The sequence below is a fragment of the Mustelus asterias genome, chromosome 14 (genome assembly GCF_964213995.1).
Source record: "Mustelus asterias chromosome 14, sMusAst1.hap1.1, whole genome shotgun sequence".
Lineage (NCBI taxonomy): Eukaryota > Metazoa > Chordata > Chondrichthyes > Carcharhiniformes > Triakidae > Mustelus > Mustelus asterias.
In genome coordinates, this window is record NC_135814.1 from 68,739,417 (window position 1) to 68,811,505 (window position 72,089).

The following is a 72,089-nucleotide window of genomic DNA, read 5'->3' on the forward strand; positions in this document are numbered from 1 at the left end:
TGCCCCTTCAGGTTCAGTGATGGCAATATATTGTCACCAAAAGGAGTAGTGATTCCATGCAAAATGGACTGGATTAAGCCACTTTATTAGCATCAATCTAGTCTTGGGTGAGATATCCTTGCTGTTGAGCTCACCTTGCATGCAAAAAGGCACAAATTAGACTAGACATGGAAGATGATAAAGCAATTGTTTTTGGAAATTCAGTGGATCTGCAGTTTACTCAATCAGGGTGTGATCACATTACCTTCACAAAACCTGACATTTAATCCAAATGTTAACAAAGTGTTAATGGCATCAGGAGATAAGAATCTGAGGATAAGAGGCAAGCGGTCTTAAAGTTAAACAGACAATTTGCTCACCATTCTCAACACAAATTAAAAATCTTCCAAAAAATGCAGGTGTAATTGGCGATGAGTACACAAGGCTCACTGAAGAAATTAATAAAAACTAAGACATACGTAAAAAGGATAGTGGAATGAAGACACTTTGGGGTGATTTTACCATCGCGTTGCACCTGTTTTGGGCGAGAGGTTAAAGTCTATTTAAATTTATTAAAATGGTCATTTGGATCTGCTTACTGAGCCTGGCGTTCAATCATCCGGGCTTGGCCCCCTTTATGAGGTGACAAGGTGGCCGAGGATGGTTAAGGCGACAGACTGCTAATCCACAGTGCTCTGTCTCCACATTGATCAACTGATGATTTGTGTGGAATAGATTGGTTAAGATATTATTTAGGTTCTCGCTGGCGAGGAATAGACATGCTCCCCATGAACAGGGAGCAGTCGACTTGGCCTCACCGGTGGGACCGGAGGCCATTGAGGCCCCCCAGAGAAGCCGAGGGCAAGGGAGAGGTTCCCCCTTGGGCAGTGCCACCCTGGCACTTGGGCAATGCCCACTGGACATCTGGGCAACGCCCACCAGGCAGTGCCAAGGGTGGGGCTAATGGGGGAAGGGCCAGTCAGGGAGGGGCCAGTGGGGGTGGGATCAAAAGGGGAGGGAAGCACGAAGATTGCCACTCTGCAGTGATCAGTGGGGTGAGGGAGGGAGAGGGGCCCCGCTGCCATTCTGCAGTGATCGGTGGGGAAAGGGCGGTGGGTGGGGGGAGGACGGCAGGTCCGCGATCGGTGGGGGATGGGAGTCCGCGATCGGTCTGGGCGGCGGGGTGGTGAGTGGGGTCTGTACCTCGGACCGCGGGCCTCCGCAATTGCGGGGGTTGGGGCTGCTTCAGGCAGCCTGCAGTAGCAGAGACCTGGCAGCTCTCTCTTTTATGTCAGACCCCTGCTGCAGATAATGCTCATGTGCAGCATCAGAAGCCTGCATGTGTGCACTATCTCCCTCTGCAGTCTTTCAGGCGCATTAAGCCCCCCCCCCCACCAGCTTCTGCAGCGTGAATCTGATGCGCTCAAAATTTTGCAGGTAGGGTGCTTATGGGGGGGACTAAAAAAGGGGCTAAAAGTCAGATCTGAAACTCTCCCAGTTTCAAGTCTGCCCAGCACTTAGAATAAAAATAGTCCCCTTCATGTCACCTTTTCACAAAGAATAATTTTCACCAAAAACAAATTCCCTCTTATTCTTCGATCCATTTTGGAATATTGTCTGTGTATTTTAATGTTTTTATTTAAAGAAGAGGATCTGTTAATGTTAATTGCCTTATTAATGTTATGGATATGCAAGTGGAGGGCACTGATTAAGTACCTTGAGCATATATAAAAAGAGACTTTCCCCTTCCAAGCCTGGTCATTAGTTAATTTGTTTATTTGGTTTTAGTTTACCCAAAAATATAAAGAGCATCCTTGTATACTTGCTGTTGCTAAGGGAAGAGGCAGACATTTGTAATGTTGTAATCTTGTATTAAGTAAAAGATTGGTATCAACTTCCATACATCACCATCAGGCTGTCAAAAGTTTAAAACTTAACACTCTCTGGAAAACCCAGAAACCTATCAAACATTTCAAAGTACTTCCAGATATGTTTCAATGGCAAAAGTTATAATACCTACAACTGGTTGCCTATTACACAAGTCCGGGTTCACCCTGCAGCTTCAGTCTTATTCAGCTGAATCTTACCAGAATTTGACAGAGTGTCCATTCTGGTGAGAAGCGGGTACGAAACTCTTCAGCCCCTCTGGCCAGTTTTCTCTCCAGACCTTGTCCCTTTAACTGCCATAAAACAATCTAGGTGGGCTTTGCACTATCACTCTGGTGAGGCGGGGACTCTTAGAGCTGGGAGCTGGCTCCACTGAGATCGAGGCACCCTTTGTAAAATCACTGTAAAATAAATTAATCCTTTCCGCCTTTCACCACACAGGAATTTGTGGCCTCCCATTTGTGGCGCAGTCTCCCCCTACCGACCATCGCCGACATAGGCCCCCATTCACCTCCCTCCCACCCGATTATCGCCAGCATTGGCCCTCTTCCTCCCGATCATCCTGGCATTCCCATCGGTCACACATCCACCAACGCCCCCCACCCCGCCCCCCCCCCCACCACCACAAATAAATAACCTGGCAATGCCAACCTGGCAGTGCCAACATATGCCAGGACACTGCCTGGCCATGTCCCTCTCCTTCGGGGGCTATACTCACCACTGTGACCCCAGGGGGGAATTCCATTGACAAGTTCACATCTGGGTGAACCTGCTGTAAACCTTGCCGAAATTATGTAATGTCGGTGAGGTATGAAAATCTAGTGAGGCTGAATAATCTGGCAAGGGGGTATATGATAACATAAATTTATTGAAATATATTAAAATTATGGTCGCCCATTATGCACATGAACCTGATTATGTTAGCGGCAAGCGGTGGCAGAAATCGCAATCTCACCAGCGAGATTCGCTGTTCTTAAGGCTCCGCTGGCGATCTTGCAGATGGAGAGTGTGGGCTCAAGATCCTGCCCGTTTTTTGCAAGAAGAGACTACCTGTAAATGCACTGTCCAAATTTGGGATCCTGATGTCGCATCAGTTGGTTGGGCTGCATCAATATCAGAAAAACATTGATCAGAGGCTACCATTTTGTGCAGAGATGCCCCTGCCGGATACCTTCTCCTCCAGAAATATTATGTAGGCTATGTAGAAGGTAGCCAGAAGCACATTGCATCCCTGGGAGGCATCTCAAGACAGTTCTATGGCAATAGCTTTCTAACCTACAATATTTATTTTCCTGAACAACATCATGGGGTTAACTAGTGTTACATTGCACACTTAACTCTATGTTACATTGTATTAAATACTTAGTTACCTCAGATTGATTATAGTAATAGAGGAGTGATTCTCATTCTATGACTCATACTAATTCTAACGGTAACAAGGTTGATTTAATATGATCTTCCTCTGCAGTCACCTATCTGGAATTAATATATGGTTGTGAACTGAAATAAGACTGTAATCCACTTAATTACTTATAATTAATTGTACTCAGAAGTTTGAAGAACATTTTTTTGAAGAAGCAGCTGAGTTATTTGATTTTTGTGGTTTTATTTTCAACTGCAAATGCTCCAATGATTAAATGGATCATTTCTATGATTAGAAATTTCAGGTTTGAGGTGTCAGCTGGAGAAAGAGGGAGGGCACAGAAGATTTAATTAACACTTGCCACGGTGATGTATCAAATTATTTAGTTGAACTTTCTTCCCATCTCAAGCATGGTGTGACTAAAAGGGATAAAACATAATCTATCCTAGGATCAACAAACAGCTTGCATCGACTTGCAGACTACACAGAGAGTCCAACATCATCTTTTAGTGAAAAAATTCTCAACAGCTTATTGAACTCTGACCTGTATTACATTGCTCTGGAAGGCAAAAAAACAAATCATCTCTGTCACGCTGCCATTCAAACCATTTGAACTCAATGGGGACAACACATGGGAATTCATCTAGAACTTGGCATAGTTCAGTCCATTTTCTCAGTAAAAACCAAGTATTGGCTTATATGAGGTTGTTGGATCAACCACAGCTGTTCTGTATCAAAGTGGCAACACCTCTGCAATAAGAAAGGCTGCAGTCCAAATAAGGAAAACGTTTGTCAAATGATGTAACAATTTATACTTATTTGTATAGTTTCTGTATTATGGCTGTTAATTCCTTTGGAGAGGATTTTGTTGAACAGGTTACAGTTTGGGTGTCACAATTTGTTATAGAACCATAGAACCATAGAAAATTACAGCTCAGAAACAGGCCTTTTGGCCCTTCTTGTCTGTGCCGAACCATTTTATGCCTAGTCCCACTGACCTGCACTTGGACCATATCCCTCCACACCCCTCTCATCCATGAACCCGTCCAAGTTTTTCTTAAATGTTAAAAGTGACCCCGCATTTACCACTTTATCCGTCAGCTCATTCCACACTCCCACCACTCTCTGCGTGAAGAAGCCCCCCCTAATATTCCCTTTAAACTTTTCTCCTTTCACCCTTAACCCATGCCCTCTGGTTTTTTTCTCCCCTAGCCTCAGTGGAAAAAGCCTGCTTGCATTCACTCTATCTATACCCATCAAAATCTTATACACCTCTATCAAATCTCCCCTCAATCTTCTACGCTCCAGGGAATAAAGTCCCAACCTATTCAATCTCTCTCTGTAACTCAGCTTCTCAAGTCCCAGCAACATCCTTGTGAACCTTCTCTGCACTCTTTCAATCTTATTTACATCCTTCCTGTAACTAGGTGACCAAAACTGTACACAATACTCCAAATTCGGCCTCACCAATGCCTTATATAACCTTACCATAACACTCCAACTTTTATACTCAATACTCCGATTTATAAAGGCCAATGTACCAAAGTCACTCTTTACGACCCTATCCACCTGTGACGTCACTTTTAGGGAATTCTGTACCTGTATTCCCAGATGTTGTACCTCTGGGAAAAGAAGAGGGAATAGCTATTTTTTTGTAAATACAATTCATTCTGAACAACCGTTTGCAGCACTGTTTGCAATTGAAGAATATTGTTGAAAAGTATTGAAATTTTTATATTCCCTTATAAAAAATTATACTTTTTTAAAAAACCTTCATAAGAATCTCATTTAACTGTGGTGGAAAAGAAATACAGTGTCTAATCATGTAATTATGCTAGCGTAAAAAGGGAGGGAATACTCTCTTCAAATATTGTATTCGATTTTCAAATGCTTCTAGTTTACAACTAAAGGTCCCATATGTATTGATTTCCTTTTATTAAATACCAGCATTTATATTAACAGGAACTCAAAATAAGGAAAAAATAGTCATAATTATATTAAATTTACAGATTTAAATTTCAAATCTTTTCCTGCAGTTGGTCATTAGTTTGGCTACTGGACAGGATTTATGTTGGGCTGGCATATTTCTAGAAATGGAGGCATTTTGGAAGCCGTGTAGCTGAATCCACCCACTTAACCAAACATTTTCCAGCGTGGACTTTTTTTCAATTCAATAAACTTCACTCACAATGGTTTCTGTGCTGCTACTGCCCTCTAGCACTCCTTCAAGTGTATGACAGCTACGTTGCAATCCCATAGCTAAACAGGGAGGAATTTTAACCCACCTCCAACAACAAGCCAGAAGCAGGAATTTCTAGACTCAGTGAAGTCTGGTAGGAAAGAAGACAGATCACATTCAAAAACATTCCTTCACAGAATCAGAAGGGGCAGGAGTATTCCTCTGAGTCACATGAGGAAAGTCTGGAGCTTTGCTGCCCTGGATTCCCCCCACCAACAACCTCCAGTTAACGCTCCCTACCAAGCAACCCAGAGGTTGCTGCTGCCTAACAAGCCTCCTTGGGGTTTGTGGTGTGGTTGGAGTCCCATGCGGGACTCAGTCTGGGTACTTAAAATAGTTAGGCAGAATTTAGAAGAGCTTTTTTTAAATCTTTCTAACTTTTTCTGGGTAACTATTTATGTAACACAGCCTGAACACGCTGAAGTTCGCAAGTTAAGTTGCTTTTTCGGATGGGCAATTGTCTCGAGGAAGTTAGCACTTCTGGGCATTTGCCGTGCAAACCCTTTCCTGGGGAGCTTGGAAGTTACAGCGTCTCTGAGAATTTTCTATCTTTGTTTCATAACATTGCATCAAGTTGGCTGACCCAGTGTGGTACGGTGGCACAGTGATTAGGACTGCTGCCTCACAGGGACCCGGGTTCAATTCCTGGCTTGGGTCACTGTATGTGTGGAGTCTGCATGCTCTCCCCATGTCTGCGTGGGTTTCCTCTGGGTGCTTTGGTTTCCTCCCACAGTCCGAAAGACATGCTGGTTAGGTGTGTTCGACATTCTCCCTCAGTGTACCCGAACAGGGCTGGAGTGTGGCAACTAGGGGATTTTCACAATAACTTTATTGCAGTGTTAATGTAGCACTAATAAATAAACTTATTATTAAACTTAAATGACTAGTGCTGAGTGCCTGAGAGCACTGATGATGACACTTTCCATTACTTTGCTGATTGAAAGCAGGCTGATGGGGCAGTAGTTGAATGAGTTGGATTTGTCTTGTTGTTTTTGTGGACCGGACATGCTTGGAGAATTTTCTACATTGCTGAGTAGATGCCTATGTTGTGTGTTTACTGAAATAGCCTGGCTAGGGCTGAGACTAGTTCCGGAGAAGAAGACGTCAGAACTATTGCTGGGATGTTGTCAGGGTTCATAGCCTTCACAGTATCCAGTGCCTTCAGAAGATTTTTGGCGTCCTGTGGAGCAAATTGAATTAGCTGAAGATTAGCATCTGTGATGCTGGGGATCTCAGGAGAAGGCCAAGAGAGGTCACCCACCAGGCGCTTCTGGCTGAAGAGGTTGCCTTGTCCAAAGACCACTGCGGCACGGTGGCACCGTGGTTAGCACTGCTGTCTCACAGTGCCAGGGACCCAGGTTCGATTCCCGGCTTGGATCACTGTCTGTGTGGAATGTGTACATTCTCCCCGTGTCTGCGTGGGTTTCCTCCCACAGTCCGTAAGACGTGGTTAGGTGGATTGGCAGTGTTAAATTCTTCCCTCTGCCTACCTATGTCGCTGGTACCAATGTTGTACTGGGCTGCCCCATCACTGAAGATGAGGATATTTGTGGATATTTCCCCCGATTAGTTGTTTAATTTTCCATCCCCATTCCTGACCAGATATGGCAAGACTGCAGAGCTTAGATGTGATCAATGGTTGTGGGATCGCTTAGCACTTTCTGTTGCATGCTGTTTCCACTCTTTGACGTGCAAGTAATTCTGTATTGTAGCTTCATCAGGTTGACACCTCATTTTTAGATATGCCCAATGCAGCTCCTGACCCAGGGTTGATTCCCAGCTTGATGGTAATGTACAATGAGATATATGCTGGGCCATAAGGCTACAGATTTTGATTGCATACAATTCTGTTGATGGCCCACAGTGCCTCATGGATGCCCAGTTTTAAGCAGCTGTTCTGAATCCATCCCATTTAGCATGGTGGTAGTTCCAAACAACACAATGGAAAATATGATCAGTGTAAAGAAGGAACTTTATCTTCACAAGTATTGTGCAGTGGTCACTCCTACCTATACTGTAATGGACAGATGCATCAGCAATAGGTAGATTGGTGAGGACCAAGTAGAACTTTTCCCCTTGTTGATTCCCTCACCACCTGCAATAGGCCTAGTTTGGCAGATATGTCCTGGTGGTGTTGCTACCAAGCCACTCTTGGTGTTGGAAAGTTGCCTATACAAAGTACATCTTGTGCCCTTGCCACCCTCAATGCGTCCTTAAAATGGTGTCCAACATGGAGGAGTGCTTACTCATTAGGTGATGGTGGGGGTGCAGTAGGTGGTAATCGTTAGAATGTTTCCTTGCCCATGTTAACTTGATGCCTTGAGCACTCCCAACCATATACCACTTTCCCACCACCTCTGCTAGGCCTGTCCTGCCAACAGGGTGGAGAATACTTAGGGATGGTGATGTCTGGGACATTGAATGTAAGGTACGATTCTGTGTGAGTGACTATGTCAGGTTACTGCTTGTGTTATGATCCCAGCTGAGGTTACCACTGGACATGTCAGATCCCAGAGTGGAATCTGACTTGATTTATCCTAAGTTTTGTTTTAGAAAGGTTGGTGGGCAGTTGCTGAACAGATTCACAGGAGTCTGCTGGTGAACTTTTAACAGAAGAATAAACCATTTAGTGAAGAAGAAAAATGAATTATGTTATGCTGGAAAAAAAAGGTTGGAAAGATTTCAATTCAAACAGCAGTAAATGAGATAAATCACATTATTCCTTCACCCCGGCTATACTATTGCAGATATATAAAAATTTGTAAAATTAACATAAGTTAGAAAATCTGTCTTATACACTAATATTCATGGTAAGTATTTAGTATGTGTAAACTAACGGGGAATGTGCTCAGACACCCCACACTCCGAAATCAAGGGACAGATGCCATCAAATCAGATTCTATGGGTTTCTCATCAACCCCCTCCCACCCCTGCCCAGGAAGATGTTTGTTACACCATGAGCCAAACAGTCTCACGGAAACTCTGGCCGAGATTTTCTGGCTTCGCCGCAGCGTCTTTCTCGTGGCGAGAGGGAGCACATTATTGACTGATGGTGAGATCGCCTGGTCCGCCACTGTCAATGGGATCTCCCATTGACTCTGCTCCATGCCACTGGGAAACCCACGGTGGCGGTGCACCATCATCGGGACCAGAAGGTATTGCCGCCATGAACAGCCAGGAAGTTCCGGGCTCTATTTTTTTCATGAAGGCTTCCAATCCCAACACTTGAAGAACTCACCCAAACAAATCTTTGGGCTGAATTTTTCATTCCAATCCTGCTGGCAGAATCCTGCGGTCACACCAAGGTCAACCCCTGTGGCGACTTCCCTGGCCGGCAGAAGGTATGAGCTATACAAAATGTCAGCCAATTACACCCACCTCCACCCCTGGAAGGCATGTTGGAGGCAGGGGGGAGGGAGGATGTGAGGACAGAAAATCCAGGCCCTCCCATGCAGACATCTTCCACAAGGATCCAATTCCAAGATTTTAATCTCTCCTCCCAATGTTCTGTTCCATTGGATCTCAACATATAGTCAAGCTTGACCTTCCATGCACACTCTGAGATATTTGGCTGTGCTAAGCAGAACATCACTACCCTAAAGGCCTGTGGTAAGGAATCACCAGCCTTCAGCTTCTCTCAAGCTCACTTTTCTTTAAGTCTGCTCTCTGCAGTTCTGGCTCTTTCACTTGCAACCTGTTTCTTTACTCTTTTCCTTTTATTTCATGTAACAGGAACTGTTTAGACTCTTGTCCTTGTTCCTTAACTTTGGACTGCTTTCTTGGGACCTCTTTCTGGCCCACTTCTTGGCTTGGGACTTTCTTCTTTGTTTGATACCTGCTCTTTGTGCCTCTCCTGTGTCCGGCTCCTTTGAGTATTCTCTTTGGAATGATACTCCTCTGCTAGGTTACCTCCCTTCTTTTCACGCTGTTTTACTGTTGTTCTTTTCTTACTTTTGGCGCAGATGCAGGGCTGGCTTCCTGACAAGAAGAAACAAAGAAAATGCACTGCACATGTGGGCAGGGCTAGTTATTAGCCTAGAAATGAGAAAATACACCAACTGTGCGACCATTCCCCAGAGATCATAAATAAGACATAACTATGCGGATGTAACCATCCCATTACTAGCACCTGCGCAGAATCCCCAACGCCTGCTGGGAACTGTGGTTCCCAATCTCCAATTTAAAGAGGAGTTTTTTTTCGTTCCTTTTTCCTTTCGGGTTTGTCACGCTCGAATAACCTCCCAATTTCAGCGGAGGATCTCAGATGTTAGTAAAGAGGACTGTACAGGGTTGAAGGGGTCAAGTGTGCCATTGTCATATCCAGTGCTTAGCTCAATGCAGGGTGGCCCATCCAGTTATATTCCTCCTTGACTTTTCTGTAGCATTTTATTACAACTGAATGGCTTGCCAGGTCATTTCAGGGGGCTTAGCTCAACTTAGCTTTTTCCCTTAATTCTTCTTCCACCCCTCAAGAAGGCAAAACTAATGTGTCATGTAAGGACCTCATGTGTCTTCAAACATTCATTTAAAATGTGGAAATGTATTTCTTAAGTGTCTTCAAAGCAGAGCCAAAAGTAAGTTTGCCTTCTAACTTGCCCAATGCATGAACAAGGTAAGTCTTTATGCTGACTCTAAGCGGTACACATGGTCCATTGGAAGTTGTAACCAGGTAATGGCATTCCCAGTTCAATTCCAGTCAAACTTCGTGCATTTAAAACATAAGGTGAATCAATGAGGAACAATATAAGTGGAATATATGTAGTTATTTCTCTGTGTTTGCCAACTTTGGATATCAGGTTTTCATTTCCAATGAGTTGTTGTGTATATTGGCAATGGAATAGTTGATTTTGAGAAGCAAGTTGGTGTTTGAATATGTTTGCATGATCATTGCCACAGATAGCAGCTGCAGATCAAGTATGAAATGTTAATTGATTAACAATATTTGGACACAGAACTCATGATTTCATATTTTTTCCACAGTATGCAGCTGTGAATGGGAAGTAAAGGACGTGCAGTTTGAGTTCCAATGTAAATGCAACAAGTAATGCGAAGCTGTACTCAAAATATTTCACTGAAACCAGTAGCTGAAGGCCCAAACCACTGTAAACAAGGCCAGAGTTATGCCCTGGCTGCAACAAATACTCTTCCTGCCAGCAATCATTGTCAATGTCAGGAAAGTGTCCACTTTCTCGTAACATGAAAACGATTCAGCACTATAATTGTAATGTGCCCGCTGGTCCTCAGCACATTTTACAGTGACCTCACATCATACTGCAGCTAATGCAAAGCCCAAATAACGCACTTACTTATTCTTGTACTTGCCCTTCGACTGTGAGCTTCTGTAAAATATATATAGGCCTAGATAGCAATAATGACAAAATCAATCCATTGTCATGACTCCTCAGGAACTGACAGCAACTTCTGCCCCATCCACAGCTCATGTGCTGCTGAAACCATCGTCTATGTCTTTATCAGCTCCATCTTTCAAAACAGTCCTGGCTGCCCTCCTATCTTCCACCCTCCATAACTTGAGCTTCTTCTGTTACCCACGTCCTCAATTACAAGGAGTTTCATTCACCCATTACCCATGTGTTCACTGACATATATTGCCTCCCAGTGTGAAATCATCTCAATTTTAAAACTTTCACTTTGTTTTCAAACTCTTCCATAGCCCCATTCCTCCCTGCCTCTGCAACCCTATTGAGTGCCGCAGCCCTCCGAGAGACCTGCATTCCTCCAATTCTGGCATCTTGGATATCCCATTTGTTAATCACTCCACCTCTGGCAGACATGTCTGGGCTGAAGTTCTGCATACCCCTCACCAAATCTCTGCACCTCTCCATTCCTGGCACTTCCTTTAAGCCACTACTTATAATCTACCTCTTGCTCCAAACTCTCAGGAGGACATAAAAGATCCCTCAGTATGTTTTCAGAAGAAAGCAAGGGATTTCTACCCAGCATCCTGGTCAATATATACCATTAAGCAACACCAAGATCATCCGGTCATTGCTACTTACAGGAGCTTTCTGTGTGCAAATCGGCTGTTGCGTATCCTATGATGTAAGTGTGATTGCACTTATTGTTTCAAAATCAATTTGTGATGCCCTTTGGTCAGGAAAGACACTACATGAATTCACGGTGACACAGTGGTTAGCACTGCTGCCTCACAGCGCCAGGGACCTGGGTTCAATTCCGGCCTCTGGTGACTGTCTGTATGGAGTTTGTATGTTCTCCCTGTGTCTGTGTGTGGGTTTCCTCTGGGTGCTCCAGTTTTCCCCCCACGCTCCAAAGATATGTGGGTTAGGTGGATTGGCCACGCTAAATTGTCCCTTAATGTCAGGGAGATTAGCAGGGTAAATGTGTGGGATTGTGGGGATAGGGCCTGGGTGGGACTGTTGTCAGTGCAGTCTTGATGGGCCAAATGGTCTCCTTCCACACTGTAGGGTTTTCAATGATTCTATTCTATGTCCCTTTTTTTACTCGTTTTTCGCAAGTATTACTGCACAGTTGTTTGCAGCTGCAGCAACTCAGCTTCCTGCGGCTGCAGGAAGCTCAAGAGAGTACAAGCTTCTGCAGAAGATGGGAATAAATTTGTCTTCAGTACTTCACCATAGCTGGAAGAAGAGGAACAATAGGGGGAGTGGGTTTCATAGAGCTACCTTTGTAGCTGTTGCCAGTCAACAGAGGATAGCAGCTCATGGCCATCCTAAACTTGGTACAAGGTCCAGAGTCACCTACTACCAATTTTCAAAAGAATGGTTTGCAACAAAGATGCACTTCTCCAGAGAGGCTGTTGCAGAACTGTGTTCCTTCCTACATCAAGACCTGGAACTCACTCCTTCTGAGGGCTCCAGCACACTGTGTTATTAAAAATTCCTCAGAAAATATTTTTTCTATATAGAAATTAACCAACAATTAAACATATATTTATTGTTTTCATTTCACTTATTTAATGTGAATCTTGTTGATCGAGGCTTGGGACAGGGGCGTGGGCATCAGATTGAGATGCAGCAGAGTGAATGGGCAACTGACCGAGACTTGGGGGGGATGGATTTCAGATTCAGGCTGAGGGGATACTTGTTGTCACATGTTGCAATTGTGAGTCTCCTTGCATCATCTGGTGAGCAGCAGGACTCCGCGGTCAATGGCTGAATCAAACTGCTGATTAGTTTGCAGATAAGACATAAATTGGTCATGTGGTTGATAGTGGGGAGGATAGCTGGACACTGCAGGAAGATAGCAATGGACTGGTCAAGGGGCAGAAAAGTGGCAACTGGAATCCAACATAGACAAGTGTGAGGTGATGCATTTGGGGAGGTCAAGCAATGCAAAGAAATCATAGAATCCCTACAGTGCAGAAGGAGGCCATTCGGCCCATCGAGTCTGCACCAACCACAATCCCATCCAGGCCCTACCCCCACATATTTACCCGCTAATCCCTCTAACCTACACATCCCAGGACTCTAAGGGGCAATTTTTAACCTGGCCAATCAACCTAACCCGCACATCTTTGGACTAAAGGAACACCCAATAAATGGGAATGGATACTGAGAGGTGTAGAGGAAGTGAAAAACCTTGGAATGAATGTCCACTGATCCCTGAAGGGAGCAGGACAGGTCAATAAAGTGGTTAAGAAGCCATATGGAATCCTTTCATCCTTACATCCTGCCAAGGCACAGGATGTAAGAGTGGGGAGGTCATGCTGGAACTATATAAATTGTTAGTTCAACCACAACCTAAGTACTGTGTGCATTTCTGGTCACACCATTACAAAAAGGGTGTAATTGCATTTGAGAGGGCACAGAGGATATTACAAGGATGTTGCCAGGACTGGAAAAATTGCAGCTATGAAATTAGATTCGATAGGCTGGGATTGCTCTCCTTCGAACAGAGGAGGCTGAAGGGAGTTTTAATTTATGTGTACAAAATTGTGAGTGGATAGAGTGGATGGGAAGGGCCTATTTACTTAACCAGAGAGACCGGTGACTAGAGGGCATAGATTTAAAGTGATTGGTATAAAGAATAGATGGGAGATAACGAAAAACATTTCACCCAGAGGATTGTAAGGGTCTGGAACTCACTGCCTGAAAGAGTAGTAAGGTCAGAAACCCTCAACTTATTTAAAAGGTGTCTGGATATGTAGCTGAAGTGTGGTAACGTTCAAAGCTAAGGAACAAATGCTGGAGAGTGGGATTAGGCTGGGTGGCTCATTTTTCAGCCAGCACAGACACACTGGGCCACATGGCCTCTTTCTGTGCGTTGAGCTTTCTTTGATTCTATTAGACAGAGGGAGAGACATAAGCAGATTATATTAAGCCCCACATTCCACACATTCTCCAGTTAGTTTTGGAGGACTCCTGTAAAACTTACTGCAGACCCTTAGGCCCCCAGATGAGAACGTCTATCCTTTCCTACTGCATATCATAAGACCATAAGACCATAAGACATAGGAGCGGAAGTAAGGCCATTCGGCCCATCGAGTCCACTCCACCATTCAATCATGGTTGATTTCAACTCCATTTACCCGCTCTCTCCCCATAGCCCTTAATTCCTCGAGAAATCAAGAATTTATCCATTTCTGTCTTGAAGATGCTCAACGTCTCGGCCTCCACAGCCCTCTGTGGCAATGAATTCCACAGACCTACCACTCTCTGGCTGAAGGAATTTCTCCTCATCTCTGTTCTAAAGTGACTCCCTTTTATTCTAAGGCTGTGCCCCCGCGTGCTAGTCTCCCCTGCTAATGGAAACAACTTCCCTACGTCCATCCTATCTAAGCCGTTCATTATCTTGTAAGTTTCTATTAGATCTCCCTTCAACCTCCTAAACTCCAATGAATACATCCCACGATCCTCAGACGTTCATCGTATGTCAGGCCTACCATTCCCGGGATCATCCGTGTGAATCTCCGCTGGACCCGCTCCAGTGCCAGTATGTCCTTCCTGAGGTGTGGGGCCCAAAATTGCTCACAGTACTCCAAATGGGGCCTAACCAGTGCTTTATAAAGCCTCAGAAGTACATCCCTGCTTTTGTATTCCAAGCCTCTTGAGATAAATGACAACATTACATTTACTTTCTTAATTACGGACTCAACCTGCAAGTTTACCTTTAGAGAATCCTGGACTAGGACTCCCAAGTCCCTTTGCACTTTAGCATTATGAATTTTGTCACCGTTTAGAAAATAGTCCATGCCTCTATTCTTTTTTCCAAAGTGCAAGACCTCGCACTTGCCCACGTTGAATTTCATCAGCCACTTCTTGGACCACTCTCCTAAACTGTCTAAATCTTTCTGCAGCCTCCCCACCTCCTCAATACTACCTGCCCCTCCACCTATCTTTGTATCATCGGCAAACTTGGCCAGAATGCCCCCAGTCCCGTCATCTAGATCGTTAATATATAAAGAGAACAGCCTTCTCATTCATCCTGTTATACTCCAAAGATGTGCAGGTTAGGTGGATTGGCTATGCTAAGTTGACCCTTAGGGTCAGGGGGGATTAACAGGGTAAATACATGGGATGATGGGGAAAGGGCCTGGGTGGGATTGTTGTCAGGGCAGGCTTGATGGGCTGAATGGCCTCCTTCTGCATTGTAGGATTCTATGATTCCATAAACTCACTTGTGTTACTTGCAACAAACTCCACCTGTCAAATGGCAGGCTTGAACTGGCCCATGCTAAATAGATTCAGGATAGGCCAGGGCCCCTGGGCAGCAAACCCTTACCACTGGGCCCTTCTGTGCTTGTGGAAAGACACAAGCAATACTGCACATTACCGAAGAGTGTCCCCTCTATAGAGCTAGTGCCAGACTAATCACCTTAAACCCAGAAAATGAGGAGGTTTTTGTTTGGCTGCAGAGATTTGCATTCAAGAAATAAATGAATAAACAAATACATAAATAAATAGTTCCCCAACATCTCAAATTACAAATTCTCATTCTTCTAAAATCCTTTCCTGGCCTCATCCCTCCCTATCTCTGATTTGGAGTTGCCGGCATTGGACTGGGGTGGGCATAGTAAAACGTCTCACAACACCAGGTTAAAGTTCAACAGGTTTACTTGGGATCTTTCACTCACCTGACGAAGGAGCAGCGCTCCGAAAACCCATGATTACAAATAAACCTGTTGGACTTTACCCTGGTGTTTTGAGACTTCCTACTGCTCCCTATCTCTGTAACACTCTCCAGCTTTACAAAACATAAAGTACTCTTCATTTTTCTACTCTGGCTTCCTATGCACCGCTGATACCTTCGCCAGCCATTTACAGGACTGGTGGAAGGAACAGGTCAGCAGATGAGGAGGGAGTTGGGAATGGGGGGATTGGAACTCAATGTAATTTAAGCACGGGAATGAGCATTTTAATGAGGTGTTAGGGTTCTGGGAGCCAAAGAAAATCAGTGAGGACAGTGGTGATAGCATTGTTACTCACAATAAATGGTTGCGGTAGAAGAATCACTTCACACTGGTCTTTAGATTCAAGATGTGGAGATGCCGGCGTTGGACTGGGGTAAACACAGTAAGAAGTTTAACAACACCAGGTTAAAGTCCAACAGGTTTATTTGGTAGCAAAAGCCACACAAGCTTTCGGAGCTCTAAGCCCCTTCTTCAGGTGAGTGGGAATTCTGTTCACAAACAGAGCATATAAAGACACAGACTCAATTTACATGAATAATGGTTGGAATGCGAATACTTACAACTAATCAAGTCTTTAAGAAACAAAACAATGTGAGTGGACAGAGCATCAAGACAGGCTAAAAAGATGTGTATTGTCTCCAGACAAGACAGCCAGTGAAACTCTGCAGGTCCACTGATAGCCAAGTTCCGCACACACGAGGACGGCCTCAACCGAGATATTGGGTTCATGTCACACTATTTGTAACCCCCACAGTTGCGTGGACCTGCAGAGTTTCACTGGCTGTCTTGTCTGGAGACAATACACATCTTTTTAGCCTGTCTTGATGCTCTCTCCACTCACATTGTTTTGTTTCTTAAAGACTTGATTAGTTGTAAGTATTCGCATTCCAACCATTATTCATGTAAATTGAGTCTGTGTCTTTATATGCTCTGTTTGTGAACAGAATTCCCACTCACCTGAAGAAGGGGCTTAGAGCTCCGAAAGCTTGTGTAGCTTTTGCTACCAAATAAACCTGTTGGACTTTAACCTGGTGTTGTTAAACTTCTTACTGTGTTTACTTTAGATTCAAGCCATTTTATTGTAAGCCTCTATTTCAGAGCTGTCGGACTATGAGGAGCTCCAGGCCCAATGTTGCTGCTGTTTCTATTCATACCATAATCAATGTTACAGGTTTTACTGGCAATTCTCTTAACAAGGTGATTGTGACACTCTGATTAGTCGTACATTGACCAATAGGACTTGATGTGGTGTCAAAATGGTGAAATTTATAAATTTATTATTTTTTGGGACTATATATTTAAATTTAGATCTGTTAAAGAGGTCATCTGGCCTGCTCTGCAGCCTGCCTGAGAGTATACCTGGGTGCTTTGGTTGTTAGAAATCAAAAGAAGACTTCAATTGTTTTACTTGAAAATAGTTGCAATGTATTTATTCTTGGAGACAATGGCAGCAGTGTATGAGTTGACAATGGGTAGACTATGAGTCTCCCAAAGTCCCGGAAAAGTGTTGAAGGTATTGGGTTATAAACAGTTGTGAAGTAAACTGTCCATTTACTTCTAAGATGAAAGGGAGTTAGGGTCAAAGATAGCTAATTAGCAAGGTTAATGTGTTTTGCGTTGCCCTGAAGAAGATAAGGAAGAGGACAGAAGAAAATCTTTTTTGAGATCAGGTTACAGGCTTCCTTCCAAAGCACAGGATCTCAGACAGGAGAAAGAAAAATCATTGGAATAAGCTTTATTGATGGTGGTGGATTTAAGGAACTCTTCAAAAACCAACACAGTAACACATCGGAAGGTGAAAGCTGCTGTGAACTGTTTGCTAAAAGGACGAATTCCATGGGGAATATGCTGTGCGATAACTGCAAAAGGAGAGTTTAAACTATAAGTTTTTCCAACAAAATGAAAAGTATTCTATCAATTGTGCTTTGAATCATGTGTTACAGTTAAAGTTTTAAAACATTAAATCATCTTTCAGTAACTGGAAGTTTGAATCACTTTTTTAAAAAGTTATCAGTCTCATACAGATTATAACAGTGTCATTGAGTCATAGACATTTACAGTACGGAAACAGGTCCTTCGGCCCAACTTGTCCATGCCGCCCCTTTTTTTTAACCACTAAGCTAGTCCCAATTGCTCGCGTTTGGCCCACATTGCTCTATATCCACCTTACCCATGTAACTGTCTAAATGCTTTTTAAAAGACAATATTGTACCCGCCTCTACTGCTGCCTCTGACAGCTTGTTCCAGACACTCACCACCCTCTGTGTGAAAAAGTTACCCCTCTGGACACTTTTGTATCTCTCCCTTCTCACCTTAAACCTATGCCCTCTAGTTTTAGACTCCACTACCGTTGGGAAAAGATGTTGCCTATCTACCTCATCTTATCCCCTCATTATTTTATAGACCTCTATAAGATCACCCTAAAGCTTCCTGCGCTCCAGGGGAAAAGGTCCCAATCTATCCAGCCTCTCCTTCGAACTCAAATCGGCCAGTCCCTGTAGCAGCCCAGTAAATCTTTTCTGCACTCTTTCTAGTTTAATAATATGCTTTCTATAATAGAGTGACCAGAACTGTACACAGTATTCCAAGTGTGGCCTTATCAATGTCTTGTACAACCTCAACAAGATGTCCCAACTCCTGTATTCAATGTTCTGACCAATGAAACCAAGTATTCCGAAAGCCTTCTTCACCACCCTGTCCACTTGAAGTACAGTCTCTGGATGCTTGAACAAAGGTCTCAAATTGAGCAAATTCCATCTCTCTGACAACATAATTAAGGGTATTCGGAAAATCAATCATTGGGCACAAGGCCAACTGATCTGTGGTTTCCGAACTCCATCTTATTAAACAGCCCCCTGCTGCCCACCTTTAACTGTTGTTTTGATTTGGACCAAACGAAAAGGACAATTTTGTTTGGTGTAAAATTAATGAAAGATTTGAGGGGGTTGTAATCCATTGATCCAAGCTAATGCTCTGGTGACCGAGGTTCAAATCCCACCATGAATTCAATAACAAAAATAAATCTGGAATTAAAAGTCTAAGGATGGCCATGGAACTATTGACAACTGTCATAAAAACTCATCTGGTTCACTAATGTCCTTTAGGAAAAGAAATCTGCCGTCCTTACCTGATCTGGCCTACATGTGACTCCAAAACCACAGCAATGTCATTGACTCTTGAATGGGCTAGTGAATGAAAGTCAACATAAATTTGTTAAAGAGCAATTCATGTTTGACGAAGTGGATCATGTTCTTTGATGAAATATTGGAGAGGGTTGATGAGGGTGGCACAGGTGATGCTGTGTATAGGAACTTTCATAGGCTGCACGAACACTTATTCCTCTGAGTGTCAGCCATGATTCAGTTAGAAACACTCTTGTTTATGTATCACACAGTTCAAATTCCACACTAGGACTTAAGCACTAAAATCAAGCTGGATAACTGAGAACCCATCTATCTGCTCAGGTAAATTAAAAGACCCAATGATGTTAGTTTGAGGAAGACCAGGAGACAGGCACAGTGGTTAGCACTGCTGCCTCACTTCGCCAGGAACCCGGGTTTGATTCCAGCCTTAGGGTACTGTGTGGAGTTTGCACATTCGCCCCGTGTCTGTGTGGTTTCCTCTAGGTGCTCCGGTTTCCTCCCACAGTCCAAAGATGTGCAGGTTGGGTGGATTGGCCATGCTAAAGTGCCCCTTAGTTTCCCATGATACGTAGATTAGGGAGCTTAGTGGAGTAAATACATGGGGTTATTATATATAGCCTGGGTGGGATGCTCTTTCGGAGAGTCGGTGCAGACTTGATGGGCCGAATGGCCTCCTTTTGCACGGTAGGGATTCTATTCTATAGAATCCTGGTTCCTGGCCAACATACATCCCTCAATCAACATCACAAAACATATTGGAGGGGCGATTCTCCCACCCTGCAACGCAGCGGGCCGGGAGACTCAAGTGGAGGCTGTTAATCAGGCTTCCCATTGGATGCCAGAGCCTCCGCAAGTCTCCGGCCATCGGATTTATGGCACCGTCAGCTCTGTGCCAGAAATCGGCATGGAGGTATGTAATTTATGGAGATGCTCATTATAATATAATTTGCATTGAATTGGCAGGCCCGGGACTGAAGGCTCCAGGCCCGCTCGCATCTTCCCCCTCCCCCCCACCCCGCCAGGAGTGTTTCACTCCAGTAGGGTTTACAACAGCTCCCCACTAGAGGGGAGCTGGCAGCCAGACCCCACAGGAATGAAGGGGGGCCATTGAGGCCCCCCAGAGTGTCGGGGCAAGGGGAGGATGCCCCCTTTGGCATTGCCAGCTTCGCACTGCCAGCCTGGCCCATTGACACTGCCCAAGTGGCAAAGTGGCACTGCCCACTGGGCATCGGGCAGTGCCAAGAGGGTGGGGCCAGAGGGGGGAGTGGCCTAATGGGGGCAGGGCATCTGGGAGGAAGATCAGTGGGGTTGGGGGTCCCCCTGCCACTCTGCACTGGGATCAATGATAGAGGGAGGGAGGCCAACAATTGGGGCTGGAGGGGAAGGGGGTCAGTCTGCCGAGGGGGGTTGGTACTTGGAGGAGGAGGGGTCAGGACTGGGGGTGGTCAGGAGATCGGGAATGCCGGGGGCGGGGGGGTGGATCGAGGCTGGCCCAGAGACGGCCCGGCAGCCAGCGAATGGGACGTGGCGGTGGGGGGTCGCACAGCCGGAGGTGCAGGAGTCGTGGGGCTGGCCTGCCATCAGGAGTCCGGCAGTGCGGGGCTACTCCACATGCACTAATCTCCACGCTGACAGATCGGTGGATTCGCAGTGGTCCGCTCAACACGATGCTGCCAGCCTCTCCAGCGGGAATAGACCCTGCCCACAAAATTGTAATGCGGTTCACGCTAGTGCACTCTGCAGTGCACAGAGTGTGGGAGATTCATTGTGAAAATCCCGCTGAATAAAAACCAGCGATATTTACTCCAGTTTTTATGTGAATTCGACACTTAGAATTTTTTTGGAAGAATCCCACCCATTACCTGGTCATTATCACATTGCTGTTTGTGAAGTTTGCTGTGTGCACCTTGGCTGCTTTCTCTAACAGTGACTTTGAAGTTGTTCCGCTGGTTGTAAAGCTCTTTGAGATGGCCAGTGGTCATGAAAAGAATGTAAATTATATAATTTTTTAAAGGATAATTAAGGATTATATATTTTATTTATGAGCATTTGACGAAGTACCACATAATAGAATTGTGAGCAAAGTTAAATTCCATGTCATTGAAAGAAGAGCGGCACAATGGATACAATATTGAAACTGCCCATTATTCATGTAATTTGAGTCTGTGTCTTTTTAAGCTCTGTTTGTGAACAGAATTCCCACTCACCTGAAGAAGGGGCTAAGAGCTCCGAAAGCTTGTGTGGCTTTTGCTACCAAATAAACCTGTTGGACTTTAACCTGGTGTTGTTAAACTTCTCACAATATTGGCCAAGGAGAAAGAAAGGCACCGCCCCCTCGCTGTCTCCAGGCCCCGCCCCTCTCGCTGTCTCCAGGCCCCGCCCATCCGGGTGTCTCCAGGCCCCGCCCATCCGGGTGTCTCCAGGCCCCGCCCATCCGGGTGTCTCCAGGCCCCGCCTCTCTCGCTGACCCCATGCTCCGCCCCTACCGCCGTCCCTAGGTCCCCGCCCTCTGCAGTTCACGCAGTTGAGGTCAGGAGTCAGAGGTCGGGAAGATGGTGGAAATGGCTGAGGCGCCTGATGTGCGTGTGCTTCGCTGCGGCGGCAGCAAAATGAACTACCGACGGCCCGTCTTCTCCAGCGACAGCAAGTGAGCGCTGCCCCGAGCCGCTCGGTGCCGGCACCTCAGCCCGATCCGAGGCTGCGAGCGGGGATCCCGGCGGGGGAAGCTGTTTGGAGCCACGCGGTGTCTGCCTATACCCGGCTCTGGGCTTCATTCTGATTGCCGGGTTGGGGGGGTGGGACTCTGGGTAACAACTGCAGCTAGCAAGGGCAGGAAGGGCCGAGCGGCCCTCTGTGTCCGAGTCCTGGTGCTGTGATAACTGCTGATAATTAGACATATTTATCTTTGTACTGAGTTGGGAAGCTCCGTGTGATACAAGCGAATGCCCTGATTTTATAATGCAGCCTGTTGTTTATATGTTTTAGTGATATTAATAGAGTCTTGCAGTTTATTACTTTCTATCCAAAATTACAAAATTATCGCATTTGCTACTGTCTTTGTTTCACTTCTATCTAATCAATGGGAGTAGCTTACAACTGATCAAATGGAGTCTCCTGTTTGTTGTGATTGCCAATTCCCTTTATTTTTCCATAAATATTTGCCCACACCATTTTCTAACGCAAATGATTAGTTTGTGATTAAATTATGAATTGGTGTTTTAATAATTGCATCTTTCTAATTTATTTTATTGAAAAGTTGTCAATGTTTTCAGATGAAAATCAAATCCTTATACTAGTGAGAGTTTAATGGTGCTCAACATCACCATTGCTGCATTCTTCCAGCACAAATTGTACTGTCAAAAACTTGCAACGGCCTGCACTGAATTGTACTCGATAACAACAGTTTGCCTATTGATATAGTGGCATTAATGTAGTAAAGTAACCTTAGGCACTTCATCAGAAGCATTATCAAACTAAATTTTCCCACAATGTGCACGAATTTGCAACAGTCAGAAAAGATTTCACCCTGGATTTCAGGAGCTTGAGCAGTAGCTGGAGTCACTGGTGCATAAAGCTGAGAGTTACGTGGATAGTGTTATTATTTGAGGGATGTGGATACTGCAACTTAATAGTGTGCAGAGAAGAGTCAAGTAGTACCAAGCAGTTAGTGCAGGATCTCCTGCATCTTGCTCTCCACTCGGCATTCAATTCTGAATAGTCAGTGCAGCCAGAGGAAAGGCCTGAGGTCTATAAATGGCATAGCTATCCAGGGAAAGGGGGGGGGGGGGGGGGGGGGTGGAGAGGTCAAGAAAGCAATAGTAATAGGTGATTCAATAGTTTTGTAATTGGTCCCTTTGAGAAAGTGACTGCAGTGATGCAAGTGCAGGAGTTCCAAGATTTTGACCTAAACACAGTGAAGTAATGGCTATATAGTTCCAAGTCAGGGTGCTGTGTGACCTGGAGGGGAAATTGCAGGTGTAGGTGTTCCCATGCATCTGCTGCCCTTGTCCTATAGTAAAGGTTGCAGGTTTGGAAAATAGTGATGAAAGAGTTTTGACGCTTTGGTGCACTGCATCTTGTAGATGATGCACGCTGATGCCACTGAGCACTGATGGTGGAGGAAATTAATGTTTCAAGGTGGTCAGTGGGGTGCTGATCAAGTGGGCTGCTTTTTCTTGTGTTGTTGGAGCTGCACTTTCCAGGCAACTGAAGGGTATTCTATCATATTTCTAACTTTTGCGTTGTAGAAGGTGGGCAGGGTTTGGGAAGCCAGGTGATAGTTAGTTACCTGCTGCAGAATTCCCAGCCTCTGAACTGTTCTTGTAGCCACTATTTTATGGCTGGTTCAGTTAGGTTTCTGGTCAGCAGTAACCCCCAGGATGTTGATGGTGTGGCATTCATTGTTGGGAATGCTATTGACTGTCCAAGGAAGATGATTAGATTTTCTCTTGTTGGAGAGGATCATTTCCTGACACTTGTGTGCCATGAATGTTATTGCCACTTAATAGCCCAAGCCTGAATGTTATCTGGGTCTTGTTGCATGCAGGCACAGACTGCTTCAGTATCTGAGGAGTTGCAAATGGCACTGAACATTGTGCAATCATCATTGAACATCACCATTTCTAAGCTTATGTTGGAGGAAAGGTCACTCTTGAAGCAGCTCAAGATGGTTCAGCCAAGGAGACACCAAGGTGTTCCTGAGGAACACCTGCAACAATATCTTGGGGCTCTTGGAGAAATAGACGGACATTTCTGCAGCCATTATCAGCCTAACTCTAGGATGATTGCATATCACCACCCTGGTGTTGGGGTTAAGAATATTACTGAACAGCTGCACAACGTTCTGAGAGAGCAGTCAGCGGTCATAGTGCATATTAGTACCAATGACATAGAAAGAGAGATGAGGTACTGCAGGTAGATTTCAGGAGGCTAAGAAGAAATTAAAAATAGATCCTCAACGATTATTCATGCTGTCACGTGCCTGAGTACCATGATGAAGCAGGAGGATAGTACAGTTAACTATGTGACTCGGTGATGCCAGAGGGAGTGTTTTAGATTCCTAAGGCACTGGGACTGGTTTTGGGGATGTGGTACCTATGCAAGGGAGGTTCTCCCTCAGTGGGGCTTGGACCAGCATTGTGGTGGGTGGGAGGATTTGCTGCTATTGCTGAGGAGAGCTTGGTAGGCGATAGGAACCTGAGCATAAATTCAGATTGAAGAGAAGAATACGGAAACCGAAGGGAGGAAAATGGTATGGAAGGTTGAGGAAACAAAGGCCAGAAAATAGCCAACAAAGGAGCTTTTCATTCATTAGTGGTATATTCTTTGATGCAAGGAGTCTAGTTAGTGCATGCGGTTGATGAGCTGAGGATGTAGATTCTCGAAAGTGTAATATGACTGTTATTGAAATGTTGCTTAAAGGGCAGGAATTCCAATTCAACATTTCTGATAACGGTATTCGGATGGGATAGAAAGAGGGATTTTTTTTTTAATGGTTGTAATATTGATTAAAGAAACAATTACAGATGTGAGGAGCAATGATACACTAGAGCTACCATCAAATCAGGTCATATAGGTTGAACTGAAGAACAAAAAGGAGTAATTGCATTACTGGGAGTGTGCCAAAGGCCCTGAAACAAGCAGAGGGAGATAAGAGCAAATATATAGGCAAATTGTTGAGAAGTACAGAAAAAAGGGTAATAACAGTAGAGGATATAAACTAGCCTAATATTAACTGGGATACATTCAGTATCAAAAATATGGAGGGTACAGAATTTATCAAATGCATTCAGAAGTAACTTGTTAGTCATTAGACAGAGTAGAGCTTGCTTTTTAAGATTTGTTTTTTCCCCTTTAAAGAATAGTACTCAGACATTTAATGTTTTGCAGATATTTGTTTTGTGCTTCGGGAGATCTTGTAAAAGTCTACAGTACAGCCACGCAGGAATGTGTGCATGTCCTGAAAGGTCATAAGAATCTTATCACAGGCATTCAGCTTAATCCCAAAAATCATTTGCAGGTAAGAAAGTTTTTTTGCAATGTTTGTCTACAACACAAAACAAATTGCATAAAGTGAGGGAACTTTGTTAAGTTGCTTCAGCTGTGGAAGACAACCCTGGAGACTTATTTTATATATTGGCCATGATGATGTGACTGCCTGCAAATTAAATACATTCCAACTCTCTATCCTAATTTAGCCAGAGTTCCATAACCACTCCTAAGGCTTGGACACCTTCCCAGCCAAAGATACACAACTATGTTTGAGATGATGTAGAAATTTTATTTTTCCATGGTCAAAAAATACACATATATCAAAAAAACCGAGATGAACATATCGACAGCATTTAAAATTCCATGGTATGTGGGCTCAATTTAATAAGAAAGCAGGGTAAATTAGACAAGATGTGCCTCATCACTTACCAGTTGATTGGGATTGTGATGTAATCGAATAGGTTTATTGGGAATGGATTACCTTCAGCTGATTTGATCTTTTTGAAAATGATTTGTAAAGATCAAAAGGGGATTGCTTTTAAATTGTAGGCCTCCCATAAAGAGTTTTCCTTGAAATATGATCTTGACCTCGCCTCCTGTGTACTATAGGCTTTTAACTAATAGAAGGCACTGATATTTATTTTCCTTCAGAAAAAAGGGAAAAGTCTTCCATGAAACAATCAAACCCTGAAAAATATCAAACCAGCACAACTGTTGGTTCTGTAGTCCTCCTTTCATAGAAGCATGTGCCTTATCTCCCAGTATGGTTCAGAGTCTAAAAAATAGCCATTATTTGGTTCAAACTTACAGCTGCAAAATTTAATAAATGACATCTCATAAACCTACACAGTTTACCTTTTAACTGCAGTGAAAAGTGTTTTAAAATTGCCGCTGATAATCCAGTTATTTGTTCACAGTTGTACTCTACTTCATTGGATGGGACTATTAAACTGTGGGATTTCACCGATGGGATATTAATAAAAGTAAGTGATGCTGTACTCTGAAGCACATATTTTAAAAAATGATTATTTTTTGTGTGTGATAACTTATTTATTTTCTCTAGACTTTTGTTGTGGATTTTAAACTGCTTGCTCTGTACACATCTGCTGCTGATGAAAAGTCCATCTTTGCTATTATTTCAAGAGATAACAAAGAAGCTTCAGGTAACAAAAGCTTTGATATCTGGTTTAAGAAAGGTTATCCTTTGCGAACATTGCTTGTATGTGCAGCTAAACATGGGGGGAAAAGTGATACAGGACTCTGAGAAGCTGATTTATCACAGTAATATAATCAGCTGCATGCTTTAATATTCATTGCTCTGTTCTGTAAAATATTGTGATCATAATACAGTGGTTAAATTCCTAGCTATTTTGTAGTAATATCTTGTAGGAGTTTGGAATGTACAGAAATTTTAATTTTGAGCATCAGTGTGCATGTTATTATAACTTCCTGATTCCCCAGCATTGCACACAGTGATGCGCTGGGGAATCCCTCTAGGAAGTTCTGGCAATTGCCCAGAAGTGCTGACTTCCCTTGGGCACTTGTACTGGGCTGGGAACCATCAGCCAGAAATGATTTAAATCACTAACTTCAGCTGGTTCTGCCAGTTTTATTCTGATAGTTAGATTTTGCTCTGAAAGAGGTAAAAGGAAAAAATCATGCCTAACTCCAAAGTGACAACTTTAAACACCCACACCGGGCCCCTCTCAGGACACCCCGCGCGCGCACGATCCCCCACATCATCCCCTACCAAGCTCCCACTCCCATCTCCCAGACTGAGCAAAATTACCAGATCAGCTGATAATCTTAAATCAGTTGTTGGTGTTCCTATTAGCGCATTCAGGATTGTTCAGCAAGTGCCACTTAATCACAGAATCGCATCTAACAGTAGATGTTTTGTTTGGAGTTTTATAAGCATGTGTTGGTTGAGTATGGTCTGTACTCTGCCTATTACATGCAGCTGAGGAACATATTTATTGATTTGGTCAGCCAATCATTGGGGCATATGGCCTCTATACCTGACATCGCACCAGCACTGAAATTCATATACAACATTGCACATTTGTGTGGCAGGCAGAATGTCTTTTTTGATTGGCAGCAATCTGTTAGTGGAATATGCCACTTGCCCTGCCACTGTGCAGTCGCAGTTGGAAATGGCTTGTACAACTTATTCAAATTTTTAAGATGCTTTGCCTTTCCATGGAACTTTGAGATAGCCCAGGCACTTCTCAGATTCAAAAATTACAGCCTTTGGCCCATTTACGAGTTTGCATGATCCACAAAAATGATGTCTCATTGCAGCCTAGTTTATCAATTCAATTTTAACAATCAGTTCAATTTTAACACCACCAGGTTTGACCCAAATAAATGGTGTAGCCATATGATCCCCTCTAGGTCTGGCACTCGCCAACATTTTCATTGCTTTTCTTGTGAAACATGTTTTTGATGGAAAGAGCCCTAAACCCCTATCCTGTGCATATTTCCAATATATAGGTGCTTGTGACCTTTGAATCCGCTACCACTTACAAGGATTTCCTTGCACACCTTAATACCCTCCATCCTGCGCTCAAATTCACTCATTGAGATGGAGTAGTGTTAATGTGCTCCCTTTCCTCAATCTGCTAGTTGACCATTCGGAATCAATTTGCCAACCAGTCAGCACCCAATTTCTCCTGTCGTTTAAATTGTTGTGATCATTTGAAGTTCTTGGGTTTGTCTTGATGAGCGCAAGACAAAAAACTTCAGCAGCATTCAAGTTCTGTATTACCAAGTGACTGTGTAATTAATTTAGCAGCCAATTTCAACAATAGTAATTGTTTTTTCTGATCAAGTACAATAGATTTTAGATTTTGATGGCAAATTGGCTTTTTCATTTTATTAATCAGTGGAATGTTTTCAAATGCAAATCATGACATGTAAATTTGGATGGTTCCTGACTTGCTCCTGCTTTGCAATCTGTGTTGTTCTCCAGGGAGGTTTCAATTGATATCCATCAATCTGCCCAAATCAACCACTCAAGAAGTTGAAGCAAAAGACTTCATTGTCATTTTGGATGATGTATATCAGTCACCAAAGTCAATTGCTTTTGGCAGAGAGGTACGACTCTTGGATTATCCAGTTTTAAAATAAAAGTAATTTTAAATACATATATAAAAATGCTCTTCCTCAAATTTGTCAAACAAAATAATATGAAACAATTTATGACGAGTCACATTGATTACAGGTTGAAATGAGTTTTCACATTAATGGCTGCATTCTAATTGTTAAACGCTTTCCTATATATTTTTGATTGGAAGTGGAAAGGCAGTGCGAGTATAAATTGTAATAAAATTATTTCATATTGTTTAATAACATGATATGTATAGCTAGAGAGAAGAAAAATTCCGAAGAGTGATTGACTTGAGGCTAAGATATAGTCTGATGAAGTGGTGAAGTGGTTGGGAAATATTCCGTGAAAGTTGTTGTAGGAAATGCCTCTTATGACTGACAGTGTTTCAAAACAAAGATAATTTGGGTATATGTTGAATAACATAAGGTAAAGGATTTAGATTAGAATGAAAAATGCACCTCCTTTATTTGTTACATTTTCTATTATATTTTTATTTTCGATTAACAGTGTGTGTATGTTGCTTCAATCCGAGCTCTTGAACTCCATGTGCTTTTCTTCAAAAAGAAAAAGCGTTACAGGTAACCCTTAGTTGGAATATTATTCTGGGTTTTTTTTCTGCACACTTATTTCATCGTGTTAGACTAGCCCACAAAATCTGTTTGCAAACGAGGAAATAGCAAAATAATCCTGCTTTACTTTATATTTTTTAAGTTTTCGCTTGGGCATGAAAGATGGGAAAGGAGCTAATATGTTCACCTGTGTGACCTGCCATCCAAAGGAAGACTGCATAGCAACAGGCCACAAAGATGGCAAAATCAGGCTCTGGTATGGTATTCTTTCATCTTACTTTTGGAGTTTGTCTTTGATAAGCCACTTGTAACTAATTTTATTTGGTTTCCACCATGGGGAAAGCCTTTCTCTTGTGTACACTAAAATCCAAAAACCTACTTATGACATACTTGGCACACAGAGGAATTCTTCCTTGCCTAACTGCCACGCGCATCATCAAAAACAGATGCAATACAAGTGAATATAAAATGGGTATGTGCTTTGTGATCTTGGTTTTTTCATGTAACTTATACCTAATTTTATAAGGACTTAAGATTTACCCTAGTTAGATGCAATCTGCAAACCAAGGCTTTCGTCCTTCTATAAGTAGTGTTAAATTATATTGGAGTTGAGATACTTGAAAATATCTTTTTCTTCTTCCTGTTCATGGCCTACTTTAATTCGGACAGCACCTTAAATAAAAACTTCAGGCTAAGTTTATAGAATGCCTGTTGGAATTAATTTTAATTCTTTCCCCATTCCATATTATTGATGCAAGTATTTCACATTGTCTCATTATTTTGTAACTACTAGAACGCAGACTACAATCATAGTTTGCTGAGAAAATGCCTTTGTACAAAATTCTGCTTGCCTGTATAAAGTACAGTCAGCAATAAGTGGCAAATGTTTATATAGCAATGAGATGTTCTATTATTTTCAACGAGAATAAGGACTGCTTTGGAGCTAAGATGTACAAGTATTAGAATGTCACTGTCCAAATCTAGGAAATTGTTTCCAGAATCAGCATTTTAAATACTGTTTAACATGACAAATAAGTGGAAGGAAGATACAAGAGTGTTTTTCTTAAGTATGCAGTCTGAACTGAGATCAGATAATTCAGTACAGCTAGAGATCTCAGCTGAGATGTTCTTGTCTGTTTAGTATATGCTACCATAAAGTCAATATTGGTTGTCAGCGAAGCTTCGTGTAGAAAACCGAATTAAAGTAGGAGCTGATATGGAACACTTGGCATAGTTATTCATAAAAATGCTGCTATTTCGTGATACATTTATTAATAAACTATTCATTTTTTGAAGTGTAATGAAAGCTTTCACTTAACGGAGGTGAAAAATAGATTCTAGCTTTTGAAAAGATGAGTTTCTAAATCTCACCTGAGACTATTTTTAAATTCATAGGAGGAACTTTAATCACAAACAGGAGTATGTCTACTCAACAGAGCACTGGCACCACGATGCAGTCAATGATCTGATGTTTTCAGCAGAAGGTAGGAAAAATACATAGTCTTATTTCTAATCTTTCTAATCTATTTCTAATTTCTAAAGTCTAATCAGACTTTATCTGAAATGAAACAGATGGATTTTTTTTCTTTTTACATTATTATAGTTCACAATTTTAAAAACTTTTTAAACTCTAATACAAAGTAAATTGACAGGACATGGAGTTAGTACTTACTACTAACTTACCCCTTCAAACAGAAGCCTTTCATAGTCATTGCACCGCTGAAGGAGACCATTTGACCTATTAAGTCCATGCTGGCTCTTGGTAGAGTAATCCAGGCAGTTCCATTCTCCTACTCTATCCCCATCGCCCAATGAGTTTATTTCTTCCATTGCTACCCAGTTTCCTCTTGAAACCATTGCTTATCACTGCGTGAAATAAAATGTTCTTGCTCACATCTTCCTTGCATCTTTTCCCCAAAACTTCAAATCTGTCTCACTAGTGTTTATGCCAACAGCTAAATGAAGCATCTTTGCAGTGCAGGAGTCCATTTGGTCCATCAAGTCAACACTGTTTCTCTGAAAGAACATTCCACCTAGTCCCACTCCCATGCCTTATCCTTGTAACCTTGTACATTCTTTCATTTCAGATAGCAGTTCTACCTTCACCACCCTCTCTGGAAGTTAGTTTCAGACTCAAAATTTTCCTTGCATCACCTCTCCTTTTGCCCATTATTTTGAATCTCTGCCCTCTAGTTCCTGATGTACTCTTGAAATGGAACAATTTCTCAATATTTACCCTGTCCATAACCCTCAGGGCCTTTAAAAAGCTCCATCAGTTCTCCTCTCAGCCTTCTTTTCTCCCAGGAAAACTGTGTGCCGCTCTATCCTCATAGCTACATTTGTTTATTCCTGGAATCATTCTTGTGAATCTCCCCTGTATTCTCTCCAATGTCTTCAGATCCTTCCTCAGGTAGGGTGCCCAAAACTGGAATCTGTATTCTAGATGAGGCCTAGCTAATGCTGCTGATGGAAGCAGTTTTTGTCTACCTTACCTGAACCTGTTATAATCCTGTACAACTCTATCAAATCTCCAATAACCTCCTTTGCTCCAAGAGAACAACCCTGAAATTCCTTCAACCCTGGAACCATTCTGCATCCTTTAAGTTCTTCCAAAGGTTTGGTGACTAGAACTGGACGTAATGCTCTTGTTGTGGCCCAACCAGAACTTTAGAAAGGTTCAGTGCAACTTCCCTGCTGCTGCATTCTTACCTCTAATAATGAAGCCCAAGATCCCACATGCTTTGCTGACTCCTCTTTCAACATGTCCTGTCACCTTTGGAGATCTATGTACACAAATCCCTAAGCCCCTCTCTATCTGCATACATCTATAGAACTGTGCCATTAAGTACATTTGCCACTTTTCTATCTGTTATGCTATCCTTTCTGTCCTGTTGATTGTTACCACCTGCACTGTCTGTATCATGGGAAAATTTAGAAATTTTTACTCTGTATTCCAATGCTGAAGTCATTTATTACTATATATCTATATCAAAAAAGTAGTGATCCTAGCACTGACCCATGGGGAACACTGATGCATGTCATTTTTCAGTTCAAAAACAACCATTTACCACCGGCACTGATCTTTCTATTCCATAAACCTTCATTTTGTTCATCGGTGTTTTATATGGTACTTTGTCAAATACTTTCTTAAAATCTATATTGACAGACATGCACTGCATTCCCTTTGTTAACCTTCTCTGTTGTTCATCAAAACATTCAACCAGATTAGTCAAATCCAATCTGCCTCTTACGAATGTGTTCTTTCTCCTTTATAAACTCAAAGTTCTTGAAGTACCTGTTGATTTTTTTCCCTGATTTATTGTTTATAAAGCTTACCTACTGCTGATGTTAAATTGGGCAGTCCTTACGTCCTTCCTTGAGCAAAGATGTCACATTTGGCACTTACCCATAACTCTGGAAGATTATAGCAGCCCCATCTGCTATCTGCGGTCCTCTTCCATTGCAACTTTTTTATATTCGTTCATGGGATGTGGGCATTTCTGGCTTGGACAACATTAATTTCCCATCCCTAATTGCTCTTGAAAAGATGGTGGCATGTTACCTTTGTGAACTGCTGTAGTCCATGTGTTGTAGGAACTTTTAGGAAGTTCCAGGATTTTGACCCAGTGACAATGAAGGAACGGTCATGTAGTTCCACATCAAAGTGTGTTGCTTGGAGGGGCACTTGCAGATCAGTGGCATTCCCACGCATCTGCTGCTCTTGTTCTTCTCGGTAGTACAGGTCGTGAGTTTGGAAGGTGCTATCAAAGGATCCTTTGGTGAGTTGCTGGAATACAAGTCATGGGACGATATGACTCATCCACTCTAAGCATAGCCAGTATCTCCAATATCTCCAGCCTCTCTGTTTTTACCTGATCCATTACCTGTACATCTCCACTTACACCAATACCAATAGTCAGCAAATTCTTTCTTAACATTGCCCTGTACCTCTAAGTATATATCACTTTTTTTTTATCCCTAATAGGACCTAACCCACCTCTTTGTGCCCACTCACTATTTACATACCAGTGGATTTTTTGGTTTAGATTAACTGTCATTCTGTTCTCATCTCTCTTTGTCAGTCTTGTTTTCCTTTTCAGTACTGCACGTATTGTATTTGGCCTGGTTATCACTTGAAGAATTCACCTGGCAAGCATTGTACATAGTGCATGGGATTCTCCTTTTACTGTTGACATTATCCCAATCGATATTTGGGTAATGAATGTATCACCATTCTCTAGTAGTTTCACATTTGTGATTTTCCTCACAGATTTGCACTTCTCTCTCTTGCTTTTCTTTCACTGTGGCTCCCTATCTCTCGATTTAAAGTTTAGAGGCATATTGACTACCTCCCAGTAGTTTGTTTACCTATTTGTCTATCAATTCTAACCAAATGGATTTTGTGCATGCCCCCCTTTTTGAACACTGCAAAGGTTTCGCTAATCAATGTTTTTGCCCCAACTCCTTTTCCCCTTCCCTATCTTTACTGAATACTTTGTACCCATGAATATTAAGCATCCTTCTGTCCTCAACCTTTTTAAGTAATGTTTCTATTATTGCCAATAAAATATAATCCCACACAGCTATTTCCACTTGTAACTCACCAAACTTTGTATGTACATTATCGCATTCTAAACTTGCCTTTGTACTCCTTGCAGCTCTTGCTCTTCTCCTATCTAAAATGGTGCTACTTCCTTCTTTAGTATTATCCAACAATCTCATTCCTTTAAATTTCTCATTCCTCTTTGTTGCCTCATTCTGCTGGTGCTCACTCCCTGCCAATTTAGTTCCAACTCTTCAATCATCAGTGATGCATTTATAAACTGAAATGAACTCACTGCTATATTTGAAGCAATGAAGCAAACTCATCTTGTTGGAGTGGGAAAAATTCTACAAAGTTAGTGCTCCTTAACAGGCCATCACGTTCTGTTGAGATAATGGTGTTTTTATTGGCTTGCTTGCCTTGAATTCGATTTTTTTGACAAAAGTGCACAGTTGGGTTGACCTGGTGTTTGGACTTTTTTTTCCTAGTTTGCGGAGGTATGTTTTAGGGTGAGGCAAACTGTTGCATTGCGATTTTACAGTGACAGCTGTTTGTGAAAGGCTGCTGAAAGTAAAATGTTCTTGGCTGATTAGGTTTTCTGTGGCTTTTTATTTAACAGGCACTAATTTGCTGTCTGGTGGAATAGAGACTGTACTGGTTCAGTGGCGATATGGATCCGAAACCAAGAAAGACTTTCTGCCTCGTCTTGGGGCAGCGATTGAACATATTGCAGCCTCACCTGATGGTGCCTTGTATTGTACATCTCACAGTGATAACAGTAAGGGTTGGACTCTTCCTTGTGAGCCATTGTGTTTCAGAAGTAAACTTTGAGAGTTTCACCCTTGTATTACTTATAACATTTTCAAAACTCCCACCCTCTTCATTTTGCCATCCTTTGAAATGATAGAATCAGCATTTGATAGAGTTCTGTTCAGAGGTTGGCCCATCTGACTAACATTGCATTTTACAAGTTAGTTTTATCTGCCACCCCTTCTGCTCCATCTTTCCTGAATGTCATGAACCCAGGAATATTAAATGTCCAATTTGCCCCCTTTTTTGATTCAAGTCAGTGATTGTCAGTACACTTGAAAGTGGCTATTTCTGTCCACGCTCACTAGTATTATTGACCACATTTTGTGCATGTGTTCCAAACCAAACTTAACACTTGTGTTTTCCAGTCCTCTGGGCACCTTGTTTTGCCTCTTTAACATTACATTTTGGTTTCTCTTTCAGAATTAACAATCATCCAAAGCAATCTGCATGTTTCTGGCATAATTCAGGGTTTAGTTCAAGGTATGTATCTGGCTGAGATTTTGTTTGAATGCGACGTTTGTATTGTTTCATTGGCACTAGATTATTGCTTTTCTGTTGTGCTTTTTGTCCTTTTTCAGGTCAAGAGGTTATAACTGGTTTAATGTTTGATCCAAAAAGCAAAGCTCTGGTTCTAAATGGGAAACCAGGACACTTGCAGTTCTATTCGCTCCAGAGTGACAAGCAATTATACAATGTAAGTGTGTGTAATTATTTGTAATTAGTGTAACTCTTTTTATTTTTTGATAAAGACATGTCACATGTTAATTCTATTTCAAAATGATTCTTTAGTGTAGTGCACTTTTGGCCTTTTTAAGCGGCATAAAATGATGATTCAAAACTTAATTTTCAAGTGAAACAATGATTGTGTCAAATTGACCAATAAAAGTCAGTGTTTGGAAGCAAAGACTGGATAATATATTCTGTTGGCATAGAATAGAATCCATACAGTGCAGAAAGAGGCCATTCGACCCATCGAGCCTGCACCAACAACAATTTCACCCAGGCCCTGTCCCAGTAACCTTACATATTTACCTTGCTAAACCCCCTGACACTAGGGGGAAAATTAGCATGGCCAATCAACCTAACCTGCACATCTTTGGACTGCGGGAGGCAACCGGAGCATCCAGAGAAAACCCACACAGGCACGAGGAGAACGTAGGGATTGTAGGTACAGGGCAGTACATGTTAGCCTAAAATAAAATTGCATTTCAAGTCAAATGAAAATTTGTTTTTCCATTAGTGTTTTATGTTTAAAGGTTTGAATACTGCTTGTATGTAATGCTCATCTTTAGTTAGGTTATGCACGGTAATTTAAGATTTACATGACTACTTAGCTTCAGATTGCCCTTGAATAAATTAAGAATATATCCCAGCTGAGGGGTGTTCATTCACTTTTGATCAAGGACTACAAGCTCAAGCGATTACTCATGCAATGCTTTTTGTCACTAGAATTTTGATAAAGCATTGTGGTGAGGTTTGATGTATAGTATTTAGATTGTCTTCTGCCTTTGCATGAGTTTTTTCAAAAATTGGTATAAAGGTATTTTGCAATCTTTCTTTCAAATGCTTTGAACAGTAGATATTCTTTGAACAAGTAAATTACATCTTATAAGAAGTATTCTTTGCAAATATCCATCATACATTTCCTGAGAACATTTGAGAAAGACTGACATTAGCTGCAGTATAAAAACAGTCGGTGCAAAACCCTGACAAAAAGGTTTTCAAGCTGAAATAAACTCTGTTCACTCTCTGTATTACTTTATTATTTTAAATAGCATGGTGGGTGTTGGAAGGAGCTGCCCAACAAGATTTCGGCCTGTATTTTGAGTTGATTGCTGCACCTCCGCCTTCTCTAGTTCCCAAAGATGCCATTTACTCTCCATTTTTTTACTGTTTAATTTTTGTTTCTTTATTTCTGCCCCACTTCTGTTCAGAATTGAGGACTGCCATAACTTCTGTGGTTGTGGCAAGATTTATGCTTGCCAACAGTTTGAGGGATTTTATTTTCCAGGAGTTAACACACACTGCCCGGTCTCTAATGATGCATTTGGGTGAGGTTGGTGTAACTATCAAACTGATATTTAATCTGGACTTTTTAAAATATTCATTTCATAGTCCGAAAGACGTGCTGGTTAGGTGCATTGGCCATGCTAAATTCTCCCTCAGTTTACCTGAATAGGTGTCATTAACTTCATTGTAATGTTAATGTAAGCCTACTTGTGACACAAATAAACTTAAGAATCCCTACAGTGCAGAAGGAGGCCATTTGGCCCATCAAGTCTGCACCGACCCTCCGACAGCATCTTACACAGGACCAACCCCCACCCTAATTCTGTAACACCGCACATTTACCCCACTAATCCCCTAACCTACATATCTTGGGATGCTAAGGGACAATTTTACTTGGCCAATCCACTTAACCTGTACATCTTTGAACTGTGGGAGGAAGCCAGAACACTTTGAGGAAACCCGTGCAAATTCCACACAGGCAGTCATCCAAGGCTGAATCGAACCTGGGTCACTGGTGCTGTGAGGATGTCGTGCTTGCCACTGTGGCACGCTTTATGGGCATTTATTGCATCCCTAATTGCTGTTGAGAAGGTGGTGGTGAACTGCCTTCTTGAACCGCTCCAGTCCCTGAGGTGCAGCTACACCCACAGTGCTGTTAGGAAGGGAGTCCCAAGACTTGGAGCGGATCCTCTAGGTGGTGGTGTTCCCAGGTATCTGCTGCTCTTGTTCTTCTAGATGGTCATGCGTTTGGAAGATGCTGCCCAAGGAGTCTTGGTGAGTTCCTGAAGTGCATCTTGTAGATGGTACACACGGCTGCCACTGTATTGGTGGTGGAGAGATTGAATGTGTGTGGAAGGGGTAGCAGTCAAGCGGGCTGCTTTGTCCTGGATGATGTCAAGCTTCTTGAGTGTTGTTGGAGCTTCACTCATCCAGGCAAGTCAACAGTATTCCATCACACTCCTGACTTGTGCCTTATAGATGGCAGACAGGCTTTCGGGAGCCAGGAGGTGAGTTATTCACCGCGGGATATGGCTAGCCCAGTTCAGTTTCTGGTCAGTGGTAACCCCCCAGAATGATAGTGGGGATTCAGCGATGGTAATGCCATTGAATGTCAAGGGGTGTTGGTTAGATCCCCTCTCGTTGGAAATGGTCATTGTCTGGCACTTGTGTATTATGAATGTTACTTGCCACTTGTCAGCCCAGGCCAGATATTGCTCAGGTCTTGCTGCATGTTCTTAGTATGCATATTTCTTCTAATCTTTTGAAAAGTGAACTAAGTCTGCATGAGATGAAATGTAGCTTGATTTGAATCATTGAAACAGAATTTGCTCGCAAATTCCTAGCGGAGCGGCCAGCAAATTTGTGACCACTCCACCCGGGCCTCCTATAAGTGGGAAGAAATTGCTGCATTTGTGCATTCCTCACCAGTTAAAGTCAGTGCAGGATGTCGAAAGTGGCATTTAACTACTCAATGACTTGTTTAATTATTTAATATTCCTGCAATACCATTCAGCCACTTGTAAACTATAAAGGGATAAATTAAAACAAGTCTCATTGGTGTAGACAGTAAATATTTTTCAGATGTTTTTAAAATTAAAAAAAATGCCCTTTTCTCTATTTCTCTTCTCTCTCATTCTCACTCAATGTTTTTTCTTTATTTCTCTTTCTCAAACTAATTAACTCTTCGGTCTATTTCCTTCTGTCATTCCATATTTTCTTTATCCTTAAGTACCACTGGCTAAGGATAGAGACTGTTGGTCCCATTGTTCACTAAGGGCCAATGTCCCATTGAGCTGTAATTAGCTTTCACTTGGCAGTTTACAAGCACAAAACTATAAGCTTGAATGCTGTGGGAAAATGTCTTGGCCAAAAAAGCTCTGCTCCAGCAAATCTGATGTATTCCACTGTAACGTGAATTTATAAAGCAATAGTTATGATCGCAACTACCTTGTTCAATCAACACAACTTCAAGAGTCCTATTTTCCGTCACGTCAACAAACTTTCCTCTTCTCAAAAGACTTATTTTCTTTGTAGACCAGTTGATTCTTTAAAAATCCTGGATCAAAATGTTTGACTATAGTCCTGATCCTTCCAGGGTTGGCCAGCAGAACTGTCACTCAAACATTCTTGGATGCAGCTTGCCCCCCTCATTCATTTTGCCCAAAAAGGATGAGGCATTCAAATCCTAAAACTAAATTTTTGCTGAAAAGTCTTTTTGCAATCCTCCATTTTCTGGGACCATCTAGCCACGCTGCATCTGGTTTCTAATTCACATTCCAGCGTCAGGCTGACCATAGAAACTGGTAACATTAAAGCAAGTTTCAACTTATACACACATTTTAAAAATAACTTATCTGGACTAATTCCTCAGTAGTGAAAATATCCTGAAATATAACTCTTACCTTTTTGGCTTTTCTTTCTCATTTTATTTCAATGGTTTTTCTTCCCATATCATTTCGTTACTTTTTAATGCTTGATTCACACTGTGTCTCCACCCTACTCTTCTGTTTTCTCTGGTGTTCTTACAGTCTTAATAAGGGCTTTCAGTGGCAGTATGTATGCTGAGAAAACTTTACCTCCATAGAATTATTTCCCTTCATCCTCAGGAAGGATGGCACAGTTATTAGCACTGCTGCCTCATGGTGCCAAGGACCTGGGATCGATTCCGGCCTTGGGTGATTGTCATGTGTGGAGTTTGCATATTCTCCCTGTGTCTGTGTAGGTTTCCTCCGGGTGCACCGGTTACCTCCCACACTCCAAAGATGTGCACATTAGGTGGAGTTACAGGGATAGGGCGGAGGGAAGAGCCTGGGTGGGATGCTCTTTTGCAGACTCAGTGGGCCAAACGGCCTTTTTCTGCACTGTAGGGATTCTAACAAAAAGCAAACAGAAGAATGCTATTAATATGTGATTCATTTCACCATGCAAGCAATAGATGACAAGCTCCTGTGAGGTGGCTTGTAGCCATGACATTGGGACCAAAAATTACCAATGATCTAGCAAATTGCTTGGCTTATTAATCATATAATGATTGCCCTTCTACATATTATTTGTTGGCAAATGAGCAGTTACCTCATGGTCCATGATCCTTAAACATAAATGTCATGCACTAATGCCAGGTGTTACTGGTAGTCTGAAACCATACAAAAACACTATCCACTTGCAACAATGGCATATTTTTTAAAAAAATAATAAATCCTGAAAGTACCTTTAATGCAGTAACCTAGATTTGAGATGATGGCATAACATTTTCTAAACTGCTTTAAATCACTATTTTTAACCTATGCGTGACATGTTTTTGATATGAAAATGCAATTCACAGTTATAATGCAGCTGTTATGTTGAACAAAATAACACGTTGCCATGCAACTCACGTTCCTGATCATTAATTTCTCCAGGATCCAGATCATTCCATTGGCTAAAGATATTTTCAAATATGTCTTTCTAACTTTGCCAATCAATCGCAAGAACCATTTCAACATAGTTTTAATCCAGAATTACTTATTGGTGTATTGATCAAATCTTTGTGTTCCATGAGTTTCCAAGAAGATTAAGTTCTTGAGTAAATTGGTGCATTTCTGAGAGTTCGCCAGTGTTAACATGCAGTGTTTCTAGGCTCTATCTGAATATAAAAACAGTAACGGATTAGTTTAGTAACACTTGAGTACAGCCAAATTTTAATGTTGTTTCTGTTCACAGCTGGACATAGTGCAACAGGAACGTATCCACCAATCGGGACTAAACCAGACTGAAGTGGTCAAGGCAGTCTTTGACTCCCAGGGTACATGGTTAGTAACTGTGGAAGAAAGGAAAGGGGAAGAAACTGATCTTGAGCTGCAGATGAAAGTTTGGGCCTATGATGAGGAAAAGCAGAGGTGAGTTTTCCCCAACACCATGTACAAAAATGAAGGACATTAACCTATTTTTGAATCATATATATAGCCACTAAAATAGGTTTTAGAACGATGGAACTCTTGTATTTTTTAATTGAAATATTTTCATATTTTACCGACAGCAATTGAATGGAAATATCAAGCATGCTTCTTCTGTTGCTGAAGCATATGAATCACTTGTTGCTTTTTGCCTTCCGAAAGAAAGTAGACCTGTGAAATGTTCACGTGCGTTGAAGCTGTTAGTTTTTAGGTTTGTTGTTAGGTACTTATACTGCTTATCGTGTCATTCTATTCATCCTCTTTAGTTGTAATCTGGTTATGTTATGGACTGTTGGGGGCTAAATTAGCTAACCCCAGAAAAGTAGCATGGGAGTCATAGTACATGATTAGCCCTCATCTGCTCATCGCATAGCGGATGGGATGTTAAATTCATGCCAGTTTTGCCTGCACTGCTTGGTGAGTGCATGCTTCAGCTGAAAGCCTGATGTCGCTACTTCAAGGCAGTTTGGATCTCATAACAGGGAGTGCATTGTGGCTGCAAGAAGTATTGGGAGCCCTTTATACACTAATATGGCAGAATGACTGAATATGCAAGGGCAAAAAGTACAGGAGATCTCCAAGAAGGTGTAGAGTTGCACAAGCAACTAAGATATAAGTACATAGTGACTCCTTTAAATAGTTCTGGATGTAGTGCAGACAGAAGTATGCATATACATCTTGGACCCCATTTTTGAATCTCATTTATCACGTAGTATCTAAAAAACTAAAAAACTGTCATGGTCCAATTTAATCCCCATGTTATGATTCTTAATTTATATGCACCAAACTCCAACCCTTAAATATGACGGGAGGATTCTTTTATTTTTGCCACTGCTGTCATTACTTAACTCTTGTGACATAAACCTGTTAGACCAATTGCTGTAGAGGAAAGTCAGAAGCTTTTCCTTAATTCCTGGGAAATCCCTGGAACCATGCATGCTTTTTACATGTGTATTATGTCATCTCTAGTTACACCATTAATGAGATTAAAGCTAGTAATTCTAATTCTGGCCTTTTGTGCATTCCAAATTATAATCACTGCACCATTAGTGGCTGTGGCTTCATCTTCCCAGGCTCCAAGCTCTGAAATTCCCTCCCTGCATCCCTCTACCTCACTTTCTTCCTTTAAGACATTTTTTTAAATGTACTACTTTGACCGAGCTTTTGGTCATCTGACTTCGTACCTCCTTATGTGGCTTGGTGTCATAATTTGCTTTGCAATACTCGTGTGAAGCATCTTGGGATATTTCATTATGTCAAAGGTGCTATATAAATATAAGTTGTTGTGGCACTAACAATCTCAGAATTTCTTTCAGAATGAAGCATTACAATAAATTGTGATGTATCAATCTTGTAATTTGAATTTAATTGATGTTGTTTCTTTCCTTTTGATAGTTTTGTCCTTAACACCACAATAAATGCACCACATGAGAACCATGTTTCAGGCCTTTGCTTCCAGAATTTGACTGGTTCCAGAAGTGGGCCAGCTACTTTCGTATCAGCTGGCTTGGATTGCCAATTTAAAGTCTGGGTTCTTGGAGATGATTCTGATATATACAGTAAGTACTTAGCCATTTAAGCAGTCCTTTGAGACAACTAATGTTCACTTTCTGAACTTTGAGCAATGTACTGTATCAACAATTGAAGGGAATTGAATGTAAATCGTAAAATATACAGAAGCCTATCTTTATTTTGTTATAGTCTCTTTCCTCTTAAGCCATGAAAAATCCTGCGTATAGTTTTTTTCTTGTTTAATAAAATGGTTAGAGTACAGAAGAAAGTCATTTGTCTTGTTGGATCTGTGCTGGCTCACAGCAAGAGCATTCAGTTGCTCCCATGCTCCTGCAAATCCTAGTATGCAGGTACAATTAATTAGGAAAGCTAATAGAATGTTATCATTTAACATGAGGGGAATTGATTGCAAAAGTCCAGAGGTTATGCTTCAGTTGTAAAGGGCATTGGTAAGACCACATCTGGAGTATTGTGTACAGTATTGGTCTCCTTATTTAAGGAAAGATGTAAACAGTTCAGAGAGAGTTTGCTAGACTAATACCAGGAATGGGCCGATTGCCATATGAGGAAAGTTTGGAGAGGTTAAGTTTGTATCCACTAGAGTTTAGAGGAGCAAGAAAAAACATGATTGAAACCTTTAAGATCCTGAGGGCTGTGATTTGAAGGGGATGTTTCCTCTATGGGAGACTCTAGTACTTGGGGGTCACTGTTGAAAAATAAGGGGTCACTCATTTTAGATGGAAATTAGGAGAATTTCTTTCTCTCCAGGTCGAGTGTCTGTGGAACTCTCTCAATAGGCAGTGGGAGAAGAATCTTTGAATAGTTTTAAGGCAGAGCTAGATAGATTCTTGATTAACAGGGTGATGAAAGGTTATCGGGAGTAGGCAGGATTTTGGGGTTAATGTTACAGTCAGATCAGCCATGATATTATTGAATGGCAGAGCAGGCTCAAGGGGTCAAGTGACCTCCTGCTCTTTGTTCATATCCCTGTTGCCCTGCAAGTATTTTTCTCTAGATAATTATCTAACACTTTTTATTGGAAGCCATGATTGAATCTGCCTCCACCACACACTCAGGCCAATTGACTGCCCTTGCCCAATTGAGGCCTGTTAAGTGGCCAGTTATTGGCTACTTAAAGGACCAGTTTTTGAGACTGGTGGGAAGAGGTCAGAGATAGCGGGGAAGCCCAGCAAGTCACTGTGTTGTCTTGTTTTTATAATATAAAGGCATCAATCACTCATAAGGGATTGGGTAAACAGTTGTGGGTTCATTTATTAAGACTAGGCCCATAAGAACAGATACACTTGGACAGAAAGCTTAAAGAAATCAGCAGCAGAGCTGCCTGTATGAGCTATGCTTGCAAGCAAAGCTAAAACTGGATACTTCCTTTCTAGTGATGTCCTATTCCTTAAAAGGCATAGTACAACATCTCCCTTTCTTTTCAAAGATACATTCTGCCCTTCCAAAGAAGTATAACTAGTTACAATACATGTTCATGTTTAGCACCATTACAGAACGAATGAATCTATGGGCTACTAAAGTGTAAAGATAATCTGCTGATACGCCCAGATCTTGTAATGTTAACCTTATCTGGAGGTAGAGGCGGGTACAATTTTATCTTTTAAAAAGCATTTAGATAGTTGCATGGGTACGATGGGTATAGAGGGATATGGGCCAAATGCGGGCAATTGGGATTAGCTTAGGGGTTTTTTTTAAATAAAAGGGCGACATGGACAAGTTGGGGCGAAGGGCCTGTTTCCATGCTGTAAACCTCTGACTCGATGGAGATGTCTTTAATTGTTCAGTGATCTATTGGAGTCATTCTAGGATGTTGTCCCTCGTTACAATTGGAATATAGTCCTCTATGCAGCGGATAGTTGAGTAACTGGAATGGACTTGATTTGCCCTCTGTTACACCTCACTATTTCACCTTTGTCTGTAATCACTTCATAGTACCATGGTTCTGAGCAAATCCTTGTCATCTCGGCTGGTTTCTACATACCTTTATGGGATGCTGAATGTGAACTTGTTATCCCAGCTGTAAACTTGGGAATTCTGTACCCTCATTTCTATCATGCATGTTAGTCAGCTTCTCTCTGTTTTAAATGTTGCTGTCTAGTCTCTGAGATAGTGGAATGGGTAAAATAGGTAAATTGGCACACACTGGTATGCTGAACATGAGCTCTGCTGGTGATGGAATGGTGGCACTTAAGGTACCCCCCTCGCATGTAGCATTGCGATTTGTAGTGTTTGATCTGGCAGGTGTTAAGTGCTGTGTAACTCAAATCACAAAGGGAAACTTGACAAGCCGTCACGACTCTTTGTATTTTATCATGATAAGATGCTTGTCCTAAAATCAGGAGCCCGAATTCCAGTAGCCATTTTGAAGATTTTAAATGCTAAATTAAAACATTTGTTAACGAAAGAAAATTTAAATACACAAGATTTACACAGTTAAAATTAATCTTGTAAAACATTCTCCCTGAAAGATCTCTTACGAGGTTAGACTCTCAAACACCTCTTTTAAACAATAATCCCTAAAAGATATTTGATCTAGAAAGTCCGGTGACAATACCTACAAGGCAAAGCTACTATCACTTCAGTGAGGTACACCATAAAATATCTTGCTGTCTTCCACTCTGCTGTGGAACTTCACTCTTCAGACACCAGATTGCTGCTTGCAGCCTCAAGCCCTTTCTGGTTTCACTGTGGTAACTGATTTAAAACTACTTTCGGAGTAGCGGTGGGAGTAATTGGGAGTAGTTGGGGTGAGTGTAGTCGGGTGTTGGGAGCTTTTCAGGACTGTGGGGATTAGGGGAGTCAAGACGGCAGTGGTGGGAGGGTTAATTGGTGGGAGACATGGCAATGTAGTGAAGGGTGTGGTGTAGGGGTAGGTCAGTACTATGGTTATCCAGGAATTAAAAGCGCTTTTAATTCTTCTAACTTTTCCTGGACAATTATTCATTAGGAGAGTTGAAACTACCCAAAGTCTCAGATTTAAATTGGTTCCCAGTGCAAAGTTCTGCCTGTCAGAAGTGTAAACGTCCCAAGCAATTCCCATGCAGTCCTTGTGTGGCGGTTTCAAGGGGGTTCTAGTACCATATTTTCTTTGTGCCTCCCAGATACAAGCTGCCAAAGATCGGAACTTCTGGGCCTTATATATTCAATATACATTTTGCAAATGCAGGCGATTCAACAGTAGAGGGTGCTGTTGCTTGGGTTCCCATTTGGAGATACAAAATCATATTGTATGTGGTTCCAGCAAATTGGCTCCCAATTCCTCATCGATGAATTCTGTGAAATAACCAAAGCCCTGATGCTTATTTTGGTGCCTTATTTCTTGAACCAAATGAGTTTCCTGGTCCATCCACTATTTAATTAATTGCTTGTGATTCGGTGGGGGTGGGGCAATAATTCACTTTTCATGTTAAAAATCTTGTGTGTATGTATCTTGTAGCCCCACTTCTCTAAAGGGGTATTAATGCTGCTATCAAATTATGCTTCTGTTTCGGAGAGAGCTTCTTGAAACCACTTGAAGTAAAGTGCTTGAAATAAAATTTGAACCGAATTACTGGTGCAAAGGTTCAGATAATTGATCAGAGGAGTGACAAAGTTAAGGCTTTCTGCACTTTGCCCGTTACATGCTGTGTTCTCTATCTTGCAATTAATTTCCAGGAGAGAGTGTAAGCTGGAGCTGTGATTTTGTGGGAACGTATCACCACCTTCAGGCCACAAATTGTAGTTTCTCTGAAGATGGATCTCTACTTGCAGTCAGCTTTGAACAAATCATTACTTTATGGGATGCAGACATTTGGGATCTAAAGTGCACCTTCTGTCACCCACCTGGCAAAATACGGTGAGTCCTCCAAGAGATTTTTGCAATCTGGCTACAGGATTGCTTCCATTGATAAAACTGTTGTCTACTGTATGATATAAATGTGCCATTTGGCTTTCATTTTGAAAGTAATATTTAACCTTTGGGAATGTTGACATTTATCTACACTGTTGAAATGTATTATATCACCAAATTTTCAGCCAATTCTGAAATTGTCAGCTAATGGCAGTATCCCTGTGGTTCTTACTGGATGATGAGCTTTTATTTGACGAAAACCAAATTGACATGGAGATGAAGGGAATCGTTGGTTCAGATAGTTACAGAGAATAAAAACAATGGGTTAGATCATGCTGCAGGCTTCAGGAGCCTGGCGGGGAACAGATGGGGGTCCCAATCCGCACTGCTCATGGCAAAACTAGCAGAACAACCTTCCTGGAAACGGCCTCATAATTGGCAGGCTCTGAGCCCAGTCAGAAAGCTGGTAACTTTTTAGCGCATCAGCAGCCATTGGAAGAGGTTGGGACTGCAAGGATGTTTTATGCAGGCATCTTCCCTGGTCTACACAACAATCAACAAATAACCTGGATTGAAATAGATACGTGAATGAGGCTGGAGTGAAATGGCCTTCCAGTGGGTTAATCGTGGCCAGCGATTGAGGCCATGCATTAATACAGCCCCCTCTTTAGGGCGTAGGGTTGTCAGACTCGAGGGCTAAACTGTCTCCGTTAAGCTGGTGGTCTCCACTCATGGAGGTCCATTACACCTTCGGCAAAATGCCAGCAAGGCCACAAAATTGCTCCCAATTGGAGCCTTGACTGTGTAAATCAGCTGCCTGCGTCTCTGCGATGCACAGCTGATTCAAGTTCTCCAATGATGCAAATGTGTTGAGGAACTATTCCTCAGTCACTCCCCTGCCCATATTTTCCTGACCCCACCAACACCAATCGCTTCCATGGGAAGGGAAAATCCCATGCTATGTTTTGTTGCCACTATCATTGTCATTGGCACAGAAATGTATACCTGATCTGTTGCCCTCAGAATTAATTTTTGGTCCTTGCGAACATGCACGTGCCACAGTTGAACATTTATAGAAATTACTCTGTGGCAGTATTTGTATTTCATACTTTACACAAGTAATTAAGTTGAGTATAAATCCTCCTGTTCTTGAAAGCTTTGGTGATACAGTTTCTAAGCATTTATAACACAATGTTACTTTTGTTACAAACAGTCCGTTTCATAATTGTGGTTTTTCCCCTGACTCTTTGATAATTGTGGCAAATGATGGGTAATTTGATGCAACATTTAATCAAATGTTAACATGATGTTGAAGAATTCACCATTTCACTTCAATCTTTCAGAGATCTTGCCTTTGGAAGACTGAGTTGTTCGAAATACCTCCTTGGTACAACTGAAAATGAATTTTTGTGCTGTTGGAACCTTTTAAGTTGTACCTGTGAGTTATGATTTTTATTCTTTAACAAAATACTATCTGATTTTTATAATTTTGCAGTTTACAGGCATTACACAGTTCTTCAGTTGATTATATGGTTTTTTTTTGCAGTGGAATGGAGTACAGAGTTGAATGTAAAGGTATTGCAAGTTGACCCTCTGTCTGAGAATGTTGCTGTTTTTACTGAATTTTCTAGGATTACAAACTGTAAGTATGATAGTTGTATTTGTCTGCAGTATATTCTGCATTTTATCATTGAAGTAAATTAAACAATTACCATACATTGCCTTTAATGCAGGCAAATTATAATTTTAAAATCTGATTTTTTTCAGTTGATTACTTATCACAAAAATGTTCCAGAAATTATATTCTCTATTTCATTTACAGCTAAAATCTAGTTCTCAATGTGTGGTTTTAAATGCAAACCCTTTAAAAATATTGCAATTCCCAGAGCTGTCCTTTGTGAAATAAATGTGGATGGTACTGCAAATTCTTACGTTTACTTTCTACTCAAATGTCACTTCACTTGTGGTTAATTATTCATCTTCCTTCATGAGCTGTCAGATTAAAAGCACCATCAAACTGGCTTTAGTAGTAGACAACTCATAGATTTTTGATATCGTACCTGGGAGAATGGACTAGAAATATGGCCACACTGATGTATTTTTTCCCCCCCCCCCCGTGTCATTGTCATTCCACTTGGCAGAAACTGGGGAATTCACATTCTGGAATTGATCTGTCACTGACACATGAATCATGGCCACAAAATACTGTGGGTGGGGTGATTGGATGGAAGGAGCAGAATGCATAAATCTGTCAGTTTCTGATTCTATACAATGCATTGCTATTGCCTTTCAATTGAAGATTTTCTTTCTAGAATGCCACAGTGAAAGATGTTTGCACAAAATCTCATTTTCACCGTATTCGCTGTTTGTGCACGATGCACTTTTCTCCAATTTGTTCAGAGTAACATTTGTTACTCTGCTACCAAATACAAATCTTAAAAGTCTCATCAGCTAAACACTACCTTATTAACTGCTGGGCTGTCTATGCATGCTATTCTAAATTTTGTGTAAGACTAGAATTAGCAAATGCTGCTTAGAATAATAGTGCACAAGTTCTGATGAGAGTTACTTGAAGTAATTTCTTCAGTCCTCATAATTCCAGTATTCTTATAAAGTAGTCTGTGAGACTGAGTTTACTTTTTGTAAAATCAAAATTGTTCATTACATCCATAATTAAAATTGCTTTCATTTAGAAGTGTCTATTTAAAACCTTTTGTTGTTGGGATTACTTGAAATTTTAAGCACTCTACACCATATTAAATATATTCGGGTAAAAGTTCTACTTCTGTGCTCTCCATTTTCTAATGGTTTTCCAACCATTCTATGGAAGATACAAGCACAAAAGTGGAATTTATCCCCTTTTTTAATAAGTTAGTCACTTTTCATATTCCAAAATAAAAGCAAAACACTGCAGTTGCTGAAAAACTGAAATAAAAACAAAGTGTTGGAAAAACTCAGCAGGGCTGGTGGGAGAAAGAGTTAACATTTCAAGTCAAATATGTATTCTGAAAAAGAGTCATAATCAACTCAAACATTAACTCCGTTTTTCTCTCCACAGTTGCTGCCAGACCTGCTGAGTTTTTCCAGCACCTCTGATGTTTCATAACTGTTCCTTAGCTTTTCAGAATTTAATGTCCTCAAGTGTTTCTCTTTTTATTTGCCGCAGTCTTTGTTTTTAAGCCGAATGAGCCACGGCCCTTGTACATGCAGGCAAATGTGTGTTACGATCAAGTCCAGCGGGCGCTCTTTGTCCCCAGAGAGGTTCTTGAGGACTATAATTCTGAGAGTAACCAGTGGCTAGTCAGATCCCAACTCTACTTCCTTTCTGCTTCACAGGTAAACCAAATGTAATCAGTGAAGTTGAAAACTAGATGTTTACTGCTAACTTAAGTATTTAATTTAAAGTTGATGAGCATTTCTTTCCCCCCTCAGAACTTAATGACGTTCGGTACAGTAGAAGAAAGGTTGACACCATCCAGCAAGCAGGTACTGTATATGTGGCTAGTACAAAGATTAAGTGACCAGAGGAAATAATGTTTTCCTTTGTATTCATATTACATTATATGAAAGAAGTTTATTGTTGAACTTATGCAAGTGGAAAGCATTTTGAATTCAGATTATTATGCCCTACACTGGAATTCTATCTAAATTGTGAAATTGTAATACAATCATTAATTCACTTTTTAGTATTATATATTCTATTCACTACCGGGAGTTTTTGTGACCTAATTAAAAGGGTAATGTGTACCCAGTTGCAAACATGAGGTTGAGTTTTAGGATAACTTGTATTTGATTAGAAATGTAGCAGCATCTTGTGGTAAGAGTTTTGCGAGCTTTTTGTCTTGTATGTGTGATTTGCTCATTTGTACAGTTGGTAATTTTGGGAAATCCATGTTCACCGGCAACTTTATAACAACGTTCAATTTTCCTCCAGCTGATCATTGATGAAAACATTCCCAAGACTCCTTTCCATGTGTTGCTAGGGAAACATAGGGAACAACAAAGAAATTTTGGGTCAGAAACGGAACAAACTGCACTGCCTGAAGGATCTGCTACAATTAGCCAAGTGAGTACCTGCATAATGAGCAATTGAGAATACCAAGTCCTCACCACTATAGCTTTCTTAAAACCACTATTTACTTTTCTCTAGATGCTTCATACACCAGCTCATGTTCTGCCAAATGCATCATTTCTCTGTTTAATGTTTGTGAATTCATTGCTGATACCCAAAGTGGGCATAAGGTAAGATGAATTTATTGGTTGCTTTGGAATATATGACTTCACTTGAATGCATTGCAATTAAGATCTTACCAAGGCAGGCATGCATCCTTTGAGATTACACCCATTTTCTTTGTATTTATGTAGAATTCTAAATTTTTCAGGCTCCATGTATAGCTCTTCAGCCAGCTTGTTTAGCATTATATTTAGATTTTTCTTCTTGGCCTCTAAATCCTGTATTCTGCATTAAACATTTTATCCCAAGCAGTCCTAGTGAGCTAAAATGGACCCTGTACTTGCCAACTGTTGCACTAGCTGAAAACCCTTGGGGGCAGGGAAAGGAACTGGAGTCTGAGCAGAAGCAGGAAGGAAGGAAACGAGAAGGAGCAGAGGGAAATAAAGCAAATAAGACGTGCTGAGTTTGGCTGCTGATTGACAATACCAAGTAAAAACTAAAATCAAAGTATGCCAAAGAACAAATAACACGAATAATTGATTAAGTAGGTCAAAAAATGGGAAGCTTGCTTAATTTTTATTCATTGCATAATTATGAGATGTAAAAAGGGACTTAAGGCATGGTGCTTTTGTTGTCATAACAATATAATGAAACAAATAAAGAAGCTTTTGGAAACCTAGAATACAAACCAGGAACATTAATGTAAAATTTTACAGTACGTTGGATTATGTTGAATTCAGGTCACTATTCCTAAGTGAGAACTCTAATTAACTACCACTTGTGCAGTTTTAAGTCCAGCTACAGCTCTTTAGATCACTCAGTTTTAACAACTGTAATAATTACATTAGCACTTATAATTACCTGATTGAACTAATTCCAGACACTGATCTCATCTATGACTTGCATCTTAAAGATTAAAGTATCTTAGGATTTGATGTTTTAAAAAATCACGAGAGTGTGTCGTGGCAGTGATATTATTTGCAATAAAGGTCAATCCAGATTATTGCCACAAAGTGCACCAAGAAAGTAAGATAAGAGGATATAGTGGGAAGTAAATTGAAACAGATACAATGAAGAAATCTTTACTCAGAGCGAAAAATGTTTGAAATACTCAGCCAAATGAAATTGAAGTAGTATGCTCAAAACTTGTCCCCACATAATTCAGTTGAAGGAGTAAGATCCACTATCTGACTCTGTATTTTTGATATGGCGATGCATTTTTGTGATCTTAACATTAGCTCAAACGAAGACGATGACGAGGTGGAAATGGAGAGTGAGAAAGAGGAGGATGAATCTGACGTGGAGATGGATCCCACTGAAAATGATCAAGAAACGAAGAAAGCTTATTCATCAGAGGAACTGTTACCTAAACTGACCAAATCTGAAGAAAAAGAACTGAAAAAACTTCGGAAGATTGATTACAGCTGGCTAACTGCAGTATAGACTGGAGAGATTGATTACATCTGGGATCTTTTGGAAAATAACAAAATAAAACGTTAAATATTTTTAGAACAAACATTTACTCATGGTATCTATATAAAGTTTTTTTTTAAATAGGTTGTTTCTATTCCTTATCTTCATGGTTAAAAAGACAAACCAGTACTAATAGAAAATCAAGAGGGAGAAGGAAAGCACTGAAAACAATCATTACTACTTGAGGAAAAAGTACTGAGAACACTAAAGGGACTAAAGGCTTTCAAGTTCTTGGGCCTGTATTAATGATTTTGAAAGAAGTAGCTGCAGAGATGATGAAGGCATTGGTTGTAATCTTCCTAAATTCCCCAGATTCGGGAAAGGATCCAGCAGTTGGGAAACTGAAAAATGTAATGTCAAGAAAGGAGGGAGACAAATTAGGAAACTATAAGCCACTTAACCTATCATCTGTCATTGGAAAACCCTTGGACTCATCGTTAAGGAAGTAGTAGCAGGATATTTAGATAATACAATGGCTCTATGAAAGAAAATCTTGTTTGACAAATTTATTAGAGTTTGAGGCTGAGGATGGAAAATTGGGAACCAATAGATGTTGTATATTTGGATTTCCAAAAGGCATTCAATAAGGTGTCACATAACAGATTAATGCACAGTCATGGTGTTGGGGGTAATGTATTACCATGGATAGAGGATCAGCTAACGTACAGAATTGGGATGTGTCGAATCCTACAGTGCAGAAGGCGGCCATTCGGCCCATCGAGTCTGCACCAACCACAATCCCACCTAGGTTCTATCCCCATAAACCCCATGCATTTACCCTAGCTAGACCCCCTGACACTAAAGGGCAATTTAGCATGGCCAATCCACCTAACCCACAAATCTTTAGACCTGTGGGAGGAAACCTAGGCAGGCATGGAAGAATGTAGAAACTCCATACAGATAGTGACCCAAGTCAGGAATTGAACCCTGGTGCTGTGAAGCAGCAGTGCTAGCCACTGTGTCGAGAGTAATTTTCAGGTTGGCATTTGGAGGCCAAAAGGATCTGTGCTGGGGCCTCAACTTTACAGCTATTGTAATAACTTCACTGGTTGCAAAAGGAGGGCATTCAGCTGATGTCTGTGCTGTCTCTCCAAAGGGTTACTTCACCTACTGCCACTCACCACCACCTCCCCTTTACCCTGCACATTCTTCCTTTTCAAATAGTCCACTTTCCTCTTGAGTGCCTCGATTGGACCTGCTTTAATTACACTCAGTTGATGCATTCCAGAACCTAAACCATGAAAAGTGTGACTTGGAAGGAACAGTTTATTGTCGTAAAATTTTCTGACATCTCAAAGGTAGGAAAGCAAGGAGGAAGCAGAGACTGCAAAGGGATATAGATTAACTGCAAAAATATTTGTCACGTTTAATATAATACAGGGAAATTAGGTTGTCCTGTTTGGTGCAGAATAGGAAAGCAGAAAATTATTTAAATGGCGAGAGAATGTGAAATGCTGCAGTACAGAGGGATCTGGGTGTTCTCATTATATATTTCCCAAATGTTAACATGAAGAAACAACAAGCAACTATGAAGCCAATAGAATTATGGACCTTTATTTGAAAAGGAATGGGGTGTAAAAGTAAGGCATTTTTGCTACAACTGTACAGGCATTGGTGAAAAGAATAGTCCACAGTTTTGCTCTCATTATTTCAGGAGGAATATTTGGAACCAGTTGGGAAAAGGTTCACGAGATTGATCCCACTGGTGAAGGGGGTTGTCTTATAAGAAAATGTTGAGCAGGTTTGGCCCATACTCAGAAGTGAGAAGAATGAGAGATGATCTTTTGAAATGTAAAAGATTTTGAGCAGGCTTGGCAAAATAAATCCTATGGGGATGTTTCCCCTCATGGGGGAAATCAAAAACTAGGGGGCACAGTTTCAAATTAAGAGGTCTCCCATTTAAGCTGAAGATGAGGAATTTTCTCTCTCGAGGGGAGTTAATATAAGGAATTTTGTACTTGGGGAGCAGTGGAGTCTGGATGATTGAATATATTTACAATTGAGTTGGACAGATTTTTGGCCTGTGAGAGAGTTATAGGTTATGGTGGCAGGCAGAAAGATCAGTCATGATCTTATTGAATGGGGAGCAAACTTGAGACCAAATTACCACTACTATTTATGCACTGAATTGAAATATGCATATGAATGGAGGTAAGTGCAGTGCAATCAATTTTACATAATTAGGTCACCACAGAATTGGAAATATCATTGAGTCAAGTCGATAAGCATTTGCAGAAAGTTTAATCAACTGATTGTTGAAAAAGTTCCTTCAGCCAGGAACAAGAGTGAGCCATTTTGTACCTTGAGCCTGTCTATCATTCAATGAGATCTCGGCTGATTTGTGACCTAATTCCATACACACACCTTGGACCCCATTAGCTCACATATCTATCAGTCTCAGGTTTTAAATGAACAATTAACCTTGGGTCAGCTGCCTTTTGTGGAATTGAGATCCAAACTTCCACTATTTGCACTCTAAATCATTTACCCTTTCTCCATATCCTAGATTCCACAACCAGGAGAAATTGTTTTTCTTGATCTACTTCATCAGTACCTCCTGAATATCTTAAAGTCTTCGATCAAATCACTCTTTAGTTGTTTTTAATGTCAGGGAATACAAACTCTAAAGTGTAATCTTTTCTTGTAATTTAACCTTTGGAGTCCAGGCATTATTCTGATCGACCTTTACTGCACTTCTGGATCAATATCATTTTCCTACCCCTGCACCAGAACTGACAGGTAATCAGGTGCCGTCCATCTAAGGCTTCCTTTAGCTTTATTTTAATTCGTGGGATCCGAATATCGCTCGCAAGGATTTGTTGCCCTTGAGACCCTGGTGGTCGGGCTGTACCATTGCAGCCTGTACAATGAAGGTACTCGCACTGATTATTTTTTTTAAATTTTATTCCTTTCTTAAAGTTACAAAGTCAATGCAGAGAATGAGTAGGGCAAGCCCTTAATCCGTCTCCTTGCTTGTTCCAATGCCCAATTCAAATTGAATCCAATTCCTGGTCCTCGCGAGAGACATACAAGATCCAAGTTGACAAAATGCATTGCACCTGATCTTGGGCTTGTTCTGACGTTTGCACTTACCCCATCACTTCTCGGCATTTTGGCTAAGTTCCAGCGGCAATGAAGGGACAGCAAAAAAATTTCCAAGCCAGGGTGGTGTGCAACTTGGAGAGGAACAGCAATTCACAAAGGGAGGTTATTGTTCCCTGGGGAGGGACTGTCTAAAAGACACTGGCACTCTGAGAGCTGAAGGTAATTCATCCTTTGCCCATAGACTTTCTGTGCAGGATTGTGTTTTCTGACTATGACTGCTTGCTGTTGTTGCCTATCGTGTCCTGGCCCTTGCGCAACTGCAAATCCCTCACCCATCTGGACTGCAGAACTCACCTTTTCCTGAACAATTGTCCTCCTCTGTCTCCTTTCTTCCTCACTGGAGGATTCTCCTCCAGAGTGCACAATCTCCATGGGGACAGTGGTCTCTGGTTATTCTGCTGGAGTTCTCATCCTCCAGGGTAGCCCTGTCTCCAGACCCCTTTCCTCTCAGTCTCCTTAATTGTAATGTCAACCTATAAAAGCTGAAGAAATAAAGTCTACTAATAGCCAAACACTGCACTTTCAGCAGCAAACTCTACTGCTACATGCAACCATGGTTCCATTTGCAGGTCATGCTGGTCCTGCCTCCTCGTACCTGATATAAGTCACTGCCAATGTTTTTCCCATATGGCTACCAAAAGATTGAGTGGGCAAAGTAAGATTACAGTCAGTTGCCTCTTTAATGATCTCAATAGCCTGCTGATTGATCATCTTCAAAATGACAGTCAGGCTTTCAATTTTGGCACCCACTTGCCTTCCTCTTATAGGAAACTGGTGGCATGAGGCCAGATTGTCAACCTGATGTCATCTCGTGTTTTATGTAAGTGTGGGGCTGATATGTGACCATAAAATCCAATCCAATATCAGAAGTCATTCAGAACTATCTATCTGGAACAGAATGATGTGTCTTCAAATTGTATTTAATATGTGACAAAAATGATGAAAAGCCATCCTAAGTTTTAACAAGTAGTGAATGAAATTTCTGTCATTGCAGGGCCATGAACCATCTTCATTCCACAGGATTAAGGCTGTAGTTCTCTTTGTGATTGAATGTTTCCAACCAAATGATCTGACTTTTGATGATGATAGAGTTGTGAGAGCAATGCACGTAACACAAAGCAATTACCAAAGTGACCTCAGCATTCAATGCACTCAGTATCTATGACACATGTAACATTGTCAATGTTTCACTGCTGTTGACCTGCTGTGTTGCCCCTCACCTCTGCCCCTGTCCTATTCCCTTGTCTCTCTCTCCTCTGTTCAGACATGCGACCATGAAAAGCTTGGGTCAGGGCGACCATGAAAGTTTGGGCAGGTGGCTAAGAAAAACTTGTGTTTGGGCTTCAGAGTAGCAATGCTGGTGGGAACTGAGCTGAAATCCTTTTAACTCGAGAATTCCAGTTGAGTCCGCCATAGCCTGGTGTTTCCACTGACGCCAGCAAACAGACCTCACAGAAGCCTGTGAAAAAAGGGATGGGAAATCTAGTGCCTAGAGCATCGTCAATTGATAACCTGGGCCTGATGAAATGTATCCTAGGATTCTTTGGGAGGCGAGGGATGAGATTGCAGAGCCTTTGGCTTTGATCTTTGGGTCCTCACTGTCCACGGGGATGGTGCCAGAGGACTGGAGAGTGGCGAATGTTGTTCCTCTGTTTAAGAAAGGGAATAGAAATGACCCTGGTAATTATAGACCGGTTAGTCTGACTTCGGTGGTTGGTAAATTGATGGAAAAGGTCCTTAGGGATGGGATTTACGACCATTTAGAAAGATGCGGATTAATCCGGGATAGTCAGCACGGATTTGTGAAGGGCAAATCGTGCCTCACAAATTTGATAGAATTTTTTGAGGAGGTAACTAGGTGTGTTGATGAAGGTAGGGCGGTTGATGTCATATACATGGATTTTAGTAAGGCGTTTGATAAGGTCCCCCATGGTCGGCTTATGATGAAAGTAAGGAGGTGTGGGATAGAGGGAAAGTTGGCCGATTGGATAGGTAACTGGCTGTCTGATCGAAGACAGAGGGTGGTGGTGGATGGAAAATTTTCGGACTGGAGGCAGGTTGCTAGCGGAGTGCCGCAGGGATCGGTGCTTGGTCCTCTGCTCTTTGTGATTTTTATTAATGACTTAGAGGAGGGGGCTGAAGGGTGGATCAGTAAATTTGCTGATGACACCAAGATTGGTGGAGTAGTGGATGAGGTGGAGGGCTGTTGTAGGCTGCAAAGAGACATAGATAGGATGCAAAGCTGGGCTGAAAAATGGCAAATGGAGTTTAACCCTGATAAATGTGAGGTGATTCATTTTGGTAGGACAAATTTAAATGTGGATTACAGGGTCAAAGGTAGGGTTCTGAAGACTGTGGAGGAACAGAGAGATCTTGGGGTCCATATCCACAGATCTCTAAAGGTTGCCACTCAAGTGGATAGAGCTGTGAAGAAGGCATATAGTGTGTTAGCTTTTATTAACAGGGGGTTGGAGTTTAAGAGCCGTGGGGTTATGCTGCAACTGTACAGGACCTTGGTGAGACCGCATTTGGAATATTGCGTGCAGTTCTGGTCACCTCACTATAAGAAGGATGTGGAAGCGCTGGAAAGAGTGCAGAGGAGATTTACCAGGATGCTGCCTGGTTTGGAGTGTCGGTCTTATGAGGAAAGGTTGAGGGAGCTGGGGCTGTTCTCTCTGGAGCAGAGGAGATTGAGGGGAGACTTAATAGAGGTTTATAAAATGATGAAGGGGATAGATCGAGTGAACGTTCAAAGACTATTTCCTCGGGTGGATGGAGCTATTACAAGGGGGCATAACTATAGGGTTCATGGTGGGAGATATAGGAAGGATATCAGAGGTAGGTTCTTCACGCAGAGAGTGGTTGGGGTGTGGAATGGACTGCCTGCAGTGATAGTGGAGTCAGACACTTTAGGAACATTTAAGCGGTTATTGGATAGGCACATGGAGCACACCAGGATGGTAGGGAGTGGGATAGCTTGATCTTGGTTTCAGATGAAGGTCGGCACAACATCGTGGGCCGAAGGGCCTGTTCTGTGCTGTACTGTTCTATGTTCTATGTTTGGCCAATCACTGCTGTGGGTCTGGCAATTCATTTTCTAAAGCAACCGCATGGTCTTGGCAATGGGTGGGATCAGGCAGGAGAAGAAACCCATGCTGGATTCTGAGGAATGTCACCAAGTCACTTTCGTTCAAGTCAAGTTGAGTCACAAGTTTTTTTAAAAATACCTCGAATCAGACTCAAGTCAGCACTCTCCCTCCACAAAATTGTCAGACTTGCTGAGTATTTCCAGCATTTTCTGTTTTTAGTTCAGTTTTCCAGCATCCATGGTACTTTGGACTTGTTAACAAAGATGATTGTTGGATACACATCACTTTTACATAAGGATGTAAAGTATAGAGAAAAGGAGACTAAATGCTGAGTTTACTGCTGGCGCCAGAAAATCAATGCCTGTTTTCTCCCATTTTACTGAGTTCCATTGTCAGTTTAACCGCAATAAGATCACCAGTCACTACAATTCATTCATAAGTGAACTGAGCTGCTATATTTTATGCCGCTCTTTGAGAAATTAACCTTTTTAAGTAAGATTTAAGCAAACTGCCTATTGTTTTCCTGGGACAGTGTGTGTTCTGTTGATTTTGATGCTTTAGTTGACCCTATTTAGAAAATGCAAGCCTTCCAACTTTGTCCCATACTGCTTTAAAGGCACGAGTTTCACCTCATTGCATTACAAAACATCACAAGTGCAACTGACCATTTTCTGTTCCTTAATTAGACTTCCGTTACTCAAAGCATTTAGGTTTCGAAATCTTTAAGCATGGCATATACATTGTTTCAAATATCAGAATGGGCTTTAAAACACTAAAAAAGTTATTACAATGACAAACAGACAAAAAGACAGTTGGATACACAGGATAGGTATCAAAAGTTCTCAAATAAGAGCGGTTAGAGGTGTATGCAAAAATGCAGTCCTGGTCAGAATGAAGTCTGAGGGAAGTGGAAAAGAGGAAGATTTAAAAGAGATCCATTTTAAAATGACACCAGCTCTCCATAACCCTCCTACACTCCCTTGACCTTGAGATGATCTATTATGGTATCACCTAATTTGTGTAGCTATACAGGCTCCAGTTATTCAGTCGAGTTTAGCTTCCTCCTCCAGACTGAACCACATATCGAATCCTTCTGGTCCTTGCCGGACCTTTTATCCACATTTTTTATTACATTGAGCAATTTCTTCAGTGCTTTTTATCTGGATCACCTTCCTAAGCATCCAATAGCATGTGTCCTCATTTGTGCATCTAATATCATTATAGTTTCACTGTTTTCCTCCACCCAATACACCTTGCATTGACTCAAGTCTTCCCTCACCCAAGTCAAATCCAGTCAAATTCCTGCACGCATCCACTCTCTTGTTGGGGTTAGGCAGTGATTTAATGATAATGTTACTAGATTGGAATCCAGAAGCCCAGACTAATGCTCGGGAGATGCAGATTCAAATCCCATCAAGACAGCTGCTGCAATTTAAATACAATTAATAAAAATCTGCTCTGTTTTTGGAACTGCTATATCCCTTCCCCTCAACATCCTTGCTTTGTTACCTCTCTCCGCACTTCAGAAATTCTAACCAGCTCATCAATCATTCCCTATTTCCCTGCCCTCAGTCTACATTCCCTGTACTGTCAAGTGCGCACACATCTCTCCGTACACCCATTTTGTAACAAGTTGCTTTGAACCACTCAGTCCATCTTCGGGGGGTCTTCCATCAACAAACCAATATGTCTGTTGCCCATCACGAGTGTTAACTCACATGCATTATGTTATGAGAAATATATAACCACGCAGTGTCGTTGAAGAACAGTTCCAATTTTGAAAAAGAAAATCCTAGCTTACAGCACTAGCACTACATAGCAACTCGGTCAAAGCTGGCACTGCTGAAATAAAGACATTGGACTAAATGAGCTCAGCTTTATTTATAGCAACACCAAAAAATAAAGAGTAATCTCAGTGTAGTGCACACAACTGCACTCTTGAAGGGTTTTTAAAAAAATGAAGGCCAGCCAACTTTTTGCTGGGCCTGTTGAAGAGACATCCGTAGCTCTGAACGATTTCTGTTTGATGTGGATTGCCCCATTTCCAACAGCAAGCAATTTAAATCTGGTGTCAAGTGCAAGGGGACTCCAGGTGTCAGCACCAGTGATTTCAGGGGACAAGGTAAATTACCGATCACATTGTATTCTCATAAAGAGCAAACCTGGATGTTAAGAGTGCTGAGTATCCTTTACCACTAATTTAAGATTAGAGATATTAAAATAAATTATGATTGGGTGAAGCAATAAGCTAAAATACCAAACATCATAATGAAGAGATTTGGCTTTCTGTAAATATAAAATCAGGGCCAATGAGGGCACCATTACACATCATTTAGCAAGTTATTTTTCAAAAGTTTTTACAGTAAGAGCAGTGGTGTTAAAATGGAGGTTTTCATCAATTCATTAGTTGCTCAGGGATCACATTCCAGGGGACCTTAACAGACCTCTTTAGATCCCCAGCATCACAGATGCCAGACTATAGCCAATTCGATTCAATCCACATGATATCAAGAAACAGTTGATGGCACTGGATACTGCCAAGGCGATGGGCCCAGACAACATTCTGGCAATAGCACTGAAGACTTGTGCTACGGAACTTGCCATGCCCCAGCCAAGTTCTTCCAGTACAGCTACAATGCTGGCATCTACTTGGCAATGTGGAAAATTGCCCAGATATGTCCTGTACTTAAAAGGCAGGTCAAATCCAATATGGCCAATTATCACCCTGTAGATTTATTTTTGATCGGTAAGCTATCAAGTGGCACTTGCCTAGCAATAACTTGCTCTGTGATGCTCAATTTAGTTTCAGCCAGGCTTGCTCAGCTCCTGACCTAATTACAGCCATGGACCAAAAGAGTTGAATCGAGATGAGAGTGCCTGCCATTGACATCAAGACAGCATTTGACCAAGTGTGGCATCAAAACACTCGCAAAACTGGAGTAAATGGAAATCGGGGAAAACTCTCTGCTGGTTGAAGTCATACCCAGCACAAAGAGATATGGTTGTGACTGTTGGAAGTCAATCACCTCAGTTCCAGGACAATCCTGCAGGAATTTCTAGGCCCAGCCTTCATCAGCTACTTCATCAATATCCTTCCTTCCATCATAAGGTCAAAAGTGGGGGTGTTTGCTGATGATCTCACAATATTCAGCACCATTTGTAATTCCTCAGATACAGAAGCAGTCCATGTTCAAATGTAGCAAGACCTGGACAATATCCAGGCTTGGGCTGATAAGTAGCAAATAACATTTGCACCATACAAGTGCCAGGGAATAGCCATTCCCAACAAGAGAGCACATAACTGGTAAGTGGCATGCTTTCAAAAGTGTGTTAACCAGGATTCAGGGTAAACCCATTCCTCTTAGAGTGAAGGGCAAGGCTGGCAGAAGTCGGGAATCCTGGATGACTCGGGATATTGAGGCCCTAGTCAAGAAGAAGAAAGAGGCACATGACATGCATAGGCAGCTGGGATCAAGTGAATCTCTTGAAGAGTATAGGGGGTGTACGAGTAAAGTTAAGAGAGAAATCAGGAGGGCAAAAAGGGGACACAAAATTGTTTTGGCAGATAAGGCAAAGGAGAATCCAAAGAGCTACAAATACATAAAGGGTAAAAGAGTAACAAGGGAGACAGTAGGGCCTCTTGAGGATCAACAAAGTCATCTATGTGCAGATCCACAAGAGATGGGTGAGATCCTAAATGAATATTTCTCATCAGTATTTACTGTTGAGAAAAACATGGATGTTAGGGAACTTGGGAAAATAGATAGTGATGTCTTGAGGAGTGTACATATTACAGAGAAGGTGGTGCTGGAAGTCTTAAAGCGCATCAAGGTAGATAAATCCCCGGGACCTAATGAAGTATATCCCAGGACGTTGTGGGAGGCTAGGGAGGAAATTGCGGGTCCCCTAGCCGAGATATTTGAATCATCGATAGTCAACAGTGAGGTGCCTGAAGATTGGCAAATGTTGTGCCTTTGTTTAAAAAGGGCTGCAGGGAAAAGCCTGGGAACTACAGGCCAGTGAGCCTCACATCTGTGGTGGGTAAATTGTTGGAAGGTATTTTGAGAGACAGGGTCTACAGGCATTTAGAGATGCAAGGACTGATTAGAGACAGTCAGCATGGCTTTGTGAGTGGAAAATCATGTCTCACAAATTTAATTGAGTTTTTTGAAGGGGTAACCAAGAAGGTAGATGAGGGCAGTGCAGTTGATGTTGTCTACATGGACTTTAGCAAGGCCTTTGACAAGGGACCGCATGGTAAGTTGTTACATAAAGTTAAATCTCACGGGATCCAGGATGAGGTATCTAAATGGATACAAAATTGGCTTCTGAGAGGGTGGTTGCAGAGAGTTGTTTTTCAAACTGGAGGCCTGTGACCAGCGGTGTGCCTCAGGGATCAGTGCTGGGCCCACTGTTATTGTGATTTATATTAATGATTTGAATGAGAATATAGGGGGCATGGTTAATAAGTTTGCAGATGACACCACGATTGGTGGCATAGTGGACAGTGAAGAAAGTTATCTCCAATTGCAACAGGATCTTGATCAATTGGGCCAGTGGGCTGACGAATGGCAGATGGAGTTTAATTTAGACAAATGCGAGGTGATGCATTTTGGTAGATTGAACCAGGGCAGGACTTACTCAGTTAATGGTAGGGCATTGGGGAGAGTTACAGAACAAAGAGATCTAGGGGTACATGTTCATAGCTCCTTGAAAGTGGAATCACAGGTGGACAGAGTGGTGAAGAAGGCATTCGGCATGCTTGGTTTCATCGGTCAGAACATTGAATACAGGAGTTGGGACGTCTTGTTGAAGTTGTACAAGACATTGGTAAGGCCACACTTGGAATGCTGTGTGTAATTCTGGTCACCCTATTATAGGATATTATTAAAGGATATTATTAAACTAGAAAGAGTGCAGAAAAGATTTACTAGGATGCTACCGGGACTTGATGGATTGAGTTATAAGGAGAGGCTGAATAGACTGGGACTTTTTTCTCTGGAGTATAGAAGGCTGAGGGGTGATCTTATAGAGGTCTATAAAATAATGAGGGGCATAGACAAGGTAGATAGTCAATATCTTTTCCTAAAGGTGGGGGAGTCTAAAACTAGAGGGCATAGGTTTAAGGTGAGAGGGGAGAGATACAAAAATGTCCAGAGGGGCAATTATTTTCACAGAGGGTGGTGAGTGTCTGGAACAAGCTGCCAGAGGTAGTAGTAGAGGCAGGTACAATGTTATCTTTTAAAAAGCATTTAGATAGTTACATAGGTACGATGGGTATAGAGGGATATGGGCCAAATGCGGGCAATTGGCATTAGCTTAGGGTTTTTTTTTAAAAAAGGGGGGCATGGACAAGTTGAGCTGAAGGGCCTGTTTCCATGCTGTAAACATCTATGACTCTATAACCATTGCCTCATGGCATTCAATCGCATTACCATTGCTAAATCCCCCACTGTCAACATCCTGGGGGTTACCTTTGACCAAAAAAACTGAACTGGACTAGCTATATAAATGCTGTGTCTACCAAAGCAGGTCAGAGGCTAGGGACCCCACAGCGAGTAATTCACCTCCTGATACAGCCTGTCCACCATCAACAAGGCACAAGTCAGGAGTGTGCTGGAATACTCTCCACTTGCCAGGATGGGTGCAGCTCCAACAACACTCAAGAAGCTAGACACCATCCAGGACAAAGCAACCTGTTTGGCACCCCATCCACAAACATTCACTCCCTCCACCATCAATGTACAGTGACAGCAGTGTGTACCATCTGCAAGATCCATTGCAGGAACTTGCCAGGGCTCCTGAGGCAGCTCCTTCCAAACCCACGACCACTACTACCTAGAAGGACAAGAGCAGAAGACGCCTGGAACAACACCATTTGAAGTTCCTCTCCAATCACCCATCATCCTGATTTGGAAAGAAATTGCCATTCCTGCACTGTTGTTGGGTCAAAATCCTGAGACTCCCTCCCAAACAAAACTATGGGTTTACCTACACCAGATGGGCGACAGCAGTTCTAGAAGGCAGCTTAGCACCACCTTCTCGAGGGCAATTAGGGATGGAAAATAAATGTTGGCTTATCCATTGACACCCATGGCCAGAACCCATGAGCAAATAAAGAAGAAACACCCGGTGGAGGGTGACAACCAATGGCAACTTGCAGATTTCTGCATTATCCTGAGCATGTGTGGATTCCTGAAGCTGCTGTTAGTTTCAATGGAATAAGAAAGGCAAATTGTGACAGTTTCACCATCATTGCCAATGCATAATATGAGTGGACTTGTTATATTCTCATTGTGAGCTATCAAATCATTGGCTTGTTAGTTTGCCGCTCTAACCACTCACCTCCATCACCATAAGCATTATCCATAACTCACTGTCTGCTCACATTAAATGTGAAGTAAATCTCCCATGACGAGTGAAAATACTGAAATTGGTTGTTTCTTCACCCACATTTTTTGATCCCATTAGATAAGTGACACAGTGGGTGATTTAACACATTATCTCATTTCTAATTTAAAGATAGCAAAAATAATAGAGAACTTTACTTGGAAAGTATTTTCTAATTTCCCGCGGAACATTATGGGATACAGATGTTATCATGCCACAGTATGTTTACTTCTCTATTGCTTTATAATGTTAGCATTATTTCTGGTTGCATAATTGCAGCAACTCCTGTATAATTATCTACAGGTGTGGCTTCTGTAAATAACTGATGACCTTCGTTAATTATATTTTATCTTCTGAATTGGGAGTTCCGGTAATGAACTCTGGAGTTCGTGCAGCTGTAGCAAAGTTGAAAATACCAGGTTACTCTGGGCACATATTCATGACGTATTGTACAGTAAAAGGTAATGCCAGATTAATAGGATTGCTATTCAAAGAATCATAGAATCCCTAAAGTACAGAAGGAGGTCATTAGGCCCATTATATCTGCATCGCCTCTCCAACAGAGCATACCACCCAGGCCCTATCCCTGTATCCCCACATATTTACCCTGGTCTCAACATTGCTGTGAAGCAACTCCCATGGCCTCCTCACACTCATGGGGGTTCACTGTAGAGGAGACAAAGGAGAGGGTTTTAAAAAGACTGCTTGTAATGGAGAAAGGAAGCTAATAGTCATCTTTACATTGCAAGATAATCCTGGAATGAAAAGCGCTTTTGGAGGGGGAGCTTTATGAGATCCAGCTGGATTTGGCAATGAATGACGAATACATTATTATGTTCATTTTAATTTACTGATAATTAATCAATTTTTCACCCAATGTTTTTCCCATTCCTTTTCTTGAAGGTAAGTCGGACTGAGTATGGCCTCCAGCTGGCAGAACACCCCCAGTAATTCATCCCCAAAGGGAAGTATTTTATGTTAGGGCCTGAATTGTGATTGTTATCGGCCATTCACCATGAATATGTCATGGCTACATTTGCTCCTGCATTAGCAGGATGTCATCTGAAAAGTTGCATTTTCTCTAAAAGATTTTGAATATTTTCTGTATTTATCCATAGGAGTGTCCCCGATAGCTATAGTTCTGGTCATGACCATTACATCGCTAAAGAACTCCACAAGTGGTAGGATATAGAAGGGAAAACAGTATGGGATGGCGGGATTGCGGGGGAGCATGATGATGCCAGTGGGAATGCATGGGTAATAAGGAATGGGTGATGAGGATGACACAGGAAGAAGATGTGGGATGGGATGGTATGAAAGGAATAGGATGCCTATTACATGAGGGGAATAGCATGGGATGGGATTTGAAGAAGTATTTTTGCAATCAAGATACTAATTGCACCACAAATAATTTGCTTTCAGCCAATGGGGTCACAGAGTGAGGGTCACAGCACCCAATGAGGTTAGGCCAGGTCATCTTGGGTGCAAATATCCCATTTCAAGATATGATTAATATCAGAGAGTGTGGATTAAACTGCGGAATACGCAAACATAATATATTTTTTAATTGTTCAGGCTGAGTACATCATGATGGCTTTTGGGTCATTATGACTCTTCCATTGTTAAAGTCTAGCACCGCTGTTCAACATGCAAGACAGGTTTGGGCTGGTCCCTGTTGGCTTTTGAAATGTGGTACTCTCGGCCTATCTGAGTTCTATCAGGCTTATTGCTTGCAGCAGATCTCAAACAATGATGAGACGGAGCACAGGAAAGAGATAGACAATTTGGTGAACTGGTGCGATGACAATAATCTCTCCTTCAATGTCAACAAAATGATTCCGGGGCGGGCGGGTCTCGCGGAACAGAATTCTCCGTTGGACTCAGGAGGGATTTTATGAGCCTCGCCCGAGCGAGGATATGAAATCCCCCCAATCATCTTGTAAAAGGAAAATACTACGCACGCTGGAAATCTGAAATAAAAACAGAAAATACTGGAAATACTCAGCAGGTCTGGCAGTACCTGTGGAGAGAGAAACAGAGCTGACTTTTCAGGTTGATAACCCTGCATTAGAACTATTTTGTAGTTCCGTTGCAGAAGGTAGTGTTGAGAGCAGGATGGACCCATCCAACTGGGTTGTTTCAAAGTAGATTTTTAACAATATATTAATTTCTGCTTTTAGCACAAAACAGGAATAAGATAAAATGAAATATGCATAATACCATAACTTGCATAGTTGCTTTTAACATGGTAAAGTATTTCAAAAAGGGGCAATCAGCAGAAATGTACTCTGAGCTGAAGAGAAGATTCTATGATTAAGAGGGCTGAGAATCTTTTGGCCAACCAGATGAGTTTAAAGAGGATCCTGAAGTGAGGGAGACAATTTAATTGTGCAGCTAAAACACTGGGAGGCATATTTGTGTCCACTTTAGGCCAAAGGGAGTGGGTGATGTTGTAATATTAAGAGTGATGTCCCTCTAAAAGGCTAAACATGCAGATGAGCCAGGTACAGGATGTCATCATGTGACCAGGAGCCACAGTCTCTGTACTGTAGTATCCTAGACTACAGGGTGTGTCGAGAGATTGATCTGTTGCTTGTAATGATTTAGTTGTAAATAAACCCCACCAGAGATCCTCAAGCAAACAGGAGCCATGTACCTAATTTGTGTTACATATAGGTAGCACAAGGGTGTCACTACATGATACACAGCAGGGATTGTTTTCTTTGAGGTGAAAGGACAGAACAAAGAATACCACCTTGAAGACCAAGAGGAGAAACAGCACCCAAGGTTAACAAGCATTCAAGAGATTCCCATTGTATGGAAAACAGCACTGAAAATGGAAGTAACAGGGCTCAGTTAATTCACAAACTGTGAGTACCTTTGGGCTGGGCATGTCCAGGCAAGCAGCCAGCTGCCTCAGGATCACATGACTTAAAGTAAAGGGCAGTTGGAACAGAGCTGAAGGTACAGACTTAAATACAAAAAGAAAAATAACACACACCAAATACAGTGCTGAAGGCATGCAAGGAATTAATTATAAAGCAAGAGAAAAAGAAAAAAGCAGAGAGCACAACTGGAAAACGCCAGAGCACCAGAGACCTGTACAAATACAAAGCAACGTCTGTACAAATACAAGGCAATACATGAAGTTCACAGCAAGACAGATCTGAGTTGAGAATCAGAGCGGAACAGCAAGAGGGCAAACAGACTTTTTCCATTGTGAGTGAAGTCAGGCTAGTGGAAGTTTTTGCCACTATCAACATTATGTGCCCAAAAAATTTGACAAACATAAACTTGAGACTAAGATTGACAAAGGAGCTAGTTCAAATATCCCACCAGTCCAAATCCTGAAGAACTCGTACCTGGACTGTTGGGAATCAATGGTACAATTGACCACATACAATGGGTCACCAATCCCTTGCACTGGTACACCAATAATGCAATGCAGCTACAGCAATTCAGCATGGAAACCACAAATATCTAACCTGGTTGACATGAGCGGACTAACAGTGACAGGACTACCAGCACGTAGGGCTCTCAATGTTCTGACTATCCACAAGACCCCCAAGGTACCAGTGACAGCAGGAGAGACCAAGAACATTCACACTGAGTTGGTTCAGGAACTACACTAGTTGCACCCAGACAGGTTCGATACCACAGGTGGTGCTGTACTGCACCTCAGAGAAGGTGCAATTCCGTCAATCGAACCTCCAGAAAGTGCAGCGTTCTCGTACAAGAAAAGCCTAAAAGTGAGCTGGATGACATGGAAAGAGCATGTTCTGCCTAGACCTGAGAGGTCTAAAACTCTCCATAAAGAGATGCCCACACAAGATTTTAACACTGGAGGAACTGAATCCCAGGTTCACAGAAGTGAAATTGCTCTCCAAGCTGGGTTCTAAACATGGGTATTGGTCGGTCCACTTTGCTAAGGAATCTCAGGAAGTCACCACCTTCAGATCACTGTTTGGAAGATATTGCTTCCTGAGATTACTTTTTGGCTTATCTGTCAGTCAAGATCTGTTCCAGCAGCACATGGACTGAATCACGGAAGGTGTCTCTGGATCCAAATACATCGCCGATGATGTTGAGGTGATGGACAAAACTAAAGAAGAGCATGATCAAAATGTTCAGTCACTGATGACAGTAGCTTGGTGTGAGGCCCATCTTCCACAGCAGAAAGTGCCAGGTGAATGTGAGTCAGATCAATTTCTTTGGCTCCATCTATTCAGGTTGTGCAATCCGTCCTGATCCAGGCAAAGTCAAAGATATCAGGCCCTTGCCTTCCCTTCAGGACAAAGAAATCCTACAGATGCCTTGGATTTTTCAACAAGTTGGCACCATATGTTCTGAACTTTTTTGACAGTGTCAGCATTGAGCGAGCTTCTGAAGAAAGATGTACCATCTGTGTGGCAGGAGAGCCAACATACGTTCGAGTCTCTCAAACAATTGTTGTCAGCAAATACCTGCACCCCGCAGTAACACGACCCAAGGAAGATTAAAATCCTTGGAGGAAGAACTAGGAGTATGCATCATGTAAGATGGCAAACCGATTGCAGACTGGCACATTCCAAGGTCCAGGACTGTGTGCTGAGCGACTGACAACAATATTAGGCAGGAACTGAGGAATGTAGATTGGGGGCAGATGTTTGAGGGCAAATCAACATCTGGCATGTGGGAGGCTTTCAAGTACAAGTTGGTAGGGATTCAGGACCGGCACATTCCTGTTAAGATGAAGGATCAGTATGGCAAGTTTTGGGAACCTTGGATAACGAGAGATATTGTGAGCCTCGTCAAAGAGAAAAAGGAAACATTTGTCAAAGCTAGGAGGCTGGGAACACACGAAGCAAGTGTGGAATACAAGGAAAGTAGGAAAAAACTTAAGCAAGGAGTAAGGAGGGCTAAAAGGGGTCACGAAAAAGCATTGGCCAGCAGGATTAAGGAAAATCTCAAGGCTTTTTATACATTTTTAAAGTGCAAGAGGGTGACCAGGGAGAGGGTTGGCCCACTCAAGGACAAGGGAGGGAATCTATGCGTGGAGCCAGAGGAAATGGGCGAGGTATTAAATGAGTACTTTGCATCAGTATTCACCAAAGAGAACTTGCTGGATGATGAGTCTGGGAAAGGATGTGTAAATAGTTTGAGTCATGTTGAGATCAAAAAGGAGGAGGAATTGGGGTTCTTGAGAAACATTAAGGTATACAAGTCTCCAGGGCCTGATACGATATACCCCAGAATACTGAGAGAGGCAAGAGAGGAAATTGCTGGGGCTTTGAGAGAAATCTTTGTATCCTCACTGGCTACAGGGGAGGTCCCAGAGGATTGGAGAATAGCCAATGTTGTTCCTTTGTTTAAGAAGGGTAGCAAGAATAATCCAGGTAATTACAGGCCAGTGAGCCTTACATCAGTGGTAAGGAAATTATTGGAGAGGATTCTTCGAGACAGGATTTATTCCCACTTGGAAATAAGTAGACGTATTAATGAGAGGCAACATGGTTTTGTGAAGGGGAGGTCATGTCTCACGAACTTGATCGAGTTTTTCGAGGGAGTGATGAAGATAATTGATGAGGGTAGAGCAGTGGATATTGTCTACATGGACTTCAGTAAGGCCTTTGACAAGGTCCTTCATAGCAGACTGGTGCAGAAGGTGAAGTCGCATGGGATCAGAAATGAGCAGATTTTTTACACAGGCAGATTTACGAGGCAGATTTTTTACACAGAGTAGTTGGTGCCTGGAACTTGTTGGCGGGGAGGTAGTGGAAGCGGATACGGTAGTGATTTTTAAGGGGCATCTGGACAAATACATGAATAGGATGGGAATAGAGGGATACGGTCCTCGGAAGGGTAGGGGGTTTTAGTTCAGTCAGGCAGCATGGTCAGTGCAGGCTTGGAGGGCTGAAGGGCCTGTTTCTGTGCTGTAATTTTCTTTGCTCTTTGTTCTTTGTTCTTTGACTCAAGCTTGGGGCCGTCACTGCCAAGGCGCAATGAGGAACAGTGTAAGGCCTTTCAGCCAATGTACACCGAGGGGCTGGTAACCGTGAAAAACCCATCCGAGTGTGTGCTCTATTCCTAACCATATGTAACTGGACTGAAGCACTGCAGAGTGCAACATGATCCATGCATATAGTTTGAACACAATTGTACTCTACGTAATGAAAATATTGAAATGCTTCTATTATACTCATTACTCAATTGAAGCACCTCAGAATGCATCATGATCTCTGGAGAAAATGTGAATATCACTGCACTTTCCATTATAACAATTTGAAAAGTTTTGTAATTTGTTTTCAGATTTTATATGAATAAAGTATATTTTTGCAAAAAAAAAATTAATTGCATTCAGATCCAAAAGCCCATCTCAAGCACAATCTAATTATTCCAACAGTGAGCACAAGACATTCGCTCTGGTATTCAAGATTCCACACGTACCTGTTGGGTAAGCAGTTCACTGTAGAAACTGATCACAAGCCATTGGAGAGGATCTGTTGCAAATCACTGACAAGTGCACCACTTCGATTACAACATATAAGTACAGGAGTGAGACTTCAATGTCTGCTACAAACCTCAGACACGCTGTTCAGATTTACTGAATCTGAGCAAGAATGCAGACATTCCACTGGATCTATAAGTAGACAGCCTGGACACTGAAGTAGAAGATGTGCTTAAAATAGATCCACTGCATTTTGGTTACCACAAGCGTGATCAACTTCAATCAGAGACAGCCAATGACCCACAACTGAAGGCAATGTAGAAAACTAGCCTCAATGAATGGCCTGACTGAAAAATGAGATGTCGACCAACCTCAGTTGTTTCTGACCATACAAGAATGAACTCAGTATCTTAAGAGGCACCATTTTCAAAGGGAAACAAGTACTTCTGCCTGAAGCTGTCTGGCAGGACATATTGTCACTAAACCAAGGCCATGTTGACACAAAACAGACGAGACGACTGGCATGTGATACGGTTTGTTGGCCAGGATTAACAATGACATCAAGGAGCTACTGAGGATGCATGAGGCGTACCAGAGCCACCAGGCACGATAACATAAAAAACCTCTATACCCTCACATGGTTCTGTCATTCCTTGGTCCAAAATCGCCACTGATCTATTTACTGTAAATGGAGATGGCTTTATCTTAGTTACTGATTACTTCTCCAAATTTTCAATTGTCAGGCAGGCAACAATAGAGCTCAGATTCCCAGGCTGTCTAATAAGTGAAAGTAGATCCAATCAGATAACATTGCAAAGCATCCTGCTCAAATCTCTTACTCTGCCTGTTTGCCATTAAGTTGCTCCTCCTCATTTGAAAATGTTGCTTTGTCTGGTGCCTGTTCCTTCAACTCACTGTTCACATCATGTGAAGCATTAGTATATGAGGTGGTAATGTGGTGGGCACAGTGCTTGGCACAATGCACTGTTCGAGACACTTGTACTACCAGAAATTGGGCCCTGATTTTTGGGAAAAGACCAGCAGTTACAACGCATCCCTAAAATAATGCATTCAAAGAGATTAAGACATTTTGTGCAAGATGCAATTGTAATTCCAGGGAACGGGAGAAAGACAGGGATCGTATGAGAACTGTCAAAAATGAATACTTGCTGAGTTGTTGGATCATTCCTCCAAACCTGTTCTTGCCTCTGCCTTCAACAGATTCTCTGAAGAACAAAGCAAGAGCCAATTCGTATAGGGAGCCTATCAAATAAAAAGCCTTCGTTGTTGAACCTTCTGCAGTAGGTTCTGCAGGGCTGCATCATTTAGAAAGGTGGTTTTGTCTCCTTTGGAGTTATTCTCCTACAGATTAAGTGCTAGTTGGATCTGGAAGAAGTACCTCCCCTTTAACGATGAACATTAGCTATTTAAATGTAGCTGAACGAATGGATAATTTTTTTGTTCTTTGAATATCAGTGTCACTTGCAAGGCCAGCATTTATTGACAATCCATAATTCATCTTGAACTCTGGCTTACTAGGCCATTTTGAAGAGCAGGTAAGAGTCAAGCACATTACCCTGGGTCTGGAATGCCATATACGTCAGTGAGGGAAAGGATGGCAGAATTTCCTCCCTTGAAGGACATTAATGAATCAAATGGTTTTTATGACAATCCAAGAGTTTCATGACTATTACTAATGAGACTGGTATTTTCTTACAGACTTATTAATCAAATCATAGAATCATGTCATAGAAAGACTACAGACCATTCAGCCCATCGAGTCTGCACCAACTCTCCAATGGAGTATCCCATCCAGGTCCTATCCCCCCATATTTATCCCGCTAATCCCTGCTGACCTACACACCTTGGGACACTAAGGCACAATTTAGTATGGCCAATCCACCTAACCCGCACATGTGGGAGGAAACTGGAGCACCTGGAGGAAACCCAGGCAGACACGGGGAGAACGTTCAACCTCCACACAGTCACCCAAGGCCAGAATTGAACCTGAGTCCCTGGCGCTGTGAGGCAACAGTGTTAACCAATGAACTGATTGAACTAATGAATTTAAGTTCCCCCAGCTGCCATGGTGGGATTTGAATTTGTGTCTTTGGAGCATTAATCCGCGCCAGTCAGCTTCAAATCCTGACAACTTCATACATTTTCTATGTGCTTAGAGCCAAAGCAAATGAGAGATGGTGCATTAAGTAGTTCCTTTCAGTGCAGTGTGCCCCCATGCTACTAACACACATGCAACATGAGCCATGGATATGTCTAAATCTTTCTGGAATTGAAAATGAAGGTAGTGTCGTTTGTTGCAGACATTAATGTGTTCTTAATAACTAATCCTGCGCACCATGTAACA

The 72,089-nt window shown here is 41.8% G+C and overlaps 1 protein-coding gene across 1 annotated transcript; it reads left to right on the top strand.

Annotated features, from left to right (window-relative positions):
- Positions 1–21,269: 21,269 nt before the first annotated feature.
- Positions 21,270–50,791, top strand: wdr75 (WD repeat domain 75). The gene is made up of 21 exons (XM_078228548.1): positions 21,270–21,384; positions 24,627–24,756; positions 25,646–25,711; positions 25,792–25,891; positions 27,700–27,824; positions 28,345–28,415; positions 28,549–28,662; positions 29,802–29,890; positions 33,569–33,727; positions 34,183–34,242; positions 34,341–34,456; positions 39,472–39,647; positions 41,100–41,263; positions 44,892–45,072; positions 46,410–46,504; positions 46,613–46,708; positions 48,233–48,402; positions 48,499–48,552; positions 49,001–49,132; positions 49,217–49,308; positions 50,479–50,791. The coding sequence occupies exons 1-21, from the start codon at positions 21,290–21,292 to the stop codon at positions 50,681–50,683; spliced, it is 2,490 nt and encodes an 829-aa protein (XP_078084674.1). The 5' UTR covers positions 21,270–21,289; the 3' UTR covers positions 50,684–50,791.
- Positions 50,792–72,089: the final 21,298 nt, after the last annotated feature.

Excerpts from the sequence above, each read along its gene's own strand:
- wdr75 (XM_078228548.1), top strand. The coding sequence starts at position 21,290 with ATGGTGGAAATGGCTGAGGCGCCTGATGTGCGTGTGCTTCGCTGCGGC. Across the intron at positions 21,385-24,626 it reads GTCTTCTCCAGCGACAGCAA|ATATTTGTTTTGTGCTTCGG; the intron begins GTGAGCGCTGCC and ends AATGTTTTGCAG. Across the intron at positions 49,309-50,478 it reads ATACCCAAAGTGGGCATAAG|CTCAAACGAAGACGATGACG; the intron begins GTAAGATGAATT and ends TCTTAACATTAG.